A 72089-nucleotide genomic window follows, 5' to 3' on the forward strand; every position below is an offset into this window, starting at 1 on the left:
TTTGCCGTTTTACCTAGAGTTGTTGGTAGATAATAAAACCAAAATGCGCCAACACTATATAAGATGGGGACGGTTCCGTTTCCAGCAATCTCTAGTTCAAAGTTCCGTCCTAAGTCTCTGCGTGAAAGACATTTGTAGTTGTAGTTTGTTACAAAAGGCATTATTTTTAGCCATATTTTAATTATTTTATTTATATACTATTTATTATTTCATAATCAAATTATTTGTTTTAGAATCATTTCCTGTTAATTTTTTAAAAATAAAATTATTATATTTTTTTGTCAATTAAAATTTGATTAATTTTAGATTTTAATTTTAATGGGTCATATTTGAAAAATGGATAATCTTTAAATGAAAATATCAATAGAATTAATAAATTTTTAATTGTTTTTTTTTCGTGGATGAGTTTCGAGAACAAAGAAATTTATTTATTTTATTTTTTCAAGAAGTCATTCGATAGAATGTAAGATCCTTTACAAAAGAAAGGAATGAAAAATAATAGTAATTTTAAAATGCAGTGTGGGCAAGAGGGACTTTGTGCATATCTTTTAACGATTATCATAAAATTTTATAAAATATAAAGTTTTAAGATTTTTTATTTTTTTATTATTGATTTATTGATTTTCTTTCAATAAAATATGATGCTCTTCATTTTTTTATTACTTATTATTGATAAATTTTCTATTATAATAATTATTGATTTTGAATTCACATATTATTTTTCCGCACTTTCAATGTCGCAATGAGTCGGAAAAGAGAAATTTTGAGCAATTTTTTACCATTCATTTTTAATTTTAATAATTAAAATAAAATAAAATATTCTTCTAAAAATGAAAAAAAAATATGTTATTTAATAAAATTCAACTAATAATGTTAATTAACCTAACATTATAATTTTTATTAAATTCTAAATAATGTTATCAATCTTTTAATTTCTTTTACTGAAATTCATAAATTAAATTTATAAATATTATTGTTGATTTGTTAATATTTTAAAAGAAAAACCTTATTCAGATAAAAAAAAATTGTAAATTAAATGAAAGTAAATTTTAGGATTCTACCGAAATAGATAAATACTTTAAAATGATTGAATTGTTGCTTTAAATTATGCATTTAACTGGTAATTCCTTTTTTTTTTACTGTTTTCTTTAAGCTAACTAATTATTATGACGCTTGAATGAAATTCTTATGCTACTAGAATTGGTTTATCAAATTTTCCCAAATAGAGACTTAAGCGATTTCAACCCAGAATTATCATATAGTAAACATAAATCTGTAGATAGCAAAATGATAATGGGACATTTGAAATCCTTAGTTTGTTGCTATAAATCGAAGTCTCCTACAAATTCGAATGCCAGCGGGGGTGTATACTGTGGGGACGACGAAGGTAATTTATTTTCTGATAATATAGTCTTTATTTCAATATATTGTGGGTGTTTATAATACTATTATTATTTATTAGTAATATTACAATAAATTGTTTATTAGATTCATAAAGTGTGTATTTTTGTTCAGAAAAGCAGTTGCTAAGGCTTTAAATCGACATATAAATTTTTGTGACTAGGCAAAATATATTTAATAAACAATATTTCGCCATTTTTTTTAAAATTATAGGGTTTCAATTATTTTAAATAAATATAAATCTCTAAAATTCATTCTAATGTATTTTTTTTATTTGGATAAAATAAATCATATTTTTCAAACTAGTCACTCCCCTCTGTTAATTTAGGAGATATGCCACACCACTGATGTTACGATTATCAATACTTAATAGAGAAAGTTAAATGTCAGGTTCTGTAGTGGTTAATTGGAATGTGTCGCGTGATACCGCGTCTTATAGACGGGCTTTCTCAAAATACGAAAAAGTTCAAAGAAACCGCAGGCGGAGTTTTTTTTTAGAATATTACAAAAAGAAAAATGGCAAATTTTAAGAAGGGGTAATATTAATTGAGAAAGTGGCATAAATTCATTACACATAGATATAGACGGGTGGGGGTTTGGGAACTTGGGGGATTCCCCCTTTGAAAAATGATAAGTTTTTGTAAATATCACTTTAAATGAGTCTTAAGATCCCCTAAGCCAATGACGCTAGGATCTCCTTACTTGCTAAAATATAAAATGTTTCTATTATAAAATGGATATTGGATATGCATGTTGACTAAGTGGGTACCACCATGAGGTTCAATAGTATTTTAATTACGCTATTGATTTATCCTATTACCACCGTGTTGCAACTAATAAAAAGCATTATATACACATATTTATCATAAAATTAGAACGGATATAACGTAAAAGTATCCTTAAAACGCGCCCTACCCCGAAAATAAGGATTAAAATAGTTTTATAACAAGTTTTGATAATAGAAAAAACCGTTTATAAGTAAAACTCCCTAGAGAGAAATACCCTGGAAATAAAAAAAAAGGTAATAGCAAAAAATTTCCAATGGGGGGAAGACCAAGAGGGTAGTTAGATAAAATTTTGATTAAAAAATGTTCAGGACTGTGTATAAAATATTTTACTATAAATTTTATTAATAATCTAAAGTTAATTCATGATAAATTATAAAATATTAACCCATTTCCCATCGGTATTGGTTGAATTTAGGTTTTCACATAATCTTACGGCTCGGGATTTAATTTTTCAGCTCTTGGGCCCCAATTTTAATCGTGTATTTTTTGTCAAGGACCACGCTTAAAAATATGATAATTTTAAGGCAAGACCCGTTAATGATAAAATGGTATTATTAAAAAAATTAAAAATCCAGAATAGGCTTATAAAATAGTTTGCATACTTGACCGAAGCAATTTTTTAAAATAAAGCTGAAAAATAACATTATGGATCATTAAACATTTTTCACTTTTCATATTCTCTTTGAAACCCTTCACAGGTACAACTGAAATTTTAAATGGCCACTTAGAAATCCAAATCTTACTTCCTGCCTTGATTTTTAAATTCATTCCTGATCGGAATGAGACTTCGAATTTTTTTTAAAATCATTTTGTTTTTCTTATGTTTGTTTGGAGATTAATTTCTTTTCGATTTTGAAATTTCTTGCTTTTTCAACAGTCCAATAAAAATAAATCCGATCGGAGTCATACTTGAGCTTGAGTATTTAAAAAAAAATCTTTGATCGATTTAGACCTAAAAAAATATGTCTCATGCATGATTCAACTTCCTTTTATTTTATTCGAATTATATAAATTTATTTGTTAAAAATAACGTCCCTAATTTTTATAACAAAAAAAATGAGACTCTATTACTTAACTTTATATTTTTACACAAAAACAAATTAATTTTAATTTTATAATTTTTTTTTCTTTAGTTTTTTTAACAATACTATTGATTTTTTTTTGTTAAATGTTAAAATAAACTATTAGATAGATTATGAGATGAGAAGTGATATAAAAACTTTGATTTTACATTTTTATAAAAAAAAACAGAAAATGAAAAACTTATATTTTAAAAAAAGACACGATTTTTTTTAAAAATTCTTATTTCTTTTTAAATGATATTTTTAATTAACTATGCATGATCATTAATAATATACTTTAATTTAATGTTAGTAAAACTTAAAAAAGTGGGCCCCCAATTCTTTTTCATTAGAATTGTAATTGGGGGAACTGACGATTTCAGTTAAGATGAATAATTTTTAAAGGATTTGATATTTAAAGTTTTATGCCACTTATGTATCTTGCATTCTTCTACATATTGATAGTAGTTTATAATTTGTAATATCATTTTCTTTGAACGATAGAAATTTCGCTCTCAGATTTATCTCTAAATTAAATAATCCTTTTTTCATAATACATTAATTATCATTCGCGACCTACTTTTTAAGATTTTGATGATTTACGACTTCGTGATTCACAATTTAACCCCCACCCCTCCATGACCGTTTCCTACACTTATTCACCTATCAAAATTGGTCACAATACTCTAACTGGTATAAGGAGTTTGGGTGCAAATATTTTAGGCTTATACAATATTATATAATATCTTTTATTTTTATACTAGAGTATATCCAATAGCCCTAAATTTTTACTGTAGTTGCAACCCAAATTTAGATCATCTATTAACTATTTGAAAAATAATTTTAACAGATATAAATAATGGGATCTAATATAAATGTTCGGATATGAATATTCGCTATATTTTATTTCCTTAATAGTTTGATCTAACGATTCCCGAGATTCAATGGTTTTTATTTGATAGGATAGATTATGGTGAATTTATATACGCTAATTGATGGATACCTAATACGGGAAACAAATTATTTATGTTTTATAAACTGCTATAAAGAATAATTCTTGGAGTCCAATTGGGTGTTAGAAGATCTGGAAAGTTAAAATTTAATTTGAGGAAAATATTCCTTATCATATAGATACGTAGACTGGACTAAAATCTACACGGGTTGGTTCGATATTGGCTTAAAAGCATTTTATTTTGTATAAATATGATAAACTTTGAGGACAAAAGGATAATTATGAAATGGAATAGGCATTGTAAATAAAAAAAATGTTATAAGTATATAAAAATAATAAATAGCAAACTAACCAATCTTATAATTATTCAAAATGGGCAGGCTGGTTAAACAAAATTCTAAATAAATAGGCGAGCGTTTCTTAAAAAATGCCATGGGCATGTGGGTTGAAATTTTTTTAAAACAATTGATGGACAGGTTAAAAACATACCCATTACAGACCTCTACAACCGGTATCTCTGTTGATCTTTAACTTCTATTTTTAACATTAGGAGAATAAGAGATTTGGTCGGATTTCGTAATTTGCCCTAAAATACTGAATTTTTCCTTATACCCGAGTATGAGCCTACAGTAGCGAGACTCTAGTTTTATTTTTTTTTAATATAATACTTTATTACCAAATTTTGCTATCCAAAAAGTCGTACTTTATACTAAATTTTATGTTAAAATAATTTTGGGGATTTTAAAAGGAAAATGATGGTGCTAATTTTTAGAGAGCAAATGTTACATAAATTAGTATGACCTTAAGAAAAATACAAGCACCTTCCTATACTCTTGTTAGATTAAACATTTTTATGATTTGGCGATTAAAGTTATATTACCATTAATCGGTAATGTATATGACAAACTATAAGTTTAAGGATACCCCCCCCCCACCCTACAAATAATTTTTTGCCCCCCCCCCCACCCTTCCAAGGAATTTGTAAAAATCTACACATTCAAAAAAAATCTTAATATAATTTTTATTTCTGAATAACTTTTAAAGGCTTCTTTAAAATCATAACAATTTCGTGAATTTAATAACTGACCATTTAATTTTATTATTAAATTAGCAGATTTTATAAACATAATCATTTCATATAAACGAATCCTAGCCCATATTATCATGCCTTTACCATGCTTGGTTGTTATAGTATTATTAAAAGATTGAGAGCCGATTCTTTTTTTTATAGAATTAATAGTTCTAAAAATGCTATTTTTTACAATAAATTTAGGATGTATGTTATTTATTTTTTACAAAATATTAACAAATTAAATTAAACCAATTCCAATCATATGATATAAAAATAATAAAGAATTTTATATACTTTTATAGTAAATTGCAGTTTAAAAAGATTGCTTAGTGTTTACTGAAGAACGGATATAATCGTTATTGGTTACTTGCCATAACCGGATTGGTTTCTTAATTCATTCTTTGATTGCAATATTCAATCAGGAAGAAACGAAGAATGGGAGTACTGATATTAATCGGTTAAGCTAAGTCGAAGCCAACTCGAGAGCAGCTGAGCTAATCAGCTCAGGAGACTTGCGAGTTGGATCAAGTCAGAGTGATTTTTTTTCTACTGGAAACTCTATTTGAGTCACTGTTAAGTCGAATCGCTAGCCATCATTACTGTTATGGACATGAAGCATTTATTCCTACCGCTATAAAAATAATATATCATCTCTTTCCAATAATTTTCGTTTAAATTAAACTAATTCCAGAATCAAAGTTTGAATAAATAGAAAATTAATTCGTGCCATTCACCATGTTTGTTTTTTTAATGACAATTTTTTTTAGTAATTTCATTGTAGTTATATTTCAAAACAAAGAAATGTCACGAAAATAAAATCATTAAAATTTTACAGAGAATGAATTATATAATTATACTACAATTTTTATTTGTTTATTATCTAAAATGCTCCTAAAAAGTAAAATATAATTTGACGTTCATAAATCGATTAGCACCGTTTTTTCTAACCATGCCTAAATGTAATAGTTACTGAAGAAAAATACTCTCTACTTCCTTTCCCCTCAAAAAAAATATTTTGGGAGACTTATTAATAAATTTGTAAACCTTTTAAATGTAAAGTATAATATTGTTTGATGGAATGGAATAAATAGTTCCCTATAAACTTCATTTATACTTGATTTGGAAATGTTTCTATTTAATGTTTTTTAAATATTTTTTTTTTCACTGCAAAAAATTTATTTATAAAATTATTGAGATTTTATATTATAGGTATATAGGAAATATGCTATAATAAGATATTCCATATTAAATGTGAACATAAAAACTATATAATTTACTAATTAAAAATGTAATACTTAATTACTCGTTACTTCATTTTTAAAGTAACATCGTTACTTTTGAAAATATATGTTTTTTGGATTAATTTTCTAGACGCCATATAGCTTTGCCTCTTATAAATATTTATTTTTCAGCACTGTATATTTGAAAACTTATTATTATTTTTTTTATTAAATCTGCAATTTTTATCATAATAAAAATATATATTTTTATCGATTTTATAATTAAGAAATTAAGTCATAAAAATTGATGTTTCATTTATTACTAATAGTTTTTTCATTTATATAAATTTTTTTCTAAAATACTATCTCAGCTTTATTAGTGATCCATAATTTCATTTTAATAAAATATAAATATTTTTATAAACTTATAAAATATACTTTATTGAGTCAATTAAAAATTTGGTGGAAAGTAGTTGTAATTTAATTAATTTTTTTTAAACTGGAAATAGTATAGTGACATATTTCTTCTTGCTAATGATGTTTAAAATTATTTTATTAGTTTTTCAGAAAATTAGTCTAGCCTAGTAAAAATATCATAAAGTTGTCCCCACTTTATTTTAGAAAAAATTTGATACGCTTGATTGAATTGCGCTTGATTTGTGATGGTGTGTACCGTTTTAGTCTGATTTGTTACAAATACCATTATTGAGTTATTTAAATTTAACGGCAGAATTTTTTCTATTGGCGAATTTTTTTGAAAACTAATCAAGAGAAAAATAAAATTTAAATATAATTATAAAGAACAAATGGGTCTTTATCATTTCCAGGTTTTAAATTTTGAGAAATAGTTAAAGGTTTAAATTTTTGGCCACCCTTAAAATAGCTTTTTGGGAGCTTAAAATGGTTGTCCCACTCCCCGTTTCCCCATTCACATAGACCTGAAATGATTTGACTAGCATAATTTCTAAAAATATATTTTAACACATTATGTTACTGAAAATTTTCCCTATATATTTTGTCAAACAAAGTTATATGACGGATTTAAAATATTTTCTACTCCAAAGATAAATATTATAGAATTTTAACATCTAAGCAAGTTTATTATAAAATAAAAATAAAAAGGTAACAATTTACTTCAAAAACATCCTTTCGTTAAAACAAAAATAGTCCATAAGGACCATCTAAATCTTCATTAATTTTTTTAAACTTTTTTTTATTAAATTAAATTTTTTTAAATATAAAATATCGATTAACATCATATAAACAAATAATTTTTTCTAATTTTTAAATAAACACTTGGAAACTAAAACCATATCTTAAAATATAAATTCCTTTATAGTGAAATCTCCATAAGATGATCACTCTCGAGGTCAGTTAAGTTTTGAGTAACATTGAAAAGTTATATTTTGTAGGGATGAACCCATCTAACCCATATCCCAAAACCTCGAAGAGACTTTGAACCTATTTTAATAAAATTTATCATCACGATTATCAATCAAGACTTAAAATAGACATTTTAAAATTTTAATTACTAGATCAAAATTTTGGAGATTTAAGTTTAAATCTTTTAAAATTTTATTTTAATTAAATAATGAGTCATTATTGTATATATGTTATCTTCATGTGCTTAATCAGGCAATATCTTATCTTATGGAATTGCTAGAAATATACAGGATAAGTATTTTACTCAAACTGGCCTACATTTTCGGCTAGTTGAGATTTTCAAATTTAAATAAAAACGCGCACCGAATTTTAAAATTCCAGAATGTGTAAAATATCTACCCCTTCATTTCGGACAATTTTATAAGACATTACATATTTTATTTTAAAATCATACTTTATATTTCAGCATGTATAGAGTACCTACTCTATAAATTTCAAACAATTTAATAAGATACGACATAAGGAACTACACTATTGCTTAATGATACATGTAACACATATATAGGTTGATCTTAATTCCTAAGAGTATATATATATATAAGGTATTTATTCTAATATAGGCTAAATATTTAAAAAATTAAATCATTTTTTGTCTCCCAGGTTAAAATTCTAAACATTTTTGATCCAAAATAATTTATTAAATAATAGGGGAGACCGATTCTAGTAGGCCCATGGGCTTAGTTGATGCCTTCCAGGGTTTTTTTAAAATGTTTGCACCCCCCCCCCCTCTTACAAGTATTTAGGGCCGTTTTCATGATAATAATTTTTCTTTTTCACTATTTACTTAGTTTTTGCTCTTTTCTAAAAAATTTAAACTATATAGGAATAATTGAGAAAAGTTATTGACTTAATAGAGGAAACCGGGGCACTTTGATTACATGAGAACGTTAGACTGGAAATTTTAGTCTGATATAGATAATTACATCATACATTATTGGCTAAAAAATATTTGAAAAATATTTAGTATTTTAATTTTCAGAGGGGAAAATGTGTTTTAGCATACTAAAAGAATATAAAATAGTTTCATAACTTTATCGTTTAGATTTATAAATAAATCTTTTAAAATATTAATAAATAAATTTTAGGAAAATTTAAACCCTACTTTTGAATCTAACGATTTTTCAGAATCATAAAACATAAATTAATATGATTCTGAATGATATTTATAAAGGTAGTTGTAGGCTAGGTCAATTAATTATTGCTTATTAAAAAAATATATATTATTTTAATTTTTTCGCAAAAATTCCTAAAATTTCTTACAACTATAATTCAATTTAATTTACTGCGCATTATGACATTATCAATTAATTAATATAATTATTTAGATTCAATTTTCTAAAAATGTAATATTTATATATATTAACTGTATTAAATAAACTAACTTTTATGATTCAGAAAATGTTTTGTTTATTTGGATTAGTCTAATATTATTAAATTTTTCAGGTTTAAACGAAAAGTGTCCCAACCATCCCTGGTCTGTCTCCCCTACTTATATTTTGTTTATAATTACTTGTTTTATTCATATTTAAAAGGGGGGGGGTGAGGGTAAATTTTTATTTGTTTTCAGAGATGCACTGATACTTTCAATTTTAACCGATACTTGTGATCAATATCTAAAATAATAATTAACTCTTATAAAAAAATATTATAATTTATTAGAATACATTTTTAAACATATAAGAAAGAATAAAGAAAAAGGAAAGAGTTCTTCTTTTAAATTTTTTTGCTGAATTTATCTTATGAAGAATAAACATACAATAAAATAAATTATGACCACTGGCTTCATTATAATTCAAAGGCATTATATCTTGAATTAAAAATCAAAAATATTTTTATGGAAATGAAGGCGGGAAAATCTTATAATTTCATTTTCAAATGGTTTAAATTTAAGTTTTTAGGGATTAGCATTACATTTCATATAATATGTAATTTTAGGGCAGAATTTGCAGAATTATATTTTTAAAACATGCCCTTTATTTTAAAACTTTTATGTTGTTGTGATCAAAATAAAAATTTTTTATTAAATAATTAACGTTTAAATAGTTTAATAGACATTATCTAATATTGTGTCATCATTTTTTTACATATATTTTTAGAAGCTATTAGTAATGTTAGTATTATAGGGACTAGTATTATCAGGGCTTGGCTACGCCTAGTGTTGTCGGAAACCTTCAATTAAAATTTTACTCAAAAAATATTACCAAAACCTTGTTTGTCAAAAATAGATAACATTTTGGCTAAAATTTATATCCAGCCGTTTCCAGAAATCAGCTAAATCAAGGTTTCTGACTGAGAACACTAGCTACGCTAATGTAGGAGGTGAGGAAAAGTAATCACCAGGAATCCATTAGTATCCGGAAATGTATTGACAGTTATAATAGATTATGAGTTATATTTTTAACCAAGGTTTAGACAAATATAAATATTAATTTGATTAACCTTATTATATACAAACAAGTTATATCATCCACAAAATAATTCAAAATTAATTTTTTTCTTGCAAATTGTCAAAACAAAGTTAAAATTGAAATCGAAGTTACAAAAAATATTTCCCTCTTCAAGAATGAATATTTTTAAACATAATTTTTATTATTTATAATAAAATTAGAATGGCTTTTGATTGGATTAACAAAAAATATCCATTTCAAGTTATAATTAGGACATCTGCACGTGTGAAAATTTATTATTGACGGGCGTTTTATTTTATCGGCAGGCGGCTTTTCTGATTTTCTTTTATTAATTTTTGAGCAAAAAAATTGATAATTTATTTGAAATAACCGTTTATAAAATAAAATTTATTAGTTCATTTATCGGACTTCTTAATTTCAAGTGAGTTCAGCTGCAAAAAAAATACACTCACTAATAGGTATGTTTATATCTAGGACATATAATATTCTGCTGTTCAAAACTGAGACTTTTAAAACTTTCCCTTTTCTCTTTAACAAAAGTCTAATATAAGATAAAATAATAAATAGCGTCCTTGTTCTATATATTCATAATATTATTTTGTTTTGCTTAGTCTGATAATTGGACGAAGTTTATTCGTTTATCTCTATGTAATTTATTTGAAATAAACATTGATTGGCCCTCTCCATAACAGGCAACAATGAGGTAAAAGAGAAAGTATAAAAATGAGGTTGATACCTAAAAAATATTTTATGTGATATATGATAAAACTAAATTCATTCTTGGCGATCAAATTATTTGATGTTTACTACGAAACAGAATATTTATGTTACATTATTTTGAGATGATAAAAAATCGACAGTATTTATAATTTTAAGAAATTAAGATTTTTCCCTAAACTCCAATCAAAATAAAATAATTTTAGCTGATGTCTTTCCATTCTATTGAACATTATATTAATTGGACCTTTGTTAGTTCCATTAACATTTCTGACCCTCGTAATACGATACCCGAGTAGGAATCTTTGTTTATCAAAATATTGTATAATTATCACATTAAAACGCTGCCCAAAACAGTTATTTTTATAATCCAAATTCAAGACATATATAGTTTGGTCTATTGCCACGAATAACTTCTGTTTTCTGGATTAATACAATCTTTAAATTCTGAATTCTTGAATCTTAGAGTAACAATAATTTATCCAATATTTTATAATTTCTTTAATTTTTCAATCAAGGTTTATCATTCTATTTCATTTTTTTAAATTTTGCCGATATAACAAGAATATGTAAGCCATGCCAAAACAAAGATGATGTTCATAATCACATAACCTGGCACTTATACATATATTATTGTTTCCTTCACCGTTATAATTCACCTAGACCTTAAATTATATACAAATTTATCCATTTCAGAAAAATGGATTCCTTAGTATGTTTCTAGGTTACATATTCTGTCGCTAACATTAAATTCAAATACTGAGGCGATTTAAAAGTTATATAACTTCTTCGTCTGTATTTATCTATTAACATGTCAAATTCCATATTACACAACTAATTTTTCACAATTTTATCTTTCATAGATTAAACATTTTTTAAAAATCAGGTTCCTTTTTTATAATTGCAAAAATAATATAAATTAATAAAATAGTGTTTCCAAAGTTACTATGAGTTCTAAATCGGGCTACAAATGGTAGTCAGCCATCTAAGTAAACATTTCCGTTTTTTCTCACTAATGAAGAACTGTGTAAAGCTATTTCGTTTCATCTTGAGTGTAAATATCGCTTCCTACAAAATATTACCTACTTATTTCAAAGAACACCATACTTTACACTGCTTACCAAAGACCGATTTTCAATGTCAAACATTAATAACCTGATCTCAAAAATCCTGAAGAGGGCTAATATCCTAAATACCGATGGCATTAGTTTAATACCTTTGTCTTCTGGTCTATCAGCTTGGGAATACACATGCATGAATCTTTCAGTACGAACCAATAGAAACACATCTGCGATTTGTCAGCCGAACTCTTGAAAATAAATAAATATGCAGACATGGTAAATGTAATATTCATCCTATTTGTCACCAATACCCTTGGTGACTTTGGTGAGGAATTCCTAAAATTTATCATATTATTAGGTAGAAAATTAAGCGAAATAAATGAAATTCGTAGTAAAGCCTTCTATCTAAAACAAGCCATTATGATCATTGCTATTAAGAGTTCCATAATAATGCAAGTTACCATCTTACCTTAAGTCTTATTTAATTGTTTTCATATGTATATGTACTATATTTATTTTTTAAATTTCTTTATAACCCATGATTTGTTTTTTTATATGTGTACTATATTTTTTTAAAATTTCTTTATAATCTGATTTGTTTTTTTTATATGCATACACATTTGTTTTAAATTCGTTTTTGAATAAATAAAAAGTGATCCAATATTTTAAAAAATATTAATAAATATCGAAAATATAATTTTCTTATCCGGCGCCATAAACTTACTTAAATTTTTTTAAATTTGTACTACAGCATGGCCAAAAAAGTCTGGCTGTAGCATGGCAGCTCACGGGCTTATTTATATTTAATTAAATATATAATTCTTCTTTCTATCAAACAGAAGACCAATTGCAAAAACCAATAAACTACGGAACCGATTCTAAAGATAAGCCCAGAATGATTCTATTCTAGCCATGCTTGCAGTGGGAACCGGATCGTTGACCTTTACTAGATTTTTACTAATATATTACGTTAAGTTATTTATAGATATTTAATTAATAGAAATATAATAATTATATAATTTATTTTAGTATCCTTCAGCGACTTTCAAATCCTAAGGGCAATCGGAAAAGGAACCTTTGGAAAGGTAATAATATTATATAAATATTTTGGATATATTTAAGTCATAACTTAATTTAAAAATGTTTATGCGCATTATAAGTTTTTATAATTTTTAAAATTTTCATTGTAAGCATGTTTCAAATATATATATGTAGTAGTTGGGTCGCGCCTCCTAAAATATATAAAATATTTAACATATCCTTTCATATATTTTTTGAATAAATGCAATTCTAAGATTTTAATAAACATATAATTATATTTATTTATTTTTAATTTTATACTGAATTCATATTTTTAAAAAAATATATAAAATAAAACAATATTTTAAAAGAACTGTTAAAAAACAAAAACTGTTTAGAATATAGTTGAATCGACAAATTTCGATTTGCCATAAGTAAAAATCTTCATTCGGATCCCCTGTGATTACACGTTAATGTCCTTTTGAATAATTTTAGGTCTGAAATCCAAATGAACCACAGGTGTGGGAAATCACCGAAATAAACAATAGGTTGTTTAGATGGCAGTATTTATTTGTTTATAATTTTTCTGATCTCATGATGGAGTTGGTAGAAAAGGATCAGGAAAATCGATCTAAGTAAATATAATCCCAAGCAAGATATATTTTTTCCAATCGGGTTTGGTTTCGTTGTCGGGGCAGAGGTCAGAGTGTTCTAGTGAAAAAAGAATATTTCTGGCTCAATATTCTATTGCTGATCAAATTAATGTCATAATGCCTGTACAGTCTATTTTTTGAAAAGTGACAATATAATTGTAGAATATACAGGGAACATATGTTTTTTGGTGTTTCAATTTTGCAGTATAATACCAATGTCGATTATAAGTTCTTCATTTGAGATATATATATTAGAACGAGGTATTCTTTTTAACCTCTATTTCCTAGGTGGCCTCCCGCAGGGGTCTGATAAAGGGGCGTATTTACCATTCTATGACTGTTGGTTTGATTAGGTGGATAAAAGGCGGTGGGGATTTACTTTGAGCAACTTTTGGGTGTAAATCAACCAAATTCTATATCAATTGTAAATTCCAATCTCTTTATTTTGTAGCAGCAAGATATGAGCTGCTTAGGGCGTTTCTGCTCCAGTGGTCTACGGCTAGCTGTGATATAAGATTATTCAATAGCATATGAGTCAGAAGTGTAATAAATATTGGAGACCGAGGATAGGAAAGTTGAACTGAGGGGTATGGGAAAGTCAAGGCTTAGACCATCGGGCTTTAAGGAAAGGGCAGCATGCACACAATAGGGGAATGATAATTTGAGATTTAAAATGGTAATGAGAGTATTTATTAGATTAATTTTGAGGTTTATTAATATTTCAGAGGACATAAAATTTGACGATGAACTTAAGGCATGTAAAATATTTGGGACGATTAATTGTGAGCTTACTTAAATGTACATTGAAAAGGAAACTAAGTCCCTTTTTAAACTATTGCAAATAGAGCATCTTATTCTTCATTTAGAGATCCTTTTAATAAAACAAAATATGGTTTTAAAGCCATTCGTTATAATTTCAAATTATTCAAAAATTCTTGGCCGTCAATAATGACTAAATCTCTTTATTTTATTATGACAATATAATTATTTATCATTCATATGCTAATAAAAAGGATTGCAATTAAATAAATTAACATAACTTACCATACAAAGCCTTTTATAAATTGTCCAGTCCCTAACAAATATGAACTGAAAGGATTAACGCATATATCAAGTTTTAAAAAAGTATCTAAAGAAAAGAAAAAGAAGACCCTTTTTAAAATACAAATAATTACTTTTTAAATTTTTTCTTCCTAATCATTTAAAATGGAATAATTTATTTCTGGTCCTTTTTTCTATTATAGCATATTAGATAATAATTATAGTATTATAATATTTTATGGATAAATTATGTATTCATGAAACAAAAACTTATTAAAGTAATATAAAAGTCGCATAAAGAAAAAAAAATTTAAAAGATAATTTGAAGTCTATAAATAATAGATATTATTACTAAAAAAATAAAATTTATTGTATAATAAAGGGAAATAAAAAAAGTTATCAAAGTTTAATTTATTCATTCCTTAATTCATATAATAATAAATATTCGAAAATAAGATATTATGGCCAATATCTTACGTATTTTATATCTTGTAATGCTATTCGGTAATTTTATCAAATGATTTTTTTTTGACAAAGGGTAAGTAAAGCCAAAACTTCTTATAAAATTATCAGTCTTGATCTATTATCTATAGAATAAAACTAAGATTTCCAAACCTCCAATTTGACGTAAACCTCCTATTTAATACGCTTCTCCCAATAACTTAATGCTGAGCTATTTTAATTACCAGAATCAAATTAACTTCTAAAAAATCATGTGACTTGGAGCAATAGAGATATTGCAACAGTTGCCAATTATGTTAGAGCCTTTAAAATATAACCTTTCACTATCTAATATAAAAACATGCTGATGAGCGTTAATTTCGGAAAACCGTAGTGTATAAGGCGCGAATTATTAAATTTGAATATATTCTATATTATCAACATTTGCTTGTATCGTACAATTCACAAGGCAGGAAGAAAAGGTCACGGTACATTACTTATATATGTCGTATTAGGATATGTAATTCATAGGGATTTGGAATATCTCAATTTTAATCATTTACTAACGGCCAATTGTAAGTTTAAAAATCTGATTTTACCGGAGATATATTTCAGCATGTGTGAGTACTCATATTATTAAAATTTTGCCAATTTATATAAAAAAATATCTATAAAAATTAATATAAATTAAAAGTAGTTCAAAAGTTAACCGCAAATCTGAAATTTACAGTGTTACTCTAGACACGCAGGAATTCATTTCCGATTGAATCAGATATTTCGAATTTAAAAATTGCCCAGTAAATTATTTAAAGTTGAGAGATTCTAAATCCTTATGGATTCCATATTCCAATGCAACATATATAGAAATAATTGTTATGATAATTCAACTGGGTAGCAGTTTTAAGTAAAATGATATGTTCTCAGGACAAAAGTCAAATGGTTAAAACTTCTTCGGAGGGATCCAACAAGATGGCTTGCATTAGTACAGGCTCTCGAAAGATTTTTTTAAAATTATATACCTTTTAACTTATTTTTTATCCCCCCAAACCTCCCAATTTTATATTAAAAAAAATATTTTGAACGATTTAGCCAATACCTATTTAGGTCGAGTCATTGTCGCAAGAAAGACTTAAATAACAATCTAAAAATTTATTCACAGTGACGATGTTTTTGATAACTCATAAATTAGTTATAACAGAAAAAAATAAGTCATCAATAAAATTTATGGTTCAGTTTTAGACATATTCTTATAAAATGTGATAATCCATTATTTCCAATTTTTCCTGATTGAATATCACAATTAAGAAAATGGATATCTCGGGGTACCTTTTAACATTCCGCGGTGTGTGTTATGGTAACTCTAGATTTTATTTATTTATTTATAGAATTCTATATCTTATTTTAACTTGCGTATTATTGTAGTGTTCTTAAAGAAAGTATTAGATTGTTTAAATATATATTTTTTTAAAGACATTGTTAAATATGTTAAATGTTCCAGGGTCATCCATTTTATAGTACCTGGTAGAGCTTAAACTAGCATATAATAAACAAGTCACCCATTTTCATATTGTCATTCATGACCCTAGATAAACTCATGGCTTTTTCTATTCTTATTACAAATATAGTTGAATTTATTTTATTAAAAATAAATGATTGTTTAACTAATGCGCATTTGGTCAAAACCTGTTTAAAAAAAAATAAATAAAAAAAAAATAATAAAAAAAAATAAATAAAAAAAAAATAATATATGAAAAATTTCCCCATGATTTAATCTGTTACCTCAAAACCTGCTCCAGGTCTTTGCATTTAATTAAAAATTAATTTTAGTATATTATATTAGTAAATTTGGAAATTTTCACGAGCCATTTTTTACCAAACATTTTTAGAACTATTTAGTCATCATATTAAAATACATTTTTGGTTACAAATCTCAATGGGTATTAGTTTTAAAATTATTTGATAAGAAAATACATTTCTGTGATAACACTATCTCCGGTTTCCCCTAATGATAATTATAATATTTTAAAAAGGTATGCATTGTTCAAAAAGTGGATACCAAAAAAATGTACGCTATGAAGTACATGAGCAAACAACGGTGCTTCAAACATTCCTACCTATCCAACGTTATAAAAGAAATAGATATCCTCAAAAAATTGGAGCATCCATTTCTGGTCAATTTATGGTACACTTTTGAAGACCAAGAAGACATTTTTATGGTGGTAGATTTGTTGATGGGAGGTGACCTCAGGTATCATATTCAAAATAATATCGATTTTGAGGAACCCTTGGTTAAACTGTATATATGTGAATTGTCGCTGGCATTGGATTACTTGCAAAAAAACAGGATAATTCACAGGTTCATTTATGTGATATTTGTTATATCATAAACATTTCGTTTTTTTGACTATCTATTGGTTCCCTAATTCATTCATTTGTTTAATTATGTCGCAAAAAAAAATTAAATTGGACCTATAACACATGAACTGATGAGCAATATGTTTTTTTAATAAAATGAGCTTAAAGCATTTGTTCATTCAGGCAGATTTTTCTTCTTCTTTACATCAGTGTGTCGAACATTTGAGCATAACCAGAATTTAGAACCTAAACTAAAAAATATTCAGGCTCTGGTTCTAAATATTCTATAATCCGAGGAGAATATAAATAAATTACTTACACCTAAAACCAATCCCTGAAAATTTTACTATGAGTACTAGTTTCTAAAGACTTTAAAATAAGTTTCCAAGTTCTGGTTCAAGTTTCTTATTTCCTGGTTCCGAAGGTTCCAGTAATTTCAAGTGTACCAGTTGGGTTACTTCCACTTTCTTAGTTTAAATGTTTTATAACGATTTAGTTCCGTGACGGGTTTTTTTATACAAATTTATATAGGTTATTTCAAATTTATAAATTCACATCGATTCGTTCCGATTTTTATAAGCAGATTTTTAAATTAATCATAATATATATTTTTTTAATTGACTCATAATAATCTAATAACATGGTTCAGTTACGATTCGAAATATTATAACAATTCAATCCGCTTTACTAGTTCGGTTCGACAACTTGTGTTTCATCCATCGCTCTTTCTTCTTTTTTTATCAAATTTTTACATGGGCTTTCTGGAAGGCTCAATTTTTTATCATAATTTAAAACTTCAATTAAATAATCATATTTTTTTTTTATAATTATAACAGAGATGTCAAGCCAGACAATATTATATTGGATGAACAAGGTAAGTAAATAAGGAAAAAGATGTTTTCGGTATTTGAAAATTTTCATATATTTATTGGATAATTTAGTCATTATGTATAAAAGTGGATTTATATGTATGTTATTTCGCTTATTACCTTGATTTTTTGTTTAATTTAAAAAAACGCATTTAGGGCATGTTCATTTAGGAGATTTTAACATTGCCGCAGAGGTTAAAGGATCATCTGAACTAAGATCGTTGTCAGGAACAAAACCATACATGGGTAAAATTATATAAAATCCATTTATTTTAAAAATTGAGCCAGCCACTCTGGTGCGCGAACAATAATAAATAATTGAAATTATATATTGACTTGAAGTTTCGAACCGAACCTTTATAATTTAATATTTTTTAATAACCCAAACTGAACTTTTTTTTTGAAAATATAGGAGCTAACCGAACCTTCGCCGTTTATATACCAGTTTAACAGATCCATATAGATTCTCAAATATTAAAGAATGTAATCTATAATATTATATTTTATTATTATCTTATCGCTCTTGAATATTTAATTATGATCATTATTTTTTAAAAATAAAAATAATTATAATTTTTGTTAAAAAAATAGCACATAAGATAATTTCTATTTATCTCTCTTATATTCTACGATAAAAATAAAAAAAGTTAATACATATTTGCCAATTTCTTCAGAATCAAGAAAGATAAAGCTAAAAATGGCATATTCTGTGCATGTCTATATCTTGATTCTAAATCAAATATTATAAGATGAAGAAAATAACAAGATTAAAAAACATCTTATACAAACTTGGCATGTAGTTGAAGCACTTGAGGATATACAACTCACTCCTTCGATTAGTTCAATTCAAAATATATCCCTACTCAGACAACGATTTTGAATCCTAAAAATATAAGAAAATAATTAAAGTCAAAATGTCACACAATACAAAACAACGATTAATAAGTACTATTATATATTCTTTTAAAGGATCGTACAGAATAAAACCACCGATATTCTTGTATATTGGGAAAGAAAATTTGAGCAACCCGAACTCTATCTATTAGCAGAATAGCCATGTCTGCCCCAGCTACACAAGTTTTACTTGAAAGAGTATTTCCAGGATTTAAATTTATTATTAGCGAGAGCAAGAGTGGACAAAAATATATTAAAGGATTAATTGTGTGGTGTTATCATAATTTTATATACATATAAAAATTAACAATATTTTAATGCAAAATTGTGCTTTATTCCTATATATTTTTCACAAAATACTATTGAAATTATTAATGAAGCTATATATGGGCACCCTATAATATAATAATTACTGAACTTTTATAAACCTTCATTAAAGTTTAATTAAAGCCTAAACCTTAATAAAAATTTAATTCCTTAACCTGAACTGAACTTAAACCTTAAAAAAAATAATTTCGCTGAACCTAATTCTAACTTCTATATTAAAATGTTCGACACTCTAGTTTCACCTGTGCCGTTTTACAAGTCATTGGTTTATTTGTAATCTATAAAATTTCAACTTTTGATAATTATTTATTACCTGGCCTTATATATAGCCCCTGAAATATTCAAATGTGCCTTATGCGAAGGATGTGGGTATAGTTACAATGTCGATTGGTGGTCTTTGGGCATTTGTGCCTACGAGATTTTATATAAAAAAGTAACATTCAATATATTCTTAATTACATACTCTCTAAAAAATATCTAGCTCACTTTTTATTTTATTTATTAACTTTTTATTATATTTATTATGTTTAATATAGATTACTCTAGTTAAGACATGTTTCTTTTACGTTGTTGCAAATTTTTTTTTAAATTATCGAATGTTTTAAACTCTTATTATTAAATGACCAAGTTTGAAAAAAAAATTCACAATTTATCCTAGAGACCATTTGAAATAACTTCCGATATGACTATACAACAAATTTACAATGTTATACAAACAACAGAAGTCGCCTATTTTTCGTACACCAAAATCGGCATGATCAACTTGATGAAAAAAGTGAATATAAATTATTATTTTATCCTAAATTTCGTCAACTCGCAAATCTTAAAAAAAAGAATAGTTAAGAAAGAATATCATTAAAAATAATCAAACTATAATTTAGATATTTATAGATGCAGCTACTTTTAGGTGTTACGACTTAGGGTTTTGTAACTAGACACTTAATAACTCGATACGTCTCTGTCATTTAATTAATAGCTCTAAATTTGTAACAAAAATTTTATAATGCTACACTTTATTATATTATCCACTTTATAAAAGCGATGCCCTTTACACCTTGTTTTCCGTTTCAATATAAGATTATCGAATAAATATAATTTTTATTTGGAGACTCGGATAAAAAAATTTGTAGAAGGCGGGCATCATGTTACTCATAACCTATTCCAGTGTTTTATCCACGCTTTGGAAATTTTTAAAGCTTTATATTGCCAAGCTATAATAGGGACAACACTCTACGTCTCTACAAAATATGAAATATAAAAGAATAAAAATTAAGTATACATAGTTGTGTATGAAGTTATTTAATAACTTTTTTTAAAGCAATTTCTCATATTTCCTGTAAATGTATACTACTCTAAAGATCATCATAAATTTTATTATCATAACTTATATTTCAGCTTAAAATTTAATATAAATAATAATGCGAGAAACTCATAATTTAGAAATCTCAGGCGCATAGCTATATCAGAGATCTTCACGATTTATATTTAGGCAATTATTTTGTTTACAATACTATAATTTCTTATTATTAGAAGAAAAAAATTGCAATATTTTCTTAAATTAGAAACTGTTTTAAATAAGCTAAATTTAAATCAAAAAATATTAGGCCCAAGGTCATTAAAAGATTTCAAAAACCTAGTCCCACTGAAAAATAGCCGGGTTTGGACCGCCCGGCCCGGCCCATGAAAGTCTCTGATATGGATTTGGTTGAGATTATGAGAATTGCGAATACTTTTATGTTACAAGCTTATAAGACTAAAAGATAATTCACGAGATTTTTGATTGTCAATGCGAAAGTGAAATTATATGATTTTGAGATTTGCCACCTAGACAAACACATCATTCAATATCAACGTGGACTCAATAGAAGATTAATATAATATAAAAGTTTTTATTCTGCTTTTGGATACATTTTTGGTTCAAATTAATAAACGATTTATGATTCATCTAATATCTCTATCCAGTTTACAAATACTATTACCTAGAAATTTTTCTGAGGATATGTTAAATCCTGATATAAAATAAATTAAATATTTAGCTCATTTTATTCATTAGATATAAATATATCTGAAGACCAATTAATTTTAGAATCTAAATGTCGGTACGAAAGATTAATTTTAGTAGCTAATATTCTAAGAACGCTATGGAAGCATATATATTTTAAAATATATTTTGGAGTTTTTCCCAAATATATTGAAATAACTGTATATTTTGGCAACAATGCAATTTTTACAAGCACAAACATGAAGACCTTTTCATTTTTATTAATATCTCAGATGTACGACATCAAAAAATCGATTGAATGGGATAGTTCTACTTAATATGTATAGATTGATAATCCCCAGGTCGGGTCGGGCAAAAACCTATGAGAATTTTGCCATTTGCAGACCTCTCAGAGTAATGAAGTGTCTCATTACGAAATGGAAATGACGCTAAACGAGTTATTATCTTATTTCTATTCATTAAAAAAGAATAAATTTTATTTTAAAACAGCTTTTAGCCTTTAATCCTAACGAAAGAATCCATTTCTTGAAAATGCTTAAAGAACAGCCATACGTTAACCATATGAACTTTCAAGCCATATACAACAAAAAAATTAAACCATCCTTTGCACCATCAGTAAATTCTTAGCAACTTCTTTTATACATTATTAAATTGTCTTATTCTACTTAGAATTAGTTCATAATATAATTAAATTTCTTTAATCTTTTTAACAGTTAAGTTAAACAGGAGTGAATAATTTTTAAATAATTGTTTTAAAAAGAAGGCTTAAGGGAATGAAGGAATAGGAAAATTATTTTACCTCAAATTTAGAAACTTCTGAGAGAAAAGGAGGGGGGAGGGTGGAAAACTTTTTTCGATTTTCTTACCCTAGATACGAACCTGCATTAGAATTAAAAAAAAATTTAAATGGTCTCTCAGATATAAATTATTTAGGTTTACATTATTATCTTTATAAGTTAATGCTTTTTTTGATTAAATAATATCTTCCATCTTCAAATTATTAATTTAATTGAAATCTTTCTTTAGTTTTTTGGTTTATTTGAGGTTAATTCAATTGAGATTAAAGTCGCTTTAAACTACACTACCATGTTTTAATAACTATATAGTATCAGTCTTATTGATTAAGAGAGTAGGAGAGACGGGGGCACATTGGGGACAGAGAGCATTAGTCCATTCCAATTTATTTCTAAAATACTATGATATAAAATTAGAAATTTAAATTTAATACAGCTAATTATGCCATACATCATTTTTTTAAAAAAAATTGAAAAATAGTTATTCTATTAATTTTTATGAAGGTAAAAGTTTGCATTAGCATATCAAGGTAAGGCAAACTTTTTCTTTAGATTTTAATAAAGCTTTAAAATTAAATGCTATTTTTTTAATTTAACATTTTTTCAGAATTATAAATCAGATTAATATGATTAATGACATTTATAAAATTAGAGGGCATGTTGATAGTTGGTCCTAGGAATTTTGGTCCTGTTAATTATTGCATATTTATCTTTTTTATCTTAATTTAAAAAAATCAAAAAAATTTTAAATGAATATTTAAATTTATCAATTTTAAATATTAATTTTTGTTATAGTATATTTTAAATCAGGGTTGTGCATTTGACCAGTCAAATACGTTTCGGTCAATTGACGGATATTTGACCGGTCAAAAAATGTTTTTTACGCCAATATCAACTTAATTTTGTATACATATCTAATATATATAATCTCCATAATCAAAACATGATCGTTTTCGTATCTTCTTATGTATTTAAAATTTAAGTAGACTATATAGTGTAATGTTATTTTTTTGCTCTCTTCGAGAGTCGAACCACAAATCTCGCGTTTCAAAGTCGTATGTTTTAAGCATGCACCAACTTAAATATAATTAAATTTAAAATATTAATTATATATATATTAATTAATAGCTGATATTTTTAAAATTCTTCCGTTTATTACCAAACTAGCTGACGGGGTTGAAGGGTAATTATTTAGTTTGTGTGTATAGTACTAAATACTTTATTAATAAATTTTCTATAAATATTAAAATTTAGTAGAAAAAGAGGTAAAATTGTTGCAATATATACCGTGAGCATGTATTAGAAATAAAAGAAATAAAAGTAAGGACTTATTTCAACTATTACTATTTAAATTTAAATCAAATTTATTACTATATATTTTTCATCTAAAAAACATTATATATATATAAATATAAAAAGTTAATTGAACAACTTAAATAGTTAATATATAAAATAAACAATATTCAAATAAAACTAAAATTAACTATTCAAATTTAAATCAATCAACATTCCCCCTCTTCTACAAAGAACTAATCTTCTTCTCAGCAGTCATCAAGAGCTTGTTGTCCCAAAAGTTTTTTCCCGTTTACTCGGTTTCATCTTGGTTCGCGCATAAGTCTCAAATGTTCTCGTAGGCTTGATTCTATCACGTAGGTTTGATAAAATCGTTTATTAGAGTTGCGTGAGTTTGTACGTTTATTGTAGGCTTGAATCAATTGCGTAGGTTTGATAAAATCGTTGAACGTTATCGTTGGTTTGATATCCTTATCGTATGTTGTTCACATTTCTCAAAATTGTTATTATCATGTTTCATAATTAATCCAGTTGAATATTGGAATTTGGAATAAATCGGAATATATAATTTGGAATAGTTGATCAAATCAAATGTATGAATAATATGCACGAATAAAATTTTGAATTTCGGAACAATAAAATATGTAATAAGGAATGATAATTTAAGGAATAAGGAATAAAATCCAAAATAAGGAATGATAAATCATGATGATTATTATATTATTTTTTAGGTGTTAAGTTAATCATAGCGTTTTATACTTTTAGCGTTTTATGCGTTTTATATTTTTAGCGTTTTATATTTTTTGCGTTTTATATTTAAATTTTAAGCACGTAATCTTTTAAGTAATCAGGTTTATTTTTAATTCTTATTGGTCTAGTAATTGGTATCTTAATCTCATTCTTTGTGTCCACACTTCCCCCCTTAGAGGAATTTTTAGGGTCAATTTCATAATATTTTAAACTATTGTAACATTCTCTTTTCCTTAACTGATCAATATGCCTACTTACTATCCCTTTATCAGTATAAACTTGAAACATGGTGTTACTCTCTTTAAGCTTGATGCTGCCTTTGCACCACGTATCATCACCCTGTTTCTTATACCAAACATAGTCTCCTCTATTAAAAGTTCGATTTCGTGGTAACGACATGAAGACTTCACCAACTTTATCCTCCAAAGGTTTTAATAAATCCCACTTTATTCTAATGTCGCGGTTAAACATTCTTTTGGACGGTGTAACTCCCGTAGTGTCATTCGGCGTGTTTCTATAGTTGAACAAAAATCTGTCCAGCGCAGTTTCTAAGCCAATCCTTATGTTTCTTTTCATATGAGCTTTAAATGTTCTCACCATACGTTCAGCTTGTCCATTAGATTGCTGATGGTAGGCCGACGTTAGTACATGTTTTATACCATAATTGCTACAAAATTTTTCAAAATCTTTGCTCGTGAAATTGGTACCATTATCTGTAACAATGGTTTCAGGTATACCAAATAGTGAAATAGTTTTATAAATTTCCTTTAACGTGAATTCAGTCGTAATACTCTTTACCGGAACTATAACCGGAAATTTACTGTAAGCATCAACGATTATTAACCAATTCTTTGTAAAAAACGGACCCGCATAATCTATGTGTATCCTTTCAAATGGTTTAGTTGCTGCTACCCATGGATTTTGTATTTTCTTTGGATTGTCATGATAAATATTACAATCATCGCAACTTTTGACTTCCAAATCAATGTTGTTGACCATACCAGACCACCACATACGATCTTTGGCTAAGGATTTAATTTTACCTGCTCCCAAATGACCTTCGTGTAACGCCTTCAGTATGTTCTTTCTCAGACTTGACGGAATTATTATTTTGTCGCTTTTGTACAGACAATCTTTAATGATACTTAGTTCTTGTTCAATATTTTCATAAATTTTATTTTGGATAGGCACATTATTTCTTATGTCATTCATAACTTGAGATAATTCAAAATCTTTGGATGTTTCATCACGTATTCGGTCAAAACTAAGAGGTATATCGCCAAAGTCATTTATAATCGCGATATCATCAATAACGTCATCATCAATTACTTGTGGTAGTCTTGAGAGGCAATCGGGAACAACATTGTATTTACCAGCTTTATATCTGATGTTAAAGTCGTAACCCCCCAAAATTATACTCCACTTCTGTAACCTTAATGACATGGTGCTATTATCTTTGAGCCCTTTGGTGAAAATATGGATTAGCGGCTTGTGATCCGTTATAATAGTGAACTTAGTCCCTATCAAGTATTCTTGAAATCTCTTGATAGCAAACATAATGGCCAAAGCTTCACGCTCAATATTGGTATAATTTGTTTCAGATTTTGCTAAAGTTCTTGATGCAAAAGCTATCGGTTTTTCTTTGCCATCTTTTTCAGTGTGAAACAAAACAGCTCCTAAACCTCTTTTAGATGCATCAGTCGCAATTCCGATAGGTAGTTCAGGATTAAAGTACGTCAAAGCTGGAGGAAGACTAATCAATGTCTTTAGATCATCAAAACTTTTGGAGTGTTCTAAATTCCACTCCCATTTTTCTTTGTTAACAATCTTGTATAAAGGATCAGCTATTTCAGCGAAGTTGTTCAAAAATTTTCTGTAGTACCCGGCCATACCTAGAAACGTTGACAATTCCGCGGCTGATTTTGGTTCCGGCATTTTAACGATCGCCTCGATCTTATCATGGTTGGCGTGGATCCCCTTGGCGTCGATGTCGTGTCCTAAGAACCTTAGACTTTTTTTGAAAAATAATCTTTTTGCAAAATTAGGCACTAAACCATGAGATAGTATTCTTTCAAAAACCTTCTTTATGTTGTTGAAATGAACCACTACTTCCCGTAATTAGTAGATCATCAATATAAAATATGACATCTTTCATGTCACTGAAAATTTGATCCATAATTTGTTGAAAAATCGCAGATGAAGTCTTTAACCCAAAAGGAAGTCTGGTAAACCGGTAGTACCCCCTGTGTGTAGATATAGTTAATATGTCTCTGCAGGTTTCATCGATGGGAATTTGTAGGAACGCATCCTTGAAATCTATCTTGGTGAACTTCTTCCCTTCCTTGAGCTTAGCGATAAGATCATTTATTCTTGGAAGTGGGTATCTGAAGTCCTCAAGGGCTGGGTTGACAGTGTCTTTGAAGTCTACGCAAACCCTAACGCTCCCATTATCCTTGTAGACAGCGGTTATCGGACTTGCCCATCGGACATCTGTTACCGGCTCAATGATTCCATCTCCTATCCATCTCATAAGTTCTCTAGTAACAGCGTCTATCTTTGAATAAGGTAACCGTCTAGGTGGTATGATTTTCGGTTTGGCGTCGTTACGTAGATATATCTTGACATTCCTTTTATTGATCGGTTTTTTAGTCTGTTTAGGTTCGCAATCTTTTATTAATTTCTTTATTTTATCTTCATAGTTGGTATCAATGTTTGCTATAAACTTGTTCAAAATATTACTAAAGGCATTAATCCACATACGTCCCAATAACGCATTTTTATTAGATTTAACGATCACGGCTTGCAAGTGTTTGGTGATACCTTCGTAGGTTACTTTAACTTGAGTGACGCCAATAATCTTGATTAAGTTTCCATCATAAGCTGTGAGCTGTAGAGTGGACTTTTTAAGATCTTTAATACCTATTTGTTTAGCCATATCATGAGGTATAATTGTAAACTTGGATCCCGTATCAACCTGCATAGTAACAACAGCATCATTTACTTTTAAAGTGGTCTAGAACGCATTATCATTAAGTTTAAACTCAGTTAAATTGTTGATATTAAAATCACTACCATTATTATTTTGTGTAGGGTTATATTTTTCTTCAACAATCTCTTCAATGTTCATGTTACAATTGATGTTACTTTGATTCACGTCATTATATTGTAATGGTTTTCTTTGATTAATATTTTGATTATAATTTTTCCACGCATTATTTTCTCCATTATTGTTGTTATTATAGGATTGATATTGATAACCATATCGATTATTATATTGACTCTGATTTCTTTGATTGTTGTAAGACCAGGAATTGTTTCTCCCATTATAATTATTGTTTTGCCAAGTACCTCTACCATAATTGTTTGAATTGTTATTGTATTGCCAGGCATTGTTTCTATTATAATTGTTTGCATTATTGTTGTTGTGCCACATGGAGTTTCTTCCGTAATAGTTTGAATTGTTATTCGAAGATGGTTATTACGAAAATTTCTAGAGTTACCCTCACTATCTCGAAAAATATTGTTTTGATAGTTTCGGCTAGCACTATAATTAGGCCTAAAATCATTATAATTTCTCTTCTTAAAATCAAAATTTTCCTTATGAATGTTACGTCCATTATAATTAAATTATTACGTTCATAATCATTAGAATTATTCTCATTATTACTAAAAGTACTTTTGCATGGTATTTTATCCATGTTTAAATTGTAAAACTTTTTATTTTTATCCAATTTTTTATTATTGTCTACATAATTTGTATCGCTAACGTCTGGTTTAATATTGCTGCCATCTAACTCCACTCCTAATTTCATCATCTTATCTAAACCTTCGTGCTTATGTTTATTTAACTTCCTTCTAATATTATCATTTAAAGAACAAGTTATTAATTTCTCAATCATTCTTGTATCGTTATCAAAATCGCATTTTTTATGAAGTTTTGAAATTCTAAAATAAAAAGTATGGAAGGACTCCTCGGCACCTTGTACCGCTAAATTAAAGTTCTTTATATTTACATTAATGTCCTCACTTGGAATTAACAGTTTCAATTTACCAAAAACAATATTAAAATCTTTTAACTGTGCTTTAGAACATATCGACGTAACTTGGTCTACAATCTCAATTGGTAAGCTGCATAGTAGTGTCCTAACTTTAGATGAGTCTGACTCAATATGTCCTTCAAAGTATGTTTCTATTAAGTTAAGGTAAGTCTCAGATAATTTTCCTGATAACTTGGGAAATTTAGGAACATATTGAGTGTGTGTAAGAGTTAATTTTTCGTCCATGATATAATTTTATTTGAGTAAAGTAAACTTTCAATATTTAAAATCGTAAAAGCAAAACATTGTAGTTCATTAAAATAAAATTTAAGTTGTCTAAAAATTTTAATCAAGAGAATATGGTCCACTAAGTTTTAATAGTTTATCTATAAAAATTCTAATTCGAATTCGTAAAGAGGATTTAATCCGCTAAGTTTCAATATAATTTGTCTGTGAAAAATTTAATACTAATTCGTGACTAAGTTTTTAGAAAAAAATTTATTGATATTCTATAAGTTAAATATTGCGTAAATTTATATTTAATAATGAAATATAGGGAAAAATTTTCTTTACCCTATAAATATAATGTCAAATATGTAGAGCATAAAGATATTTAAATTTTAATATTCAATAATTTTACAAAATATAAAAATAAAATTATTGTCATCAAGAATATAGGGTTTTCCATTTAGAGACATATATGCATCAATCATTTTTCGTAAAGATTTAAAATAAAAAACAATTTCGTTCGTCCTATTATCACGTACATAAGAAAATTCTTTACATATACCCATTTCTTTCAACATTTCATCAATAATAACGTATTGAGGTATATCATAAGTTTTAAAACAAAACATCACGACGTAAAAATTGAAAGATTTAGACGAAAAAATATTTTTTATCATATAACTCCTTTATTTATATATATATATACTCTATTTTATTTTTTATTTTTTTTACCTTTTTATAATTTTGTAAATTTGGATAAAATTTTGACTATCGAAAAGAAAAGTCAAAAAATTTTATTTGTCCTTTTATCATCTCCAATATCGAACGACGAATTTGATAAGTAATTCGTTTACTTTTTATTTTTAACAAAAGAATTCAAGGTAAGGATATTTTTTAAATTTTTTTTAAAACTTTTATCATTTAAATTTAATTTAAAACGAAAAACGTACCACCGTAACCGGGGCACCATAAAAGAAATAAAAGTAAGGACTTATTTCAACTATTACTATTTAAATTTAAATCAAATTTATTACTATATATTTTTCATCTAAAAAACATTATATATATATATAAATATAAAAAGTTAATTGAACAACTTAAATAGTTAATATATAAAATAAACAATATTCAAATAAAACTAAAATTAACTATTCAAATTTAAATCAATCAACAAGAAATATCAAAATTTAAATTTGTGATGGAAATCATATTGGATAAAATTTAAAATAGAAATGCTTGAAAATTTTTTAATTTTAAATGGGCTAGACATTGGCCTGAAAATTTTTTTTTGCAGAAATCAATGATTATAAATAGATTCAGCTTTTAGAATTCTTCAGGCTGCTTTCAAGTTAGCGGCATTATCAGTAACTAAAGAATATACTTTTACCGGATTCAATTCACTGGAACAGGCGTCATCACCATAAAATTAATAATACTCACTTTTCTGATGCACACCTGATACAATTGATAAGTGTGGAACTTTATCTATTATATCTGCAACTCTCGCCTCCATATCTCCTGACGCTTTGTCTAGAAGATATCCAGCCAGCTGCCTTCGCATGGGTAAAGTATAAATAGAACGTAATTTTTTTTAAAAAATATTTTGGATTTAGGGATTTTCAGTGATGTGGAAAGGTAAATTGCTCGCATATACACCCTTTGTAAACCAGTGATCGAGCTCATTTCTTTGGGATTCTTTCTACCTATAAAACCGGTTGTACAAGATTGTGATTTAAATTTAATCGCCTTGCTTGTAGATTGATCAGAGATAATGGAATCAAATTTTCTTGAGTCACAAGTCAATTTGATAATTATTTTCACTAATTTCACCCAATTCTTCATCAGAGCTCGAAGTATTACAAATTACATTTGTGTGATTTTTTGTCTAGATTTATATTTTGGAATTTGAATAAAATTTTTCCTTAATTATGACAGGGCACATAGTACAGCTGTTTACTGAAGCTTGACCATTCTATCAACGTGGGTAATATAGGACATCTTGTAAAACCTGCATACGGCTTTCATTACATACTTCCTGAAAATGTTTCCAAAGATGCTTTGGTTTGACCATAATCCCTAATATATTAAAATTTAACTATAAAAGATTTTGATTATTGTAAAGTTAATCAATCTTAATTATTTCAATAATTTGGCTTAATATTATATAAAATATAATATAATATATAACTTTTTACCAGAATTGAATAGATTATTTTGTAAATCTGACCACAACAACTATAAAGAAAATTAATGATATGATACGTTATTTATAGCACTTATGCCCTCTGACGTTAAAGATTCAACAGAGCTACGCTAAATTCCTCATTTCCATCTAACTGGAACAAAATTAATTTGGGTGAAAAAAATAAAAACGAGTAGCCCTCTACGCGTTTGTGGGCAAGCCGCACGTACTTGTACGCACAATAGTCCGAGAACTGTTATTTAAACGTCCTTAGACTCATAAAAGAAGAGTTGGGCAAAACAAAAGCCTATGCCCTAGAACTACAGTATAATTTAATTACTTTAAGAGTGGGAGATGGCTGATTTTAAGTTTAAATTCTTTAATGTAGGCCTTAGATGATTACTATCGATTTTGAGATTTAATGTTCATATCAATTGGATTTCGATTTATCCTAAAATAACGAAATCAATATATATTATTTAACTTCTGATAAAAATAAGATGTTCAATTTTAATATTCTAGTTCGATTAATATGGTTTTTAATCTTGATATACCATCATTTGCATTTGTAGATTCCACTTGCACCGGAAAAACTGAACCTCTAAAATTAATTTATAAATTCAAATGTAGCAAGTGGAAGTAAAATAAATGAGAATTAATAAAATTTATACTCGGATATTAAATAAAATTTAAATTTATTTTAAAAAATAAACCATGAAATATTAAATTTTAATGTATAATAATTATAATTTCCTTTATGATACAAATATATTTTTAAATAAATTTTAACCTAATAAAATTGATAAACATGCTTTTAATGCATACTAGTTAATTATATCAAAATATTTCGCCAATATTTTATAGTATTTGGCCGGTCAATTGACCGACATGCTAACCCTGCTTTAAATGATTTATTTTTACAAAAATTTGTAAAAATCCCGGAGTTAAATTTTATTTCCTAATTATTACATATTACAATACTATCGGTAAATTAATATTCTTTAAAGTCTCTAGTATTATAATAATATCAAAAAAAATTATTTTTATATTTAATGGTGGACCAACTAACAACATATGCTGGACAACCTATCACGCTATGATCAAATTAATTTTTCTAAAAAACGAATGTTTTAAAAATTTATATATTAAATAAATAACTTATACTTTGAAGATTCCAGATTGGTTTAAAAGTATGAAACTTATTTAGATTTGAACGAGTAGTGTCACCACGTTAAAGCAAGAAGGTTACAATTTTTAAAACTCCCACCAACAGTTCTGATCTTAAGGTCCCATAAAACGCACTTATTGTGCATAAAATTATACGCAAAGTTATTTTCCATTGGTTTTAAAAATTATCATTTATTTTAAATCTTCGAAGAAATATTTTTCTATTCATTGATAGAAAGAACAATTAAACTGCGATCCTACTTTCGAATTGGAAGAAATGATAATTGAAGCCAATCCTTTGCACAAGAAAAAAAAAAGATTAGCTAAGCAAAACCTTAGAAAAGAACTCTTAGAAAAACGTCTATCACGAGTTTCGAACGAGAGTAAACACGTAAGTCGAATATCACATTGTCCATTCATTTCACTCTATTTAAAAAAAAATATATATAATTTAGAATATATATTTTATAAGAGATCAAGAAAGGGAAAAATAAGTTCTTTTATATGAGATTTTTAAATCTCGCATCAGAATTGGTTTTATTTTTCTAGTGTTGTAAATGATCGCGTGGTAAATAAAATTTGTATTTAAAAAAACATAGAAAAAGACATTTATTTTATTTTAAACGAAAATGCGCTTATATAATACTTGATAAAAATTTATATAAAAACTTATAATGAATAAAAATCAGGAAAAAAATGTCAATCTGAAATACGATGAATTAGTAGACAATTTAAAAGAAGATTTATCAATAATATTTTAATTGAGAGATAAAATAAAGGCAGCCTGGACCATCATACCGCTTTGAAAATAAAATTTGACCATGGAATAGTTTGAACCGGTATCGGTTGACCTACATCAGATAAAACATCAAATATTTAAAGTTCATCTACTCCGTAATACCGACTTCAACTCCAGTAAAACGCATTTTTGCCTAGTATCTATCCATTTTAAATACGAAACGCTCTTGGATATCGGACCAAAATTTTGAACAATTTAAAAATTAATATAAATTTTTTAATTTGCTAAATATTAAAATATAATTTATATAAATTATTTTGTAATTATATTATAAAATAACATATATGTATATATCAAAACAATTAGTAATATAAAAAGGGAATTTTTAAAAAACGACATTAATTATTATCATATAAACAAATATATATAATATTTCATATTAAATACAATGAACAATATACATATATTAGTAATAGGAAGAAAGAGAGAAAAAAAATGGAGGGGGAGGGCCTAAAAAGTATTAAAGTTAAAACTAATCATCTTGTGGGATGAGGCTGCCTATGAAGCTAATGTAATTAGCCTTGTGAATCACTATGGCGAGTCTTTAAGTTTGCATATGTGAGAGCCAAGTTCCTTGAAAAAATAAAGAGCACATTTCCCAAAAGTTGTAAGGGTTATGAAAATGATGGGTATGAATATGTATTCTTGAGAAATTTCAGAATATTTAGCTATTTAAAGTGACACCTTTTTCTCAAGAATGTTAAGGGTTTGCTTTGATGGTACATGTGGATCAATACACGAATAATCCCAGACCAAGAATGGACCTCCAAGTGAAAAGACCGGAAGGTTCAAGAATAGAGGGAATTTGAGCAGATCTCAAAGCTCTAAGGATGATTGAATTGCATAGATTATATCTAACGATACGACCTTTACACGAACAGTGGATGCTATGTCTTCCATTACCCAAAGCGGCTGAACTGCTGCATCCTGAACATGTGTTGGGTTGGGTTATTAGGCAGTTTAAACGAATACCACTCGCATGAGTGAGCTCATTTTGGTTCAGTTGTAATTGCAAATTAACTGAGAGATTAGCTTCGAGGAACTCATGACCGGAACCATTAAGCAGTGAGGAGAATAAAGGACGGTCAGATAATTGCATTCTAGAAAGGAGGGATTCAACGCAGATTTTAATAATTCCTATCTTAGTCCTTCTGCTTATTCGTTTCAGGAAGAGGGTGATCAGCAATAATTCTTGTTTTCCACTCGATGATAGGATCATTATAGGAAGAGTCGGGTTTTATCAAATGAGAATTTACTATATTTTTTGTTAAAAGACACTGGATATGAAGGCTGTTAAGGCAAGATCGGACGGAGATCTGATACCAAGTCCTCCTATCTTAGTGGGTAAAGAGGCTTGTGTCCATGCAATTTCTTCGAATTTAAGGTTTAGAATATTTTCTTTCATAAACTCAGAGAGGAATGGGTAATTTAAAAATGGGAGATGATCGAAGCTCATATAGGATACGAGGAATAGTGAAAAAAAATTTCAAGAGGAAAAAGACGACTTTATTGGAGGGGAGAAGGGAAAATAAATCAGCCATTTCAAAAAGTGTTTCAAGTGTGGACTGAAGGAAGGAAGTATAAAGTTATATAGTCCATCAAGGGTCGTCAGTTTGAAGTTGCTTGAATTTGGTTCGAATGAATTAATAGGGATGAATTTAGATTTAGGGAACCTAAATGGTCTCCCTGTTGTATGCCCTCAATGGATGGATTTTTATAAGTATCAAATTTCAGGGTGGAAAGCAGTTGATAACAAGAATGAAAGAATTTTGTGTAACCAGGGAAAATAGTAACAGTGGAACTCAGGAAGGAATTCCGGGAGAGTGTATTGTAGGCATTGGAGAAGTCTATTTTGACTAAAGATTCATTGGAGGGTAGATTTTCTAAATGTAATCTAGTCATATATATAACCGCTTTACAGTCACCAGGGATCCCAACACCAAGTTGGAAGGGGCGACGTGAAGCATCATGCTTTATTCGAGAAGATATCATCTTATAACTACGACGAAAGGTAGAACCGATGGCAATTGGTTGATATCATCATTGGGCTTTTGAAGTGCAATTAGCCTAGCACCGAAGAGGATAGGAGAAACAAAGCTTGGTACTTCAACTTTTAAAATTTTATTGCAGAGATGTTAATTTAGTAAGAATGGGAGTTTTTGAGAAGGTTGAGGGGGAAGTGATGTCCTGGAGAAAAATGGGGCGGATGCCATCAAGACCATGGGCAGAATCACGATGAAAGGAAAGGATAGCTTTCCTCACTTCTTCAGAAGTAAATAGAGAAGCACATGTTGATTGAGGTTGAGGGGAAATTGGGATAATGTTTGCTGTGGTGTGTTTTTGACAGAGCTTTATATAAGTGGCCATGGAAGGCTCAGCCAGAGAGTCATGTGTGGACACCAATCTGAGTGCACCTTTTATATTCATGTCAATTTTCTTGCAAAACAGATTGGCCTTCATCTCAATTGGTGAGTGTTTTCTTTTATTTATGACAGGCAATCACATTTTGTATTTAAGAAGATGAGGAGTCTTGATCGAGGCAGCAACTTTGACTTGCTGGGTAAGGGATTTATGTGACGTTTTGTCAGGCACCCTGAAGGTATTATATCAATAGAATAGGAATTTTAGCCATTCATGCTCATTGCTAAAGTTTAGCAATAGGGAGGATAGACAATCAGCGAAAGATTTAGCAACTAACATCTTGCACCTTTAGGGATCCTTGAAATGATATTTGGTTTGGGATGGTCAAGAAAAAAAATTGAAAAACTGGAATTTGAATTATGAAGAGGTGGAAGAGAATTCTGTTTGAATTATGAAGAGGTGGAAGAGAATTCTGAAGGAATAATCGATGGATTGATAAGGGACAGTGGAACAAAGTCAGAATGTGGACATCTGACTGAACGAGGTCGATATACTTGTAAGCATCCATCTTATCTAATATATACTAATTTTTGACATGAAGGACAGATTTGTGAAGATGAAGATAATGATAAATTAATGATTCATTTTGTTGAAAATTTAATTTCATAAATAAATAAAAGAACTCCAAAACATTTTTGAATAATGAAATTATTTCAGAATAATTATTTTGTCATTGTTTTATATTTTTATATACACTATACTACACAGAATAAAATATTGAATTCAACCGCTAACATCGTGTTATTAGGCATTTATTAATATCATATTTAAGGCACTTTAAAAAAAGAAACATTTATAGATTTGAATGAACACGAATGCGCTCACGAATTTGAAAACTTTTTTTTTGTGAAAGAACGTCAAACGCGAACGAATTCTTTTTTTTTTGTTTACATCACTAAATTTTTCAAAACCTAGTCGTAAAAAATGGTGCATAACTTCAGTTTTTTGTTTAATTGATCAATAATTATATCAGATTGTATTATTATTGGTATAAATTTTTGGTATTTATAGGATAGCATACATCAAGACGAATTAGATCGAGTTTTAGATACTTTCACGCCTTTCAATCGAGAAAGGTAAGCTTTATCAAATTTATTTGCTACATTAATAATTACATAAGATGTATTTGTTAGATTTTATTTGATTATAATATAATGAATGCCGCGCATAACCAAATTTTATAGAACTAATGAGGGATGGGTAGTTAGTATAGAGATAAGTTTAGCAATTGATTTAATCGGAAGATCAAAATGTACAGATTTTGTTATACTGAATAGGAAAAAATATGGCATTAGTCTTTAAAACTTTAAGCAAAATAGTAAACAAGTATATAAAGACTAGTCAGCATTCATAATTGACTTAGGATGAATACAATTTTAATTACCTATTTTCTCTAAATAATGTAGAACCGGTTTCTTTAAAAAAATAAGCTTATATTTTATATAAAAAAATAAAAGGCATACTCGGCCTAAATTTAATATATTGAGAAGTCTAAAAAATTTTACATTTGAGCAAAACGTGTTTGTTCAAAAACTGGGAATATTTTTCCAAAATTCATCTCATGATTACTATATTAAATATTTGAACTTTTTTTAGGCGGATTGAAGAAAAGGCTAGGAGAGAATTGAAAATTATCAATGAAAAATGAAATTTATTTTGCTAATATATACGCACTATAAAACTCCATTCTCTTCTGTATTTTTACTATTTTATTTGAAATGATTATATGTATATTTTTTTTTCCTTTCGATTTGGAAAAGTCTAATATTTATCTTTTATCTAAATTTTATTTATAGAAACAAATTATACTGGTATTATACTCTATTATATTATTTAAATACTGATATACGTGAATATCGACGAATTCCAAAGGTATTTTTTTTATAATATATTATTAAAAAATATTTTTCTAGTTATTTTATTCAAATAATTAAGCTGAGACTTGAATTATGAGCTGAAAAATTTTAATAGTATAGTCTATAAAAGAATTGTCTCTACATGCCGGCAAAATCAGATTTTTCAAATTTAAGAAACGCGTTAAAAATATCATTTAAAGTTGGAAAATAGCAAAATAATTTATTAAATGCTTTTTTAAATTTAAAGTTTTCAAAGTCGTAGTACTGGACTGAATGAATTAATTTAACAAATTAAAATTAACTTTATTAAGAAGTAAAGGACACAGGCACGTACAGTGAAGGGGGGGGGGCAAATTATCCTTGGCGTAATATCGATTTATTATTTTTAAATTTCTAGTGGCATAATATTTATCTATCATTTTCAAATTTCTAGTTAAATAATACTTATGGACATAAGAATTTTTTTAAACATAGTGATGATAATGAAAATCCAGTCATCTTACAAAAAAGCAAAAAAGAATAATTTTATAACATTTTATAATTAGATTAGAAGAAAGACATGTACTTCTTAAAAAGGTATTAAAGATACCTATGATAAATATTTTATTTAATAATAGATTTATATTCCACCCCTCAATTTTCAATACTCACAAACTTTATGTGCTAATCGAAAGTTAAGATCTCAAAGCAGCTATTTTACTAAATGGTTATGACTAGCCTACTCTATCCGAGACAAAAGCGAAGCTTATTGCAAGATATGTGTCCTGATGGAAGATATTTAGTTAAGCTTAACAGTCTTGTTAAGACTCCATTCAACAAGATGCTGGATAAATCTTTGACAATCATCAAAAAACAAATTATCACAAAAGTTGTGAACTGATGATTTCTTCAAATTAATTCAAAGTGGGGATATGATTCTCATTTCATCACATATTGCCAAAAATATGATTAAAATAGCAAAAGAAAATATATGTAAGATCAAACTAACTATTGAATCCATTCTATATTGTGGATTGCATGGCCTAACATTATGTGGCTATTTGGATCCAGGAAGATTAAGCATTAGTGGATTCTGCATTAATGGAATACCCCAAGTGACAAAATATTTTATACAGAATTATTTCTGAAACTCATTGTCCAACAAGGAGAAAGAAATTTCAAAAAGCTTATCCAACGAGAAGGAGTCTTCGTCATCAAGCAGTAACAGCTTTTATGGAATTAGAAGAGCCGATTATAATGATCTTACTGAAATATCATAAGATCTGAAAAAGATATTTTCTCAGAAGCAAGCAAATTATTAGATTCATTACTCATACCAAAAAAAAATTCTCTTTAGAATGTATTAATAAATTATTTAATTATACAACTATTTTATGTAATACTTTTCAACACCATGACATTGACTGATTGAGACGATGAGAATAGCGAAGAGCATTTTATTAGAACTCAAGGAAATTAGGGCTAATGTTGATGAAGAATTTCATATTTTATATGTTATTGTTGAGTCAAAAGCAGAGCTATCGTTTAATAATTGTCTTCCTCGACTTGCAGCAAGGCAAATCGTCCAAACATTAATATAGGGTCATTAGAAGAGTATTAAAAAATAAATGTCTTTATCCCTCTCTTAGATAGATTTATAACCCAAATAAATGAACGGTATTTAATTCATCAGGCAGCATTTACCAATTTGCAGATATTACTTCCACTAAAGCCTTCCGAACCTTTTTCAGATGGTGATAGAAAAGAAAATATTTGGGAGATTTTTATCATGAAGATAAAGTATCTTATGATGCCTTATTAGCTGAATGGCATCTATGGTATAAAAGATTAACTATAGTTGATATAGTCCCAAGAAATGCTATGGATGCTTTGCATCATTTAAACATCTTTTAGATTATTTTTCCAATGTATTAAAATTATTATATATATTAGAAACTGTTCTCATTAGTACTGCAACTATTGAGAGAACAATCTCCAGGGGCGTCGCTAGCCTTTACAATCTCAGGGGGCTCAACTAACAAATTTTTATGGGGGGCTTCGCCCCCCATACTCCCTAATTTGCGGGTCTTCGGCTCGCTTTTGCTCGGGCTTCGGCCGGGTTTTATATTAATATATTATACTTTTTAAAATTTACTAACTCTAAATAACTATTCTGAATGTCATTTATTATATTTTGCATGTAAAATAAACTAGCATATAAATCATTAAAATAATAAGAGACAAATAATATTTTTGAATACAAAATCTATTTATCACAGTATAAAATATTTTCTATTGTTGATATAAAAAAATTTTGTGTCTAAAAAATTATAAATGATTAAAAAGGTTAATTAATTCATATATATATATATGTCTCAATTGATAATGGTTTTTGAAAACTACATAATATAATATAAAGCAACTTACATTGACAAAAGGTCATGAAACTAATATAACTCTATTACCATGACAATGTTTTATAGAATGGACTAATAATAAAAAATATATAGACTTTATCAAATCAACAATTCTTGAAGAAGAGAATATAAACGACCAATCCAAATCATAAAACTAATGGTGGTTATAGCTTCCTCTTAGATGACATGATGGAAGCTAGATAAATAATCGAGAAAATTATTGTATGATATTAAATTTCTAAAAGATTATCTTCCATTTTTAATGATAAACGACTACACAGTTGACCATTATTGCTTATCTAAAATATGCGATCATATGCTCTCAGCAGCTGTAGTAATAATATTAAATTATATAGCCATACAAATAATAGATGCTGGTTAATTTGCAGTTCTAGCCATGACACTCACGATGGTAACCCATTTCAGTATTTATTCTGTTAGATAAATTGATAAAACAAAAACACTAAAAACCTTTAGAAGAAATTATGCAAATATATTGAAGCCTTGAGTTATTTACACGGCAAAAATGCCATATTAGAAATGAAACATTTTGTAACTTCAAAATAAGAACCAGAGTGATATCATGAAAGCAATTAAGATTTTATATATTATTGTCGCACCATCTTTAGTTGGTATATTATATCTTAAAATAATAGTAGTTTATAATAATATTAAAAATATATTCGTATTAAAAATTTAACTCAAATCTATATTACGAAGAGGAAGAAAATAGCTTCCTAAAAACAAGTAAAAAAGAGAAGAAAAGATATCTTGTGGTATGAATAATAATCAGAGTTGTTAAAAGATATTTTTTAAATGGATCTAGATACAGATACATGGTCTAAAATATTATCTAGATACCGATATTTTAATCAAAAATCTATCTAGATACAGATACCACATTTTTGTATCTAGATACAGGATCTAGATACTTTGTATCTAGATCCTTTAACAACTGATAATAATACGCTTAATTTTAATTATATTGTAAATATAAGATGGCGTTAAATATTTGTAAGCAAATTGTTACTTATATGTATTATCAAAAGCATTTATTAGTAAAATTTTAAAAATACTAACTGTAATATATTATATAACTGTCAGATACGTCTGTAAAAGTGGCATTTTACCTAATATTTTATAAAAAATTATATATAATAGAGGATTATAAACTATATGTCTACATACTTTTATAAATAAATCTCTCATACTTATTTGGATTTGGACCTTGAAAATAATTTTAGGAAGAGACATGATAATTAAATTTAAAAATCAATAATATAGTTGATTAGTGATTTTGAACTCGGTTAAAATATTAAATTATTAATTTTCAATTAATAAATGATTATATTTATTTAATTAGGGTTATATAATAATTTAAATAATAAAGGTCAATTAAGCTTCAACTGTTAATGCTAAATTAATATTTAGTGAGTGATATTGTTATATTTTTAACATAGAATTTGATTGCAAGCTGACATAGTATAGTTTATATGTAATAATCTAATCTAATAATTAAAATAGTATTCATTTAATAAAAATTAAGATAGTCTTATTAATTTTTTAATAAAATTAAATCTATATATTACTCAATAGAATTATAAAAGAAATTATTCAGAGGGCAATTAGCTCACGGGGATATTAAGGGGCCATTAAAAAAAAATTTGCTTCAGGGGGCTATTCAAACTTTTCAGGGGGCTCAAGACCCTGCGCCTCCCCCCCTAGCGACGCCACTGCCATTCTCTTCTTTAAAAAGAAATATTTAAGAAGTACAACTTTCGAAAGTAGATTGAATGGTTTGGCTCTTTTAAATATTTATACATTTGACGCCAAGCACGGGTGAGATAATTGAAAAATTAGCTCGATCCCAACGAAGATTGGATTTAACAATATAAATATATAATATGCTTCTTAATAATATTGTTTTGTGCAATTTTATTTTTTAATGTGTTATATATTTTTTTCATGAATACTTTATAAGTTATTACATACAAAAAACAATTATTTCTAAGAAACTTATGTATTAATTAATATTTCCAACATTTAAATTTTTTATACTTTATTTATAAATTTTAAAGGTTCAAAAACTTTAAATTTCTATTTTGGGTCATTTATTTTATAGTGATTCATATACTGGTTATATCCATTTAATATTTTATAATTCACATTTATTTTATATTTTTTTATATGCCAACGGTTAGATCCGTTTAATATTTTTAAATTCACATTTATTTTATAGTTTTTTATATGCCGGTTTATATATTAAATTTTTTATATTTCAAGTTATTAGTCCTAATAAATTATGCCTGATATTTTTAAATAACAATAGTTTTATCATAAAAAAAATTAGTTACCCCCCCCCTCCCCCCTCTCCACAGCAAATTCCTGCGTACGCGCCTGACTGGACAGAATAAATTAATCTAACATAAATATTACTTTATTTTAATAAAAACATAACATCATAAATTTTTATATAAAAAGCAATATTATATTATAATCCTTTATCAACATTTGCATATTCCTCTAAATTGTACGAAACATAAAAATTAATAATATACTCTAAAAATTATGAATAAAACAAAAACATAAAAATTAAAATAATCCACACAAAGTAAAACGCAATAACGATCCCTCACAACACTTTTGTTTAAGTTGATCTATACTCCTATTAGGTCATTTAACCGGGATTCATCTTTTTTGAACTTCTTCTTGCACCGCTAATAATGTATTATTGTTATTCGTCAATATTGTTATCGGACAACACCTCATTACATGATTGCCTCCACAAGACCAGCAAGATATCTTTCTTCTATTATCCCAATCCTCCTTCTTCTGTCTGAGTACGGACGTCTTGTAGTATCTTGAATCATTTCCCCATATCGCTGTTGGGCCTCCTCCCTTGCGGCATTCATCCATCTTCTAGATTAAGCTGATCCATCCACTTCTCTGATTTCTATCTTTATTATTTTGTTACTATTCTAAAATAGGAACCCATCTACAAAAGAATTAACATATATATATTTTTTTTCCTTATTTCTCTCTTATCTCCCTGAAATTCACTAACTTCCGAAATTTTATTTTAATCTTACCCAACATACGTTGTTAAGAACAACAAAATGATTCTTATAATTCTAGCACAACTTGTTAAAAAACAAATCAATTATGTCAATCATCAATTTTAAAACACACATTGTTAAAAAACAAATCAAATATGTATATTATCAATTTTAAAATTAAAAATTATGATACTCATAATTCTAACATAACTTGTTAAAAAAAATCAATTATGTCTATCATCAATTTAAAACACTTTGATATTCTTGCTCTACCAATCTAGGTCTAAGTGTTTAATATGTCTTAACCTGGTTCCTGTCTGTCCTTCAATTTCTATCTCGACTTCTGCCTATATTTTTCCTTATTACGCCCTTCCCCCATTTAATTGGACCATCAAACAGGTATCCAAACTAAACTTCCAATTTTAAAATTTTCACAACATATCGTCTCTTTTTGCTTTACTTTTTCTTTCAAGAAATCCAATTCAGTTCTTGTTTTCGTACCTAAAAGTATCTCTTCTGGATAATTTCATTTGGTTGTCTTAGTGTTGTTGTATGCTAACAACGATAACCACCATTTTCCTTCTCCATATTTTTTTTAACCAACTTTTAACTATAGCTACCATTCGTTCAGCTTGCCCATTACATCTTGGGTAATTTGGTGGCGAAATGCTCAATCTTTTATTTATCACAAAATTTTCAAAATGCTCTGCCATTAAACGTTTTCATAACCCATATTTACCTACAAAATCTTTTATCTTATCCAATGCTACTTTTGTTGACAAACCTGACATCTGTTGACAATCTATCCATTTTGGACCAGCTTCTACCATAAAACAATATTTTTTCTTTTCATATTCTAAAAAAAATACGTGTTTTCTTTCAGAACCGACTTTTGCCATTTATCTTATTTGTTTTTTGTTGGTACATTAGCACAGATGTTAAATGTATCACAACTCAGCTACTTCTTCTATCTCACTATTCATTTTTGGCCACCAAATATACTCTCGTGCTTTATTCTTCATTCTTTCTATGCCTTAATGTCCAGCATGTACCGCTGCTAAAATATCATTTCTTAATATATCCGGTATCGGTATCACTATCACTAAGCGATATTTTCTCATTAATCAATTGTTTTCAATATTTAATTCACTTTTATATTTTTAAACGCTTTGTCCTTTCCCATTCTCTATCTTTTTTCAAACAAGCTCTAATTCTCATTAATTCTTTATCTTGCTTGGATACCTTATCGATTAGCTCATAAGTTAGTGCCTTTTCTCTTGTATCTACCTTCAAAGTTCTTTAAATATTAATTTTAACTATTAATTATGGGCTCTATATCTTTGTTTTCAATTTCTTTAGTAAACAATCTCGATAATATATCTGGTAAGCAATTTTGTTTACCCGCTCTGAATCTTATTTCAAAATTGAAATTACCAACCATTCTTACAATCTCGGTGAAATCATCTATTCTTTATGTCTTTTTTGAACAAATCTACCAACGGTTTGTAATCCGTATATAATAAAAACTTTCGACCTAATAAATACTCTTTACACTTAGTCAAACCAAACCTGACTGTTAAAGTTTACTTTTCTATTGTCGAGTAATTTTTAGTACTATTAAATTATCTGACAAAAATAAAATCGGTTTCTTTATATTATCAACAATTTGTAACAAAGCTCATCTTATGTCTTCATTAGATGCATCCACTGCTAATATAATATCTAATGCCCCATTAAAAACAATTCCGTATAGGTATTTCTACCATCTTTATCTTTAATATTTCAAAACTTTCATTATGTATCCCCATTCAAATTTTTATTTTTCTTCAACAACATATACAACGGTTTAGATATCTGCAAAATTCTGTATGAAACGATGATAATAATTAGCAGCTCCGAAAAACTCTTGTAATTCTGTTTTATTATTCGGTACTCTCAGGCTAATAATCTTATCAATATACTTTGCAATATGAGAAATTTTATTTCCTTTTATTATATGTCCTAAATACGTTATTTCATTTACTCCAAAAACACTTTTTTTATAGTAGTTCTTAAACCATTTTCTAAATCATGTTTAACACTTTATTTAATCTCGTATTATGCTCCTGCTCTGTTCTACCTGATATAAAAACATCATCTAAATAATATATGATTCCACTTAATCATTGGAATAAAGCAGCCATCGTTTTTTGAAATATTGGGGCAGATACTTTCAACCCAGGAAAAACAACTATGTATTTTAAATGTTATAATTTTACTTGTATTCTCATTCACCTTAATCTGTAAATGTGCATTAGAAAAATTTATTTTGACAAAAATGTCGCTCCTTTTAGATTAGCCAAAAGCTCTATTCTTGGTAAAGGACATTTCACTGTTATTATGCACGGGTTTACAGATATCCTATAATCTATGCATAATTTTAAGCTATTATCTGGTTTTCTTATGGGGACTAACGGTGTCGCCCAGACGCTATGAACTATTGGTCCTATTATTACTTCTTTTAGCCATTTGTTTAGTTCCTTATCTAATTCCTCTATCCAAGAAGAGGGTAATCTACTCAAGCCATAAAATTTAGCCTGGTAGTTTTACAATAATTTTATATATACTTCAACACTTCTTAGAGTACTCGATTTCTCTTTAAAAACATCCTTGTACTGATTTAAAATATTATCATGATAGAAATTACCTTCTACAATCTCCTCCGTTTCTACTTTGTTCTTACTTATTTGTTTGTTGATTTCGTGAAGTTACCTCTATTAAATTGATATATCTTGATAAATTATTCTTTTCTATCTTGCTTCTCTATATAATCAAAAATTCTGGTGTTCGATTTCTTAGTATATCGGGAGCTTAATCTTGTATAATTTGTATACTAGGTAACTTAATTTTATAGATATCATCTTTATTATTTCACTATTTACCTCAATCTCGGAAACGTTTTCAAAAAAATTCCACCATATTGTCTTTATGTCACACCAACCTAAAACTGGGTTAAATTTCAACGTTGTTATCCATAATGATACTCTTATTAATTCCAGGTAACTATCATATAATAACCTAAAACTTTAACTATGCTACATCTAATTGTCTGGCTCTTATTTTCATTTACAACGAATTCTTTTTATAGCCAAAATTTATTAAAATCTTTTACACTCATAAGGCTAATTTCAGTTCTTACATCTAATAAAAAACCTATTTCTGCTTTTTCTTTTTTTTATCTTTGTTAAATAATAGAAATTATACCTTTCGGTGAAAATTTTAAATTTTATATCATATCCTCCATTATATATTATTACCATGATGTATTTAGACAGAACATAGGCGTAGCCAGGATTTTCCTAAGCCTTCGGCCCTGCCATAGTCATAAAATATTTTTACAGGATAGGAGGTTATTTTAATAAAAAAAATAACCCTGGAACAAATATGAAATATATTTTTATTAGTTTATATAAAATATAATAAATTACTTGTATATACATTAATATAAAAGCATTGTAATAATTTATTCCAAACAAGTATAAGAAATTTATTTATAAAAAGTAAGTAGACATATAGTTGATATTCCTCTATTATATAGAATTAGTTACAAAATACTAAGTAAAATTCCACTTTTACAGACATATTTGACAGTTAGAAAATATATTACAGTTAATATTTTAACAAATTTTACTAATCAATGTTCTTGATAATAAATATAACAACAATTCGCATTCAAATATTTAACGCCATCTATTAATTTTTAATAAAAATGATATTAAAAATTAATCTTTATATTATTGATCTTACAATGTCTTTAATATATATTTTCTGATGTCATCAATATTTTATAGTTTTCTGTAAAATATATTTCGCTATATTGGTAAAAATTACTTGATTGTCATATGATAATTGATATAATTAGATATACTGTAAATCTACAACATATAATATTCCACTCTTTATATTGTGCTTTAATTTTTTTATTTAATTTATAATTTAATTTTATCAATAGTTTTATAATTATATTTTACTTTTAGATAAATAAATTAAAATTACTCACTTTATAAAAAATTATATTTGATATATTATATTATCTAGTAATTTTATGGATTATTATAATTATAATATATTTCATTTTTGTCTTAAGACATATCTTTGGCTTATATTCCATTTCTTAAAAAACATTTTTGGTTCACTTTTTATATATAAAAATGTTTTTTTCTAAAAATTTATAAATTATGATGAATAGTTTTATAAAAAAATATCAACTTTTACATTCTTTCTTTCAAATTATTGTTTAAGATATATGCATACATTTTTGGGGGCCAAGGAGGGGGGGGCTAAGAGGGATATTTTTATTAGCTTAAAATGATGTTCACAAAAAGTGATAAATTTCTGAAGGGGGGATTTCCCCTTGCCTCCCCCCCCCCCCGACTACGGCTATTAGACAGAATTTTCTTATATATGTTGTTAGAATAAATCATAATTTTCTTTTCTTTTATTTTTTATAAATTACAAAAAACTCCTTTTATATCTTTTTATGACAATAAAAAATAACCAATTATGTAAAAAATACAAATTGATATCAAGAAAAAATGTAATGTTAATATGATATAAAAAAAATGTTAATATAAAATTTTCACCGAAAGGTATAATCTCTATTATTTAACATTCCACCCTCCAAAGAAATTCGGCTTATGATTTACTTGGATAAGTTGAGTGGTAACGCTATTGAGGTTCATAATCGCCAAGCAATACGCCACTTATGTTCATGATGCTGTCTTCTATTCAAACCGAACGATGGCTTGGTAAAGTAAAGGCCGCCCTTAGCTAGCTTCCCAATCGGATCGCTTGTGCATGGCATCTGACATCTAGATTCCTCTCGAGCAAGGTTTATTTTGTCCTTCAGCCAGCCATCTAATTTCTAAGTCGTTGCATAGATCTTGGCACACGGAACTCTCCTTGAACGTATGATCTTAGGCATGGCATCGGGCTTCAAGTGAATTTTCTCTTGTCTGACCATTTTGGGTTTGTAAAAGTGAGTTGATTCGAGATTTTTTTTTGTTGTCGAGATTATCTTCTCTAGATCATTCTCTACGTTACCCACTTAGAACGTTTTTAATATGTTGTTGAAGGCGTTGAGCCACATACGCCCTAGCAGGGGAACCTTATTACAATCCGATACAATGGCCTCCAGTGTATGTGAGTTTCCTTCATATTTAACGTTCACATTGACTAGACCTAATACCTTGATGGCGTTGCCGTCATAACCAATGAGTTTCATATCCGTCTTACGTCGTGGTTATGTCTACAGTCTTAGCTGTATGCTTCGGAACGTGTACCTAGTACCGGTGCCAACTTGCATCAACGTGGGTATGTTGTTGATGCTCACCATTATTGTGCGCGTCATATATGGTGTCGTAGACTCCCAAATTGCACACTTCAAGATTCTGAAGATTATATTCTTTAAGGTCTGTGTTTAGGTCGTCGTCATCATCGATTACTTAGATGTTCATAGCATGGTTCGTATTCAATTGACAATCACGATCTTTGTAATCAGAAGATCTGTTGTAAGTATTATTGTCATTTTTGTACTGGTTGGGCCTCGACGAATATTTCGAAAAACCATTAATATTTTGAGGGTTGTATCTGGGCTGACCACAACGGGAATAGTTGATTCGGTTATCACCTCTATAGCAGTCATCCCTTCGATCAGGGATTTGATGATGGTCACAATGATAGTCGTGACCAGGGTTGCCAGGTTAAAATTTTCAAATTGCGGGAGAAATTTGGTATTATGCGGGAGAAATATGAAAATTTAGGTAGAAATATAAAAATTGCTTAATTATCCGCCTAATAGGGGCGTCGCTAGCCTTAAGAAAAAAATTTAAAAAAATTTTTCGGAGGTTATGGGATGGGGGGGGGGGGGGTAAAAATCATAAAAAGTCAAAATATTGTTGTGTAGGATTAAAAAAGAGGAAAGAATTGTTAAAAGATGGAGTAGAAAAGTGAAGAAAAATAACAGGAAAAATTAATAAATTATTTTTAAAAATACAAAAATGAATTATCAAAAATGAGGTGACAAATATTTGAGAAAAGATATGAAAAAAAGGATTGAAAATGACTTAAAGAAATCGCAAAAAGTTAGAAATAAAATCAGAAGGAATAATAAAAAAATATATTTAAAAAAATTACGATTTTCCTTTTTTGAATGGGAAATTTCTTTTTTTGATTGTCACTTTTTTTTCCCCGGCCTTCGGCCGGGTTTGATATTAATATAATACTTTTTTAAAATTTGCTAACTCTAATCTGAATTTCATAATTAGTCATTTATTATATTTTGCATACAAAATAAACTAGCATATAAATAATTAAAACAATGCAAGACATTTTTAAAAATAATATTTTTTAATACTAAATCTATTTATTACATTATATATTTTCGATTGCTGATATAAAAAAATTTTGCGTCTAAATAATTACAAGTGATAAAAAAGATTTATTTATTCAAACATATGCCTCAATTGATAATAGTTTTTAAAAACCACATAATGCAATAACATAATTCTTAGCAACTTACATTGAATAACTCTCTGTTACCATTTTGGACAAAGTTTTATAGAATGGACTAATAAGGAAAAATTTATAGGCCTAGACCAAATCAACAATTCTAGAAGAAGAGAGTATAAACGACCAATCCAAATCATAAATCTATATGGTGGTTAGAGATTCCTCTTAAATGACTTGATGAAAGCTAGATAAGTATTCGAGAAAATTATTGTAAGATATTAAATTTCTAAAAGATTATCTTCCATTTTAAATGATATATAAACGACTACACATTGACCATTATTGTTTATCTAAACTATGCTATCATATGCTCTCAGCAGCTATAGTAATAATCTTAAATTACATGGCAACACAAATAATAGATGCTGGTTAATTTGCAGTAATAGCCATGATACTAACGATGCAAACTAATATCAGAACTTATTATGTTTGTTAAATTGATAAAATAAAAACACTAAAAATCTTTGAAAGAAATAATTATGCAAATATATTGAAGCCTGGAGTTATTTACACGGAAAGGATGCCATATGATAAATGAAATATTTTATAACTATAGAATAAGGACCAGAATGATATGATGAAACAATTAAGATTTTATATATTGTCGCACCACCTCTAGTTGTTATATTATATCTTAAAATAATTGTAGTTTGTAATAATATCAAAAATATACTTGTTTAAAAATTTAACTCAAAACTGTTTTTCGAAAAAGAAAAAAATAACTTTTCTAAAAACACGTAAAAAAAAGAGAAGAAAAGTTATAAAATTTATTACATCTATTGTAGGATGAATAATAATATTTTTAATTTTTAAAATTATTTATAACTGTTATAAATAGTTTTATTATTTTCTTTGTATGAGTCATGAAATATTTTTTTTTTTGTTTGAAATTTTATTTTTAATATTTTTTTTTAGTTTCGCGCAGTCATCTTGAACGTCATTATATAAATATTTTTTTGTTTGAAATTTTATTTTTAATATTTTTTTTGTTTCGCGCAGTCATCTTGAACGTCATTATATAAATATTTTTAATATTTATTATGTAAAAAAAAAATAAATAATAATTTAATATTTATAAAAAAAATAATAATCTTATATAAACTAAAAAAAAGTGGAAATTCATTATTATTATCAATTATATTTTTTTAGTGTTTTAAAGAAAAATAAAACCAATTTATTCAAAAAAAAAAGGGGTAAAAAAATAAATAAATATACTGTTAAGTTAAACATTTCTGTACGGTGAAATTTTGAAATTGGTGCCGTGTTTATACAAAGCAACCTGGTTAGTGCGGTTGTCGTAATATCATATAGTGGTATTTGAGTCTTCGAGTGGAAAATATCATATAGTGGTATTTGAGTCTTGAAGTGAAGTGTACATCGTCTTCATCTACATCTACGGTAAAATATCATATAGTGGTATTTGAGTCTTCGAGTGGAAAATATCATATAGTGGTATTTGAGTCTTGAAGTGAATTGTACATCGTCTTCATCTACATCTACGGTAAAATATCATATAGTGGTATTTGAGTCTTCGAGTGGAAAATATCATATAGTGGTATTTGAGTCTTGAAGTGAATTGTACATCGTCTTCATCTACATTTGCGGTAAAATATCATATAGTGGTATTTGAGTCTTCGAGTGAAAAATATCATATAGTGGTATTTGAGTCTTGAAGTGAAGTATACATCGTCTTCATCATCGACATCAGCTGTCCATTTATTTTTTTTTTCCTTTCTCTACTCTCTCAAAATAAAAAAAAAAGGTCTTATCGTACGGAAGTGCTGTCCGAATTTTACGAGTTATAAATCTGTTACACAAAATTTGTCCATTTATTTTTTTTTCCTTTCTCTGCTCTCTCAAAATAAAAAAAAAGTCTTATCGTACGGAAGTGCTGTCCGAATTTTACGAGTTGTAAATCTGTTACAAAAAATTTGCCCAAATTTTTGTCGTATCTTTAGACTTATTAACTGTAGATGTACATGTGTATTATTGGGTTGTTTACACTATTAATAATATCATATCTATTAACATTACAAATAACAAAAATTTTTATTTTGAAATTAATTATAAATTTTTTATAAGGTCGAAATGAAAAGTTTAAAATTTGTAAAATACTGGGAAATACAATATAATATTTTTGGGGCATTGGTTATATTAGTAATATGGATGTGTAGCTTAATATGGGGAAGAAAGTTGAGAAGAAGTCGAAGTGTGAAAATAAAGGGGCAGACATTGACTATAGAAGGACATAATGGGGAAGAGGATGTTATGGGAAAGGTAACATGGTTCCCAGTGCAGGAGTTAATTAATGGGTGGACGGATAGCGAATTAGATAAATTAACCTATAGGCCTGAAAGGAGAGATTCATATACTAATCAGAGATTGGGGACATATAGGGGACCTAGAGAAAGTTCACAGGGAAGGAGAGGAGAAATGAGACCTAACTTTGATTCAAGAGTAAGGGGGAGAATGAATTGTTATAATTGCGGAAGACAGGGACATATGGTCAGAGATTGCCAAGAAACGAAATGTTTTGAATGTGGAAAATATGGACATATAGCCACGTTTTGTTCAGGAAGACGTGATAAGCTACGATGTGCAGGTTGTGGTCGATTTGGTCATAATAGGGAGGAATGCAATGTGGGTAATTTCAAAACTAGAGGCGGTTTTCCGCAGAGGGACATGGGGAAAAGTGCTCCAAATGTTAGAATTATAAAAAGTGAAAAAAATAAAGAGGTAGGAATACCATTTTTGGCTGTGAATAAAGAGCAGAATAGAATCTGTTTCCGTTGCCGGAAGGAAGGACATGGGGCGAGAGATTGCGAGTATTTGTGACTATATGATGGCAAAGAGCATGCCGCAAAGGTCGGGGGGCTTTGGGCGAAAGAGATGGAAAGATTAGATTATAGTGAGAAAGATTGGGTATCAAAGGGCATATATATGATACAAGAGGAAAGGATACATGATCCTTGCCCTAGAGTTTGGATAAATTTGAATGGAAATATGGTATCCATGTTATTTGATACCGGGGCAGCCATATCCGTGATGGGATATGAGAAATATCAGAGTATTTGGTCGGAAGGGATAATTAAACGGGAGGACATCAAGATCCGTCAGTTGGATGGATCAGAAGTCGCAGTGATGGGAAGGGTGGAGTTAAAGGTGGTATTAGAGAATAGAGTGGAGATTTTGGACTTATGGATAGTAGATCGAAAAGTAGAGTCAGTAGTGGGATGGGATTGGATCACCCGAATTGGTCCAGATTGTGGTTTTTGGGGGGTATTCGCATGGTGTGGTGTATTTTTACCTGTTGCAAGATATGAAGAAAATAGAGATATGAATTTGTGGTATGGAGAGAGATTGCCAGGAATTGAAACCTTTTTGGAAGGGGAAAGGAGAAGAGAGGATAATAGGGTTGTTAGAGACTGTAGGGGAGGTTTTGGGGGGAACTATAGGGGAGATATTGGGGGAAATTTTAGGGGAGGTATTGGGGAGAATTATAGGGGAGGTATCGGGGGGAACTATAGGGGAGGTATCGGGGGAAATTATAAGGGAGGTTTCGGGGGGAACTATAGGGGAGGTATCGGGGGAAATTATAAGGGAGGTTTTGGGGGGAACTATAGGGGAGGTATTGGGGAGAATCTTAGGGGAGGTATTGGAGAGAATTTTAGGGGAGGTATTGGGGAGAATTATAGGGGAGGTATCGGGGGGAACTATAGGGGAGGTATCGGGGAGAATCTTAGGGGAGGTATTGGAGAGAATTTTAGGGGAGGTATCGGGGGAAATTATAAGGGAGGTTTTGGGGGGAACTATAGGGGAGGTATTGGGGAGAATCTTAGGGGAGGTATTGGAGAGAATTTTAGGAGTTGTCGCGACTTTGGGAGAAAGGAAGAAAGAAATGATACTGAAGAACAGAAAGAAATTCATGATCAAGGAAAGTTTGAAGCGGAGCTGGAGAGATTGGCAGATGGGAAAATAATGTTGCCAGAAGAAGAGACTAGAGAAGATGATGATTTGGAACAAGGAAATACTAAGGGAACACATAGCCAACCAATGGAAATGGATGGAAAGGAAACGAGACGACTGGAAGAGAGGGAATTGCGGGATAGAGAGATAGAATTTGGTATGATCAAAGTACAAGAGGGAGTGAGAAACTTGATGAAAAATTACAAGGAGATTTTTGATGAGAAGTTGGGTTGTCTCCGAGATTATGAAGTGGATATCAAATTAAAGGAGGGATATGTGCCCAAGTTTTGTGCATTACGTCGGATACCGTTCGAATGGCGAAATGAAGTAGACAAGGAATTGGAGCAGTGGGTGCAGAAGGGCATTGTTTGTCCAGTGGAATATAGCGAATGGGCAACACCGTTAGTACCCGTGAAGAAGGCCAATGGAAAGCTTCGTTTATGCGCTGATTTTCGGGTCACGCTAAACCCGTGGGTTGTGGAGATAAAATATCCGTTACCTCGGATTGAAGAAATATTAGCTAATTTAAGGGGTAGCATATATTTTTCAAAGGTGGACTTTTCGAACGCTTATTTACAATTGAAGGTGAAACCCGAGGTACAAAAGCTATTAACGATCACGACTCCGAAGGGATTGTATGCCTTCTGTAGATTGCCGTTTGGACTTAGCGTGTCGGCTCCAATTTTTCAAAGAACGATGGCGGCAGTTTTTCAAGGACTAGAGGGAGTATTTTACTACATGGATGACGTATTAGTGATGGGAAAGACTCCCGAGCAACACGAACGAAGATTGGAGGAGGTGTTCAAAAGGATCAAGGATAAGGGATTGCGGGCAAGCGTTGAAAAAAGTGTGTTGGGAGTATCAGAAATCGTATATTTGGGGCATAAAATCAATGGGAAAGAGGTCAGACCTTTAGACAAAAATATGGCAAATATAACAAGCATGTTGAAGCCTAATAATAAAGTGGAAGTACAAGCTTTCTTGGGAATGGTGAATTATTATCACCGTTTTGTGGAAGGCTTCGCGCAGATAGCGGCGCCGTTGTATAAATTGTTAAAGAAAGGAGAAAGATTTGAATGGAAGATTGAACAGGAGGAGGCTTTTGAGGAGTTGAAATTGAGGATTGGAAGGGAACCAGTACTAGTATGTTTTGATAACGATGTGCCAGTGATATTGGCCGTTGATGCTTCAAATAGGGGTGTGGGTGGAGCGCTATTACATTGTATAGACGAATTGGAGAGACCTATTTTATTTTTCTCAAGAATCTTTAGAGAGGCCGAGACAAGATATTCAGTGATCGAGCAAGAAGCGCTAGCGGTTATATTTGGATTGACTAAATGTCGGGAATACTTGATCGGACGTCGATTTGTCATATATACGGATCACAAGCCCTTGGTTCATCTTTTCAGAAAGGACAACAAGGAGCTCATGTTGTCGCCTAGGTTGCAGCGATGGCTATTGCTGGTAGGCAGTTTCGACGTGCAAGTGAAATACCGACGAGGAAGAGAAAATTACTTACCGGATATTCTTTCTAGATGTGGAGCGGGAGAGGATTGCGAAACGAGTAGGTCGAAAGATATGGATGAAGAGGATGAGCACGGGTTGATTAGAGCGATAGTCGGAATATCTAAAGGAGGACCAGTTGCATGGGAACAACTCAAAAATGCTACTTTAAAAGATCGCGAGTTGACGAGAATCAAAGCGTGCATATTGGGTCGGAAGCAATGGCGAGATGGGGACAAGAAGTTCAAGCAAGTGGAGAAAGAGCTAACGATAGTGGACGAGTGTGTGGTACGAGGAAGTCGGGGAGTGGTGCCGTCCAGATTGCGGGAGGCAGTAAAGACAATGATCCATGCTGGACATCAGGGTATGGAACGAATGAAACAATGGGGGCGGGAATACGTATGGTGGCCTGGCATGAATAAAGAAATCGAGAATATGGTGAGAAGTTGTGAAATGTGTAATTCATGGGCAAGTATGCCTCGAAAGGACAAGAAAAGTATTTGGCCTAGGGCTACTCAACCATGGGAAAGAGTACACTTAGACTTTTTCGACTTCGAAAATAAAATATATCTCCTCGTAGTGGACGCTTACTCAAAATGGGTAGAGTATCAAGAAGTAAAGGGGTTAACAACGCAAGTGGTAATTAAGACGTTAAAAGATCTTTGGGCAAAGTTTGGGGTAGCGGAAATAGTCGTGTCGGATGGAGGACCCGCTTTTATAAGTAAACAATTTAAAGTTTTTTGTACTGAAACTGGGGCGAGACACATTTTGGCACCTCCTTACCACCCAAGCTCGAATGGGCAGGCGGAAAGGATGGTGGCGGTGGTAAAGAGTTGGTTGAGGAAGTCGAAATATGGGGGTGGAGAGATTTGGATAGCGATTGCGTATTATAACAATAGTCGAAAGGGAGAGGAATTGTCCCCAGCAGAAAAGTTTTTGGGCCGTAGAACTCGTATTCAGTTGGATTTCTTAAGACCCAAACCGGCGCAGGAGGAAAATTCAATGGATAATCAGTGTGAATTTGTGAATGGTCAGACCGTATGGGCGAGAATTTTTGGAGGTACCCGAAAATGGGAGTCAGGAATAATTATACAGAACATGGGGCATAAAATGGTGAGAGTAAAATTCGTGGACGGAAAGGAAGGAGTTAGACACGTAGAACAGATACGGAAGAGAGTAGAGTCTGAAAGATTGAAATCTAGCCATGATGCGGCGAGGAGAGAGGGATAGATATCTTAGCAATTCTCGAGTTGAAGCACATAGAAAATAATAATACTAATAATAATAATTAACCCAAGATGATAATACCTCCGCAGTTCCGAGATTAAATCAAATTTAATAAAAAAAAATCGATAATAATAATTAACCCAAGATGATAATACCTCAGCAATTCCGAGATTAAATCAAATTTAAAAAAAAAAAGGGGGATCAATAATAATAATGGTAACCGGTGCTAATAATGTTGGAGGTTAAGGGGTTATATATATATATATATATATATAAAAAAAAAATTTTCGTGATTCTCGAGTTAAAGCACATAGAAAATAATAATACTAATAATTAACCCAAGATGATAATACCTCCGCAGTTCCGAGATTAAATCAAATTTAATTTAAAAAAAAAAAATCGATAATGATAATTAACCCGAGATATTAATACCTCCACAATTACGGGATTACATCACATTTAATAGAAAATAAAATAAATATCAATGATATCAGTTAGTCAATGATTTCGTGATTCGGGGAATAAAGCGAGTATTTTTTTTTAAAAAAAAAGGGGGAACTTAATTAGAGTGCCAATAAATGATGCACAAAAAGTTAAAAATGTTGGATATGTTAACCAAAGTAATAAATTAAAGTAAGGGATAATTTTGAGAGATGCCGGGATCGTAAATCAAAAGTTGGAAATAGAACTTGTATATAATTGGAGAATAGAATAAAAAGGAGTGACAATTGGACTAGGAAACAAATAAAAAGTGGTTCCAAGTTGGACTGAAACACGGAAAAAATTTCGGCAATGACAGTTGGAAGCGAGACACAAACAAGGAAGGTTCCAATAATTGGGCGTTAAAAGGGGAATTTTACAAATGCAAAATTAAAATTTTTTTTGTATAATTGTTAATTTTGTTAAAGAAAATTTTCCTGTATTTATTCATTTTGACCCAAAAGAAAAGTAAGTGAAAACTGTTATTAATTTTTTTTTATATATTATACCTTTTCCTTAAAAAAGAATGTCGGGGAGGCATCGGTGCATATATTGGGAGAATTTAACCGTTAGGATAAGTATTTATCGAGGATATGTTAATGAGGATGGGCGACCGATCTCGCCTTTGAATTACCGAAGCATAATAGACCATTCGCCTCCAATACGCCGAAACAGTAGATCGCCCCCGGTCCAAAGGGGAGTGTCCGGAATAATAACGAACAATTTAGATCACTCCGAATTACCGGAGCCCCGGCACCTCAGCATGCGCTCGAGGAGGAGACGTTCTTGTTACTTGTGTGGTTCGCCTAGTCATTTGCGAATGCGGTGCCCCCGTGGGCCAAATCGTAGGCAAGACTTAAATGATAATAGGGAAACGACGAGCCACAGAAGCCGAAGCCCGGGAAGGAGCGACGCACGCCCAGTTAGGACCATTTTGCCGCCTTTGACGATAGGGGCAATGCCGCAACAAGATCCATCCATAACTGCGATGGGGCGACCGGTGGGGATTATTGAGCCGTTTCGAGAAGAAACGCCGGAGGCGAGTCCCAGGGCCTATTACGCTGAAGAGTGGCCGATGGTTGATTTGTCGGCCTCTGAGATTCAGGAATTGTTGGAGGATGTAATGGGACCAGAATAAATTTTACAAATTTTGTAATAATAAAACAATTTTTTTTTTAAAATATCATTTTCCTTAATAGATTTTCGGGGAAAATACGATAAGATATTTTACATCATATATTTTTTTTTATTTATGTTAACATATGTAGAGAATAATAAATAATTACATTTTGATTTTATGTACAAAACCCCCTTGTTTATCTTTGTTAAACAACAATTTTAATTTTTTTTGGTATGTTCAAGGGTTTTCATTTAATGGGGGCGTGTTATAAATAGTTTTATTATTTTCTTTGTATGAGTCATGAAATATTTTTTTTTTTGTTTGAAATTTTATTTTTAATATTTTTTTTTAGTTTCGCGCAGTCATCTTGAACGTCATTATATAAATATTTTTTTGTTTGAAATTTTATTTTTAATATTTTTTTTGTTTCGCGCAGTCATCTTGAACGTCATTATATAAATATTTTTAATATTTATTATGTAAAAAAAAATAAATAATAATTTAATATTTATAAAAAAAATAATAATCTTATATAAACTAAAAAAAAGTGGAAATTCATTATTATTATCAATTATATTTTTTTAGTGTTTTAAAGAAAAATAAAACCAATTTATTCAAAAAAAAAAGGGGTAAAAAAATAAATAAATATACTGTTAAGTTAAACATTTCTGTACGGTGAAATTTTGAAAATAAGTAAATAGATGGCGTTAAATACTTAAATGCAAATTATTACTATATTTATTATCAAAAGTATTTATTAGTAAAATTCATATATTAACTTTAATATATTATATAACTGACAAATACGTCTATAAAAGTGGCATTTTATCTAATATTTTGTAAACAACTGTTATAATTGAGGATTATAAACTATATGTCTAATTACTTACTTTTTATAAAGAAATCTCTTATACTTATTTGGACCTTGAAAATATTTTCAGGAATAGGTATTATAATAAAATTTAAAAATAAATATACAGTTGATTAGTCATTTTGAACTCGGCTAATTATAATATTCAATTTTTTAGTTTTCAATTAATAAATGATTTTATTTATTTAATTAGGGTTATATAATAATTTAAATATAGTCAATTAAGCTTCAACTGTTAAAAATTAGAATAATACACACAAAGTAAAACATAAAATTAACATAATAATCCATCACAACATAAAGATCTTTTCAAAAATGCATTTCATTGGGTTTATTCGAACAAATTTAATATCGAGGTGTAACCCAGTCCTTAATCTATAAAATTAAATTTAAATCAAGGTTTGAAATTTTTTTTTTTAAATTTTGTGGTTAATTTCTTTAAAAATTCTTTAGACTTTGAGTTAGATGAGTTTACGTGATAGTTTTTTTTCCGGGTGAGTCAACACTTGGTATGCTATGACTGGCTATATACCCTGTATTAACTGGTTATAGTGTTTTATTTGAGAATTTACTTATAAATATGAAATGTTAAAATATATATGTAAGGAGCTAACGTTAATATTTATTTATTTAAGTATTTAAAAGCCTAATAATAATAATTTAATTAATATTAACATTTCAGTATATCATCAGACTCAACAATTAAATTTTTTTAAAATTCTAATTGTATAGGAGATCAGGCTAAACGGATTGACGGGATAAAAATGTTAACGAGAATATAACCTTTGACCATAAAGAGCTTAAATTTGGTAGGAAGCTGTATTTATGTTTATCTATGATCATCTTTTGGAAAATCGTACTGGTTTGACATTTTGCCCAAAATAGGTTAGCTTAACTGGAAATCTCCCATCCATATAAAAAGATATTTTTAAGCAAAAAGGAACTTTAATAGTTTGTGTGCTATGGAATAAAATTTTTAAAAATGGTTACATGTGTGAAGAATATTATAATTTATAATGTGGCAAAAATGAACACACTCAATGTGTTATTCGTGATAATTTTTTTAGATTCCTTTATTGCATTGATTAGTTTATATAATAGATGTCAAAATTATTACTATTTTGTTAAATAAAACAATAAAGTTGTGTTCAATTTTATTTTAACTATAGAGCATCTAATTATTCATAGTTCCTAAAGTATTATAGGTAGAGGGTTTGTAGGTGAGGGATTGTACTACATATAAATCTAATATTTGTGTTTTGCATTTGTTTTAATTTTATAGTAAAAACGCAAAATCGTTTAACCCGATTTCCCTTACATGTTTAAATATGTTTTCTTCGATATAGAATAACAAGAACTTATTTAATAATATTTCTTTATAGGACCTGACCAGATAATACTTATGTATTATTGTTAAATGCCTTTAGCTTTCTTTAGAGAAAAACGTTCCCTAAACGTTTATCGTATCGGACCGATATTTCATCTTTTTAAAAATATCGATTATCGGCCAATATTGTTAAATTTTAAGATCCGATAAAATGGTGTCTTAATTTTTAAAAAATTTATTTCAAATTTGATAATATATTTGTATTATGTAAATAGATAATCCACTATCTGTTAAAAAGATTATAATTATAAATTAGTATAATATTAATTTAATTGAAAATTTATATAATATTAATAATTTAAGTAAGTGAAAATTTACGAATTCTTCATCTAAAAAGTAGCATTGGCTTTACTTTGGTGGCCACTGATCTTCTCAACATCTACGCATTTTTATTTGTGTTTTTGCTTTTGTCATTAATTTTTGCTGTCTTTTATCGCTTGAGATCCAAGTTCATTTTTAGCGTCAACGTTATAATTGGAAGAAAAATAGCCTAAGCATATCCTATGCCCATGTTGAATCAGGGGGCTTCGGTTATTGAAAATATAAAGCTGAGATGATTGCACTTTATTATGTTTAGGCCAATCTCTGACGTAGGTAGTATCCCTCGTTGGGATCCTCGGTCATAGCAGAGATCTGGTGCCCCAGCTCCTTAAAAAAGGCTAGGGCATGAGAGCCGAGCCATGTTAAAGTCTTGGAGATTAATGGTAGGAATGTATAGTTGGCAGGTAGCAATGGCGACTTAAATTTTATTAAGGTGAAATTCATTTTATTCTTTTATAGCTGGCTTAATGATAATAATTCTTTTAGTATGGAAGTTTCATCACTGCTCTAAATCATATATATCTAACCCCTCAAGAAAGTTGGTTTGTGATTTAAAAATATTGTCCCAAGTTGGTGAAAAAATGTGATTACTTTTTTTTGAGTCATATTTTTTTTTTACTGAACAAATATAATTTTAAAGTTCAGACTTTTTTTTACTGATCCAAAAAAAATATCAATTTTATTTTATAAACACTAATATTCTATTATTTATTAAAAAATATAAATCAAAAAATTACTAAACATTTTGGGAAAATATTATAGGTTTGTTTTTGTGAATTTTTTTACCCTAACCAAAGGCTTGAAAAAGTGGGCATAAAGTGTTCCAGTACCCAGGGATACCTTTCCCTTAGGAAAATCCTGAATATGACTATCCTCTAATTATGATTATGAATAAACTGTTTTTTAATGGATTTAACACATTGATATATATTATTCTGATATCACCAATATTCATTCAACTTTCATGATTTTTTGAATATTATTTTTATCCAACATATGACTCTTTATTATTCTATTTTTAAGGTTTGCAATTGTTACATCTTCCACAATTGAGATACCAAATGAACTTTTATTTTGAATATTTAAATCTGGAACAAATTCATTTATTTTTTTGATTAATAAATCGTAATCACATATATTTTGATTTTTGTTAGTTAATGATTTTATCTTTTCAATAGCATTCCAAGCTATCATTACTCCATTGTCTGTGCATAGTTCTGGGTCAGGAATATGTAGGTTCCATTTCCAAGTTTGACATAACTTTTGCAAAGAAGTGCGTATATAATTGTTACTAGCAACTCCACCAGATACTGCAAAATTATAAACAGGTACTTCATTAATAAAGGGAATCAAATGTTTTTCGCAATATACAAAAGCTCGAATGGTCTTTTGCATAATATGCTCTGTTAAAATTTGTTGAAAATATGTAGCAATTAGAGCCTTTGAAAAATCGTATAAATTTTGTATATATAACGAATTTTTGCTATAATCTTGATAATTAGTAATTCCATTTAATTGTTTTTTGTAATATTCCACAAAAGAATTATTTTTAATTATAGGAGATTCATTATAATCATCAGAGATAAAGTCATCACATTCATTTTTATACTTAAGCTGACATTGGTCTATCAAATTTAAAAATGTTGATAATAATCCATTAAATGAAAAATCACAACTTACATAATTACTCATAGGATTGATAATATTATTTTTTATTTTTAAATTATTAGAGATGTTAGATATAATTGTATCAATCGATTTACCGCCACTCATTCCATTAAATCTCATGTCATAATTTAAACCTAATTTTCTTGATATCTTGTCATAAGCATCTCCTGGAGCTATATCCTTAGTATTCCCAATAATATAAAAATCTGATACATCCTTTACCCAAACTAATAAACAATGTCCACCAGAAATTAGTAAGCACAGATAAGGAAATTTTAATTGATTTTTTGGACTTAAATTAGATACAGTTTCAGGAATACGAGGTGTCAGAGCATGGGCTTCCATATGATGTATAGGGATTATAGGTATAGGGGGCATGACTAAGGAAGATATTCTTTTAGCAGTTTCAATGCCAATTTCTAATGATAATGGTAGGCCAGGTTTTGTTGTTACAGCAATAGCCATGAGATTTTTCCATATATGATAATTATCATTGGATATATAAATGTTCTGTGATTTTAGATAATTAATCAATTTAATTTCGATTTCAGAAAAACATTTTTCTATATTGATTTCATGGAAATCACGAGCAAATATTGGATTAATACCTCCAGTAAATGAGTGAAAAGCTTGTTGAGATTTATGGCTAGTTCCTATAATATCGCCATCCGGATAAGTTAATAATGCTAGGCTTGTATCATCACAACTCGTTTCAATACCTAAAATTAATTTTTTATTATGGTATATGTGATTATAATAAAATCCTCTACAAAATTTTTTAAACATTCAAGTCATATGGTGTTAAATGAATGAAATCTAGATTCGAGTACAAGCTCTGCCGCCTTTACTATTTTTTAGTTATAATTAGGTATTTTGTCGGCAAACTTTTCGCTAAATTTCGCTTAACCTTATAATTTGTATGCTCAAATATTAAGCTTAAAATTTATATGCTCAAAGCTTAAAGTTTATTTATCTCAATTGGCACAGTATAAAAAAGAAGCTTTACTCTCTTAGGATAAAAAAAGATATAAAGTAAAATATGAATTATTAATTTATAATGTTCTTTAAAGAAGTGAACAAACTATTACAATTAGTTTCTAAATGATTTTGTCTAGTTTATCATGTGTATTATTTGGTCAATCAGGCTCACCCTACCTTTTATGAATGATGAAATTGTTTTACATCTGATATTTATAAAATTGTTTTGCAATTAATATTTATAAAATTGTTTTGCATTTAATATTTATCGAATTGTTTTGTATTTAATATTATAAAATATTATTTACATTTAATATTGATATTAAAGATTATATATTCTTCATTTGTGTGATTATTTAAGAAAATTATATGTGTATACTGAGTATCAATGTTTGTTATTATATATTATTTTTTACTATGAAAATATGACTTCACATTAATTCATTATTTGATATATAATTATAATATATTATAAGATTTAATATATTTGCAAAAGTCATTATAAGAATTTATTTTGTTTTAATTTTAATAAATAATTTAATGTTATGAAAATGGAAAATGGAGTAGAATTTGTAATTTTAATATATAAGAGGTATATGACTGAAACTTAAAGCTAAAATATGAGATTATTAGATACCTATTTATCAACATTAGTTTCACATACTTCTCAAAATAAAAAACATCTTAAATAAAAATTACTCAACTTACTGATATAAGATTTTTTTTAATGAATAAAATTAATAGAGACTCCTAGATCTACATAAACCCAGCTATTTATGAAACTTATGTAATTGTGGAATGGATAGATTGCAATATTTATTATAAATCTCTCACTTCAAACTTATAGGGGCCATTTTAGCTTATTAGCTTTTTTAACATTTTTTAATAGTAGTAATAGCGGCCCATAACCATTTTAGGAGAATATATGTTGGATGAAAAATTGTGAAATACCAATGATAATACCTAAAAAATAGGAAAAAAAGATAATTTTTTTAAAAAAAGTTAAGTTAAAAATCATAAAATATTTAACAAAACTGAGTGTTAAAACCAAAAATAGACAAATAATCACCTGAGAATAAGTTAATTCCAATGATATACATATCCACTTTTTGTCAATAATGATGCCATTCTATTTACATTTGAAAAAATTAGAAATATTTATAAACTAAATTAAAGTTTAGTCAATATTAGATCATACCATTAGTGTTGTTAAAAAGCCCGATTAAGATTATAACCAAAGCCTGGTGATTTTGTTTATAGAGGGCAAGGTTTGGGCTTCTACTTGCCAAATTTTTAGGCTTATACAATACCATTTTAGCTAGAATCTTAATAGAGCCGTATTAAAAAATTGACCCAAATCGGGCTTTTATTTTTTAACAACTCTTATACCATGATGTTAAAAATATAGAAACTAATCTAATTCTTAGGCATAAAATATTTAAATAATCTCAAGAAAATTTTTTAAATTCAATAATGGGATAAAAATGAGTAAAAAAAATTAAGTATCAATTAAAAAATTATATAATATTCAATTATAATACGGGTGAGGGAAAAAAATAAATAATCTAACAAAAAGAGAGAAAAATTAAGTTAAAATTGAAAAAGTCGCAAATTATTTTAAATGACTATATTGCATTAGAGAATTAGGTTAAAAAAATAAGAAAGAACTCAGTTAATAATCATAAAATATTTTAAAATGACTCGCAGGACAAAATCGAAAAGGAAATCTGTTTAAAAAAATTTAATATGCTTAAAAATGGGGAAAATAGAAAGGTAAACAAAAACAAATAGAAAAATTAAATTTAAAAATATAAAATATACTATTTTTTGCAAAACTAGCATTAATAAGCATCTGTACTATCTAGGTTACAAATTAGGTAGAAATCCCAAGTTGGCAAGCTAATTTATCACATTCCATATATGTTGTGTTTAAAAATATCATTTAGGTTTGTTTTTAAATATAAATTGTTTGTATAAAAATTTAGTTTCAGCCTTGTATAAAATTAATTGTTTATATTATTTTTCTATTTCATACCGTTCATATTTTGATTGTTAAGAAAATGCTTTGTCCTTATTCAACTTAATTTGGATATTTAGTGCTTTTTAATACAGGATAAAAATTGTTTTAGGTCGGACATCCATCCTATTTTAATTTATTCTTTACATATGTTTCAGGCATTCATAAAACAAAAAAATATAAAAGGATTTGAAAATACTTCTGGTGGAAAATTTGAAGTGATAGAACGGTAAATATTATTTTATTTTAATCATATTTATTTACAGATTCTATGAACATTATATCTCAATATTGATAGTAATTATAACTTACACTAAAGAAATTAAGCTTAAAATCAGCCATCACCCATCTTTAAAGTAATTAAATTATACTGTAGTTCTCGGGTATAGGCTTTTTCTTTGTCCCACTCCTTTTAAATTAAAGCCTATAGAGGTTTAAGCAACATTTTTCGAAATGTTGTGCCTACAAGTACGTGCGGCTTGCCCACAAACGTGTGGAGGGCTCCTCATATTTTTACTTTTATACCCAAATTAAATTGTTCCAATTAGATGGAAATGAGGAAAACCTAGCGTAGCTCTGTTGTGTATTCAACGTTAGAGGGCGATGCGCTATATATCACGTATCACGTAGTAATAGGTGGCATTATTATTTTTCATATTTTATTCTCAATTTTCTAGTTATGTGTTTTTTTAAAAAAATTTTTTTTTGCTTTTTTGGCTATTTAGTCGATAATAAATAGCTGAATATTAAGTAAGACATAGGACGCGGCCTAATTGCTTATTTTAAAAAAATATTCAAGACGTATCTTTATATATTTTATACTATATATAAGTATTTATTAATGTTTCATTCTTTACCATATTCATTTATAATTCATATCAATAGCTCAAATTGATGTGTCCTTTATCTAAGGTTGCAGGCACGTACGCAGCGGGGGAGGGGGGGGGCAGGGGGACAAATCCCCGTCAAAGCCAAAAAATGCAGATGCCGGATTACATTTTTCAAAAATATTATTGTTAATATTAATTTATATTTGTTAATATTTATTCCTATCTCATATATATAGTTAATTACATTTATTTATCACATTAATCTACTAAGTTATTTTAATTTCGATTTCAAGTTTTCCTTGGCGTAATTTACCTATTATTTTCAACTTTTAATGGCGTTATCTAAATTTCTAGTCAAATAATAATTATTTCTGAAAATCCTTGTCCAACAGGGAGAAAGAAATTGCAAGCCTCTCCAACGAGATCGAGTCTCCGTCATCAAGCAGAAACAGCTTTTATGGAGTTAGAAGAGCCGATTATTAATGCCATTCATTACTGAAGTATCACAATGGCTTGAAAGAAATATTTCCTCAATTCCAAATTTTTTTTATCATTAGAATGTATTATTTAATTATAAAACTATTTTATGTAATACTTTTCAAAAACATGACATTGACTTGATTAAGAAGATGAGAATAGCCGAGAGCATTTTATTAGAACTCAAGGAAATTATAGCTAATGTTGATGAAGAATTTCATATTTTATATGTTATTGTTGAGTCAAAAGCAGAGCTATACGTGTTTAATATTTGCCCCCCCCCCTCGACTTGCAGCAAGCAAGCTCATCGTCAAAACATTAATATAGGATCAGTAGAAGAGTATTAAAAAAAAGTCCCCTCTCTTAGATATATTTATAACCCAAATAAATAATTGGTTTTTGATTCATCATGCAGCACTTACAAATCCGCAGATATTATTTCCACAAAAGCCTTTCCAACCTTTTCAGATGGTGATAGAAAAAAAAATATTTGTTAGATTTTTATCATGAAGATGTTAAAATATCTTATGATGCCTTATTAGCTGAATAACTATTAAAAGATTAACTATGGTTGATACAGTCCCAAAAAATGTTATGGATGCTTTGCATTATTTCAAACACATTTTAGATTATATTCCCAATGTATCAAAATGGTTATATATTAGCAACTCTTCCCATTAGTAAACTAATGAGAGAACATTATCTTTTTAAGAAGAATAACAGAGCCCTGCAGAGGTACCATTTGCAGGGCACAGCCCAGATTTTTTAAAATATTTTTTCGGCCCGCGTTTTTTTTGAAAAAAATTTTCAGGCCCGTCCCGGCTTTTTTGAAAATATAATATTCAGGCCTGGCCCGAATTTTTTTAAAAGAAATTATATTTATTTTTGATTTTTATAGCTAATAATGGCGATTTCAAATATTTGATTTTAAAATATACAGCTCGGCCCGGATATGTTTAAAAAAATTAAAATATGGTCCGGCTCGGTGGCCGGGCTGGCAAGTCTCTGAAAAACATACCTATGAAATACAACTTCTGAAAGTAGATTGAATGATTTGGATCTTTTGAATATTCATAGGCATTTAACGCCAAGTAAGGATAGATAATTGAAAAATTAGCTCAAAACATATAAAATACAATTATTCCTAAGAAACTTTTTGTGTATTAATTTGTATTTCCAACATTAAAATTTTTTATACTTTATATATTTTAAAGGCTCAAAAAATTCAAATTTCAATTTTTCATCTAAGTGATTCATATCGTGGTTATATTCTCTTTATATTTTATAATTCACATTTATTTTATAGTTTTTTAATGCCGGTTTATATATATAATTTTTTTGTAATTCACATTAATTTAAAATTGTGTATTAGAAAAGTTAGTATTAGTCCTAATAAATTTATGCTTAGTATTTTTAATTAACAATAATATTTCTTAAAAAATTTTATTATCCTCCCCCCCCCCCAGACCAAATTCCTGCGTACGCGCCTGTAAGGTTGTAAAAAAAAATTCAAATATAAAAAACGGAAAAAAGCCGGATCATTTAACAAAAGAAACGCTCAATAATTAAATTTAATAATCTATTTAAAAAAATTTAATTTTTTTTAATAAAATCAATTTAACATAATGAGCTAGAATAGATATAATGATTCTGATAATAAAATTTTGACAAAATATTGGTAGGAGGTCGGTACGGCCCTTAAAAATTTCTATCGGATTTTGCGGCTCGCAAAATATATTTGTATCTCTACTTTTACAATATAACTTCAAGTAATTAAGTGGAATGGTTTAATATAAAAATCATATTATTCCTATCCCAAAACAATAAGTATAAAATAATTAATTTTAATATTTCTATTATTTTTTTTTTGCTATTTACAAAAATATATTTTTATTTTATCCTAATAAAAATTCATACCCTTTTATGAAATTAAGTATTGTACCATTTATTGCTTTTGCTCAACGACATTAATGGATAAAATGAAATATATTAACCTAATTGTAAACCTATCGCTCACAAACATGAACACTCCTATAAAAATTTTATGCTTATCTTTGCTAATTGACTTGCTGAAGTCTTTATATGAGTTGTCCTAAAAAATTCTAATAATCGAATCACCTTGACATCTGTTGAGCATAGTTTTAAGTTAATCAAGATTTACCAGAGGTCTTCCATGGCATAGGATTGGCTAGTCAGTTTATCCCCACTTTCCATTGAAAATGACATTGCATCTTCTTTAGATTGCGAAGATACTATAGCATGCATTGCAAAACAAAAAAGCAATGATTTTATAATAACTTGTGAATATATTCCCCGCGCTACTTAACTATTTATATTATTCAATAAAAAATTTAAGATGATCTTTTAAGCTTTCTGCATTTTTATTTAAACAATATTGGAAAAATCCGATGCAAGCTTAGGTAATTTTATTATTTTAACGAAACCCAAAAAATATTTGTGCATCGGACTCTAGAAGTCAAAATATGGCTCTGGTTGGAATGCTAAAAATAGGCTAAATATTATTTGAATGAAATGTAATAAAAAAAAATTAAATATTTTAATAAATTTTCTTATTTATTTCATCAAATATAAAGTATAATTTCACAAATCTTCAATTTAATTTTACAATTAATTGCCAGAACGATATCATAACCAATGTAATTTTCACTTAATTTACTTTTTGTTTTATTTAAGAATTAATGGATTCTTTTGATGATATTTATTTTAAAGAATGTATATTTATTGCACTTCAACATTAATTTAAATGATAAAAATTCATTTTATGAATTGATTTATTTTATATAAAAATATCCCTTAAAGGGAATATATAATATAAGAATCGTCATCTTTTATCTCGGCGGAAAGAATTTCGCGATTATTTGGACAGGTCAAGTTGAGATGTTGATTGGGCTTCTTGTTTTGTTTGCTGTAATGTGAGTCGTTATAACTTCTCCCGTAGGAAGGTCGTTTGTTAATCTTGTTTTTACAGATATTTATCTCTTCGTAATTGTTAGAATTTACACTATGACACGTTTTCACATTAAATGAGCTGTCTGGAAGTGGAGGCCTGGGTTTTAGCATTTGTGGTTTTTGTATCGATTTATTTGTAGTTTGATGATTTATCGACATATTGGTGTTCAGTGATTGATCAGATGGCATTTGTAAACGTGATCGGTAATCTTCGGCCAAAGAATTATTTAACCTAATTGTTAAGATCCACAAATATCAATCAACATTATTGATGACAAATGGTTATTAATTTGTTGTATTTTAAAATCTAGCAATAAATAAATCTTTAGAAGTGTCAATTAAAATAAATTTAATTTTTCTTACCTTTTCTATAATTTTTTTAAAATGGTGAAATAATTATAACAAAATTAATCGTTATTATACATATTTTTATTCTAACCTGCTTTTAATGCCTTCTGCGGCGATCAAATCCACTATAATATTGTCTGACTTATGAGTAGATCCGCGAGAATCACAGGAAAAAACGCAACTACTTGGTCCTGCACTCGGTACAACTCGCCAATTCACTTTATCCATTCCACCACGATCACTCTCTTCTAAAATCTCCTTGGGATAAGGGGGTAACTGAAATAGCGGGTTTCGATTCAGAAATATTGACCTATCATGATCGGATGTTAGACATTCGCTAGGATTGTAATCCTTGGCGTAAGATTCGTAATAATCAACAGCAGAATTGGACATCAAACTCCCACTCGTATCCGTGATAGAAGTTGGTTCTGAATCACTCCGTAAGGCTTTGTTTATTCCATGATAATGCTTGGTTCCGTAACGAGAGATATCGTCGGACTCGGTAATATGATTTTCATTAATTTTAATCTTATTTGGTATAGAGCTCTGATGTTCGGACTCGCTTGGGTAAGAAGGGTTTATCATAGTTTTGTAACAACCCTGGCAATAAATTGTTGGTGGGTTAAATGTGTTCTGATAATCATCAATTTGTTTTGAGCAGCTTCTATCTTTATGATTAGAGGTAAAATGGGAGTCAAGCTTAATATTATGCTTTTTAGTATTTTCTCTGTTAGTTTTAAATTTATTATCGTGGCAATTTTGCTGGAATGAAATATCCTTTTTAATGTTTGTGCTACTATTCGAGGTATAATTGAATGAATTTAATTGAAGTTGTGTGTTATGACTATGAACTAAACTAGTAATATTTGTATTATTAAGATTGGTTTGATTATCTGAGTTTCTAATATTTTCATTGCATTCGTAATTAGATATGTCATTCTTATATTCCTTAATTCCAGGTATTGGGCTAGCTGCTTTTTTTAATGAATTAGTAGATTTGATACACCAACTACATTCTAACATATATTTTATCAAATTAAAAATGCCTTTACTTGTATCAGCGGATGCTGACGAAGGTTCGTCGTATATAATATCGTATTTATTCTTCGCGTGATCCTTCCTCTTTGTTTGCCTAGTATCTTTACTCACTACGCTATTAACTTCCATGTACCTCTGCGTATCATTTAAACATATTTTTTTCCCTGTCATCAAATCATTTAAACTCCATTCATTATTATGACAATTTCTATTATCATTTATATTATTTCTATCGCAAAACTTTTCGTCGCTGTCTCTTATAACATTAGAATGCGTAGTGATATCTTTTCGTTTTCCATTTAGAAAGAATGATCGCGTTGTAATCACGGCTAAAACTATTAGAGCTAAGGACAATATAGGCACTGCTATAAGTGCCGAGCCCGAAAGGGTGGCAATGCTGTTTAAGGTTGGCTTTTCTTCCTTTCTATCATCGTCTAAATTTAATGTCACGCTTCTATCATTAATGGTAAAATTGAAGAAAGGATTTTCTCCATATGAGTCCTTATAATCTAAAAGATTTATAAATTAGACCAAAATTAGCTAAATTTTATGATTTGAAATTGGTTTTATAGAAATTAGCTAACTTGTGACATTTAAAATTTGATGAAAAAAATGGTGATTGATTTCAAATATTTTAAAATTATCTTAACTTATTTTTCCAATTTAAACAATAATAATAAGGAATATTACTTATAGATGTAACGTCCAAATAGCTGCCCCTGTAGTCATAACCTATCGCATTAGTAGCCATACAAACATAAAATCCCGCTCGGATTTTATTCATATCCGAAATTTTAAGATGGCTATAATACCTACCATTAGGTCCATTCCAACCTTTGGTACTACTATCCCAGGGTAAAACTTGATATCTGTATGAATCCAAATTTATTACAATAGGCCTTTTCGGTTCAATTTTAGAAATTTTAGCAGTGTCCATCATGTTCATTTTATTATTTATATATTCAGACGTAGAAGTCTCATACGTATTTAAATTAGTTTTATCGATAATATTGTTATCTTCAATCCTTTTGAGCCACTAAACGATAAAAAAAAATTGTATATAACATTTAAAATTAAATTGCCTATAAATAATTTAAGTAATTCGTATCACTTATTGGCAAAAAATATTTTACTTGTATGTGAGGTTTAAGTTCGCTAACTATGTCGCATTTTAATATAGCGTCCTGTCCTTCTATAATTGTCATATTGATTGGAAACTCGCCAACTAATTTTGGCCCTTTTATTTGCTCTAAAATAAATAAATTCAACCATTTAAAAATATTATCAGTTAAGTTTAAAAACAAACCCACTATCTCCAAGAAGAAGGTCTTGTTGATAGCCCCGAACGGATTGTAAACCTTACAAGTGTAGAAACCTTCATCTTGCACATTGAGATTATACAGATCCAAATATTTTTCCGTATCAGTTGGTAATGCTCTTCCATCAGCGTCAGAAGTATCTCGCCACATTTGCTTACCATTCTTATACCAAGTTAATATGGGTTGGGGAAAACCATCGGTGGATGGACATTTAAGGGTAACATCGTTACTTATATGCTTAATTATGACATCCACATTGTGATCCATATAAACTTGAGGCCCGTTAATTTGATTAGATTTTATTTGAGTCGTCAAA

The 72089-nt window shown here is 28.4% G+C and overlaps 3 protein-coding genes and 1 long non-coding RNA gene across 6 annotated transcripts in view; 1 reads left to right on the plus strand and 3 right to left on the minus strand.

Moving 5' to 3' along the window:
• Window positions 1-1122: 1122 nt before the first annotated feature.
• On the plus strand, window positions 1123-37252 carry LOC135927617 (serine/threonine-protein kinase 32A-like). The gene is made up of 11 exons (XM_065463724.1): window positions 1123-1387; window positions 13153-13208; window positions 17309-17634; window positions 18470-18507; window positions 18659-18748; window positions 20053-20156; window positions 20382-20498; window positions 22215-22340; window positions 32412-32567; window positions 36408-36472; window positions 36993-37252. Exons 1-11 carry the CDS (start codon window positions 1189-1191, stop codon window positions 37042-37044), a joined length of 1329 nt encoding a protein of 442 aa, XP_065319796.1. The 5' UTR covers window positions 1123-1188; the 3' UTR covers window positions 37045-37252.
• Window positions 10597-14921, minus strand: LOC135927618 (uncharacterized). Its single transcript, XR_010572125.1, has 3 exons — window positions 14841-14921; window positions 12279-12371; window positions 10597-10667 (listed from the first exon to the last, which is right to left on the minus strand). It is a non-coding gene; the product is annotated as an uncharacterized LOC135927618 (long non-coding RNA).
• A 22806-nt stretch (window positions 37253-60058) lies between the features above and the next one.
• Window positions 60059-62586, minus strand: LOC135925954 (tRNA N6-adenosine threonylcarbamoyltransferase, mitochondrial-like). The gene has a single exon (XM_065461553.1). It carries the CDS (start codon window positions 62580-62582, stop codon window positions 61080-61082), a length of 1503 nt encoding a protein of 500 aa, XP_065317625.1. The 5' UTR covers window positions 62583-62586; the 3' UTR covers window positions 60059-61079.
• A 6261-nt stretch (window positions 62587-68847) lies between these two features.
• Window positions 68848-72089, minus strand: part of LOC135925816 (uncharacterized) — a 20365-nt gene continuing 17123 nt past the window's right edge. Inside the window, exons 5-10 of one of the 3 annotated variants that reach the window (XM_065461312.1) lie at window positions 71761-72089; window positions 71588-71703; window positions 71145-71490; window positions 70469-70963; window positions 69508-70387; window positions 68848-69300 (exon numbers count right to left, since the gene is read on the minus strand). The exon at window positions 71761-72089 is cut by the window's right edge and continues 22 nt beyond it. In XM_065461312.1, the coding sequence (XP_065317384.1) occupies window positions 68913-69300; window positions 69508-70387; window positions 70469-70963; window positions 71145-71490; window positions 71588-71703; window positions 71761-72089 (2554 nt within the window). In that variant the 3' untranslated portion in view covers window positions 68848-68912. Of the gene's footprint in view, window positions 69301-69507; window positions 70964-71144; window positions 71491-71587; window positions 71704-71760 lie in introns of all 3 variants that reach the window. The other 2 variants (XM_065461311.1, XM_065461310.1) reach the window with 2 other exon arrangements.

This window comes from Gordionus sp. m RMFG-2023, chromosome 3 (assembly GCF_954871325.1).
Source record: "Gordionus sp. m RMFG-2023 chromosome 3, tfGorSpeb1-WG-v2, whole genome shotgun sequence".
NCBI classification, from domain to species: domain Eukaryota; kingdom Metazoa; phylum Nematomorpha; class Gordioida; order Chordodea; family Parachordodidae; genus Gordionus; species Gordionus sp. m RMFG-2023.

What these genes read in the sequence shown, in the direction of transcription:
- LOC135927617 (XM_065463724.1), top strand. Translation starts at nt 1,189, where the DNA reads ATGCTACTAGAATTGGTTTATCAAATTTTCCCAAATAGAGACTTAAGC. An exon ending in AAAAACAGGATAATTCACAG is followed by an intron (nt 17,635 to 18,469) that starts GTTCATTTATGT and finishes TAATTATAACAG; the next exon opens with AGATGTCAAGCCAGACAATA. An exon ending in TGATCAACTTGATGAAAAAA is followed by an intron (nt 20,499 to 22,214) that starts GTGAATATAAAT and finishes ATTTTAAAACAG; the next exon opens with CTTTTAGCCTTTAATCCTAA.
- LOC135925954 (XM_065461553.1), bottom strand. Translation starts at nt 62,582, where the DNA reads ATGTTTAAAAAATTTTGTAGAGGATTTTATTATAATCACATATACCAT.